Source organism: Manis pentadactyla, chromosome 16, assembly GCF_030020395.1.
Source record: "Manis pentadactyla isolate mManPen7 chromosome 16, mManPen7.hap1, whole genome shotgun sequence".
Taxonomy (NCBI): domain Eukaryota; kingdom Metazoa; phylum Chordata; class Mammalia; order Pholidota; family Manidae; genus Manis; species Manis pentadactyla.
The window spans coordinates 31326556-31384283 of record NC_080034.1 but is presented as its reverse complement, the minus strand read 5'-3'; the positions used below and the strand labels follow the sequence as shown (position 1 = coordinate 31384283).

Below are 57728 nucleotides of genomic sequence, written 5' to 3'. Positions count from 1 at the left end.
TGCTTCATCACGTACCAGCTTTGTAAGCCTGCGCAAGTGGCTTAATCTCTTTGTGCCTCAGTTCCCTCCTCTGTAAAATAGAGTTAGCAGTACTGTCTACTTCAGAGTTACTGGGAAGATGAGATGAGCGCCTGGGATGTGGTACGACTCAAACATTACTAGTTACTTTATTCTTCTTTTTTGGTATCATTAATGTACAATTACATGAGCAACATTATGGTTACTAGACTCCCCCCATTATCAAGTAGTTACTTTATTCTTATTGCTGCTATTGCTACACAGGAAAGGACACTGTGGTATGCATATAAATAACACTTAGAGTCCTCCCCCCAACAATTTCACATCTAGATACCTGAAGGGCCCCAGCAGGACCCAAGTATGTCTGTCACACCCACCCAGGCGAGCAAATACATAGGATCCAGACCTGGACAGAGCTTACAAATCTCACCAAGACCCTTTCCTACCAAGCCCCATTGGAAAGGGCCTCTCTTTCAAGAAATCCCCTCCCCCCAGGTGACAGCACTGACTGGCCCTAAACACCAATTTCTGAAGCACCCCTAGCTCACATTCCGGTGGCATTACGTGTCTGCCCCGGCTCCCCCTGCCTCAGGCGATTCAGCAGGGGGGTCTCGACGAGCCTCAGCCTCCCACCCTTATCCCACAGCAGAGTCCTGCCTTGGTCACAGGCATTCCTTGGGGACCTCTGAGGTGTCAACCTCTCCCAGCCAGCAACACATAGAGACAGAGAGATGGTAGATGTTTTGGTGGTGGAGGCTGGGGTGAGGATTCATTCAGATTTCCATGGGTCTCTGAGTGGGGCGTCTGCTACCAGCATAGCCCTCCCCCTTGGACCTTGAGCCTTTCTCCGTCTGGACTTCCCCCTCTCAACCCAAACACCCCAACTGTCCCCACCACATCCCCCGCTCCCGCCCATCCTCCCACAAAAGGCACTGAATTTTGTTTACAACATAATTTGTGCGGATAATTGCTTCGACGCTGTCCTTCGCTTTGCCCGCGTGGGTCCGGCTTTGGGCCCCTTCTTCACTGATTCGCAGAGCACTTCATGGGAAATTCCCCTTCCGGAGAGGGAGGCGGCACGCACCCGGGGATGACCGCTCACAAATCCCAGAAGGCGCCTCCCCCTGTCTCTCACCCGCGGCTCAGAAAGCCCACCCCCAGCTCCCACGCAGGGGGAGGGGCAGGCGGGAGGCCAGGCAGGCCCCGGGCGGGCTGAACGCAGGTTCCGAGCTTTGGGCCCCCGGTCACTCCGCACGCCCGCTGGGAACCAAAGAACCGTGTGGGAGCACGGCTTGGCCGTACCTCCAGGCTCCAGGGAAAGGCTGGTGTTTCCCGCGGCCACAGTGAATCCCTAGGGTCTCTCCGCCTCCCGCCCTTTCAGGCCCGCAGCCCCGCGTCTTCTCCTCGGGTCCCCACTTTTCTTCCCCTTAAGTTTGCTCCACGTGGTCTTCTCTCGCTCCCGGCAGGCTGCCTAGCCGGGCGAGAGTTTCTGCGCCTGCTTTAGGCGAATTATGGTAGCGCTAGAAGTTGGTCTCCCCTCCCTCCGCCGCTCTCTCGCTTGCTCCCTCCTCCCTGGCTCTCCGCGCGCTCCCTCCTTCCCCTCCACCCGCTCCCGCCTCCTCCCGCCCCGCCCGCGCGCCGCCCGCTCGCAGCCACTCGCTGCCTGGGCTCAGTCGCAGCCCCTCGGAGTCCGGAGCCGGCCGCCCCTACGGACCGGACAGTGCGGCCGGCGCCCGGGACGGAGCCCCCGGCCCGCGAGGAGGGCGCGGCGCAGGCGGCGGCGGTGCGGCGGGGAGGAGCCCGGGCCGGAACCAGGGCTGGGCCGGGGGCGGGGACGCCGGGGTCCCGGAGCCCCGGAGCCGGAGCGAGCGAACCTGCGTCGCGGGAGGACCGGGAAGGAGGAGCACCGCCGGAGCGAGCCGAGCTGCCCACAAAGTGCGATGCCCCGGCGGGGCTAGGGCGCGCGGCGGCCGGCGCGGCGCGGAGGGAGGACGCCTGGGAGCTGCGCGGCGCCGGGCGGCGCGGAGGGGCAGTCCCAGCGGGCGGCGGCGGGCCCGGGCTGCGACCCGAGCGAGCCCCATGCCCCGCGCGGGCTGACGGGCCGGACAGGTAGGTGGCGGGCCGATCCCTGGGACGCGGGTGGGGGCTGGGCCGACGACCGGACCCACTCCCTGGCTCGCGCACTCTCTCGCCCGCTCCCTGGCTCACTTTGTGTTTGCAAACTGCCCGCCGGAGACGCGCCGGGCGCCGGGAGGAGCCGGGCCCAGGCCGGCGCACTTTGTTCCAGCCAGGGCCGGCTGCGGCGCCCTGACCCCGCGCAGCCACGACACCCCGCCCCCGGCTCGAGCCTCCGCGGCCCAGAGCTGTCTTGGGAACAGGTGGGGACTACAGCGCGGGACTGTGGCGGGGGGGGGGGCCGCCGGAGGTCGGACGGGGCTGGGGGGGCTGGAAAGGCTACTGAGCCCCGCCCTTCCCCAAGAATCCGGGCCCCGCCCCCTCCCGGCCTGGCCACGGGGAATGGGGTGTAAGAGAGCGCGACCCCTCCGCCCCCCGCCCCGAGTCAAACAAAGAATCCTTCCCGGCCCGCACTTTCTTGAGCTGGGGAGGGACATGGTGAACTGAGCTCTCCCTACTGCAGTCTGTCCAGGACTCCCGAAGACGCGCCGGAGGCAAATGGGGGTGGGGAGGACCCGGGTCCTATCCGTCTTGTCGCCTCGGGTGAGGAGGTGACTCGTTTTGCTGGGGTCGCACCTCCGGAGGTTCCCGAGCCAGTCAACCCATTCCCTCGTTTCTCCGTCAGCTCGGAGATTCAGCGGAAACTTCTTGGGGACTTGAGAGCGTCTGAAAACCCTGTGATTTTGTGCGCCAGTGCTGGAGGGTTAGGGACTGACTGATACTTTTATTCACCCCATTTGCGGAGAACCCCCGTCTCGACATATGGCGGGAAAGGGAGGGCAGCAGCAGGGTTCAGAGGCCGCCTGAGTGTCTCGGAGTGACCAAGCAGGACCCCCTCAGACTGAGGGCTATGGTGTCTTTCTGGACAGCCCCCCGCAGACACCTCTCTGGCTCACGATCACCCCGACGGCCCTCCCATCTCGCGCTCCCCAGCAAACTAGCTTGGGCTGAGCCCGTGGCGGTACAATGAGGGGGCACCCTGAGCGACCTGGGATTTGGCCTCCCCCGTCAAGAACCGTGGGATTTCGCGGGACGCGGATTCTGAGGCAGAGGCCCTAACGGCTGTGGATTCCTTTCCTCCAACTGGGGCGACCTCGTGAACATGTCCGCGTCTCATCGGGACTCTCTTGGGGGAAGAAAATATGGGAACGCGGACACACTGTGCCCAGAGAGTATCCCGACTCGTCCCTGTGCACCCCCAACCTCTTTTTCCAACTGCTGTCTGTCAGATTTCCTCACTGGGCTCCTGGGGTTTGAGGCGTCTGGAGATCACCACGTGTCTTGAATCCCAGCGTCGGGTCTCCATGCAGGTTGACCTAGGAACCTGGAGTCAGGGTTAGAGATGGGGTAGGGGGTCGTAGGAGCGAACCCGAGTATGAAGATGTCATTCCAGCGGTTCCTGAGAAAGCCCAGGAGCATTTTGGCCAATGCGGGTTTTTACGTGAACTTAAGCATTTTTTACCCCCCATTTTAAAGAATTCGCCCAGACTGTCCCTGGTGAACGTATTGGGTCTGGGATTGAGCGTTGTGGGAGCTCACCTTGAGGGGCAGCTAGGGTTGAAGCCAGAGACTGGCCAAGGTACCCCCGTCTCATGCAGAAAGGAGCTGCGGGATCTGGAGAGTCTGACTAGTCTCACCTCAGAACACGGGATAACCCCGATTGCAACAGATAATTTGAACCCAGCAGCTCACTTTCTGGGGAGAACCAGGGCTAAACCTCGCTAGCGCTGGGTTTCAAGCCCCTGCGGCTCCTGGTGAGCCAGAGGTGGCTGCAGGAGCCCAGCTTCAGGAAGGGGAGCCACTGGCCTCACACAGCCCTTGCCTGACCCAGCAGGAAAACGGCTCTGGGGAAGGGAAGTCTACAGGCTTGTTTCATTTTGTTTTAAAACTTGAGAAACTTTGTCTTGTCCGAATTCTGGCGTTCTTTGTCACCTGGCAGGCTGGAGAGAAGGCTGGGGGACTGCTGTGGGCACCTGGAGGGCTTGCTCATGCTGGAGACCTCAGATCTGAGCCTCTCAAAAGCAGGAGTATGCTTTGGGTGGTGGGAGCTCCTCATTTGGTGGTGTTCTTACTCTTGTTGGTGGGCCAGGGTAGCATGGGAAGGAAGTGGCACTGTGGGTGCCCCCCCTCCCCCCGACTCCAGTAAGATGTGCATCTCTCTCCACCCTCCCACCAGACCACTACCTTACCTGGTGCTGGCCCTGGCCTTGGAACAAGTTTGGGGAGACCACAGGACCTTCCTCAGCACTAAGTGCTGGGTCTCTGGGTGCGTTTTCTTTCTATCCTTCCCCTTGTCCTGGGCAGGTTTCCCAGGAGTTAGGGAGTTGGGGAACCCCTGAGCCCTGGGGAGAGAAAAGCCTGACACTAAAACTGGGGAATGTGTGAGTGCGTGGGGGTGGGGGGGGAGCAAGCTGGGCTCAACTTCGCAAAAGGATCTGCTCTTGCCCCTTTCGCTGTGGCTGCCTGTCTCACACCTAGACACCCTTACTCAGCCCCCTTTCCTCTGCCTTTGGCCAGGAACTTCCTTTCTGGCTTCTGGCAGGTAGGTCCTTTCTTGCCGGAATGTGCATATCCTGCTGGGCCCCTACTCCAAACACACCTCATCCTTAGGGGAGGAAAGCAGGGGGACTTGTGGAGGCGGGGGCTTGCTTTGATCAAGTAATTCTCCAAATGTTTGCTGAGCGTCTGCTCTGTCTGGGCAGGTCCCAAGCTGGGCACTGGAGTGCCCAAGCAGTGCAGGCTAGAATCTGCTCCCTGGTCCTCACATTGTCAGGGTAGGAGAGATAGGTATCACAACAGGGAGAGGAGGGTGGGAACAGGGTACTTGGTACAGAGGAGAGGGGTGAAGTGCAAGGCGGGGAGGGAGGCGTCATCTCCCCAAGACGCCTTCCCTGCTCTGCCACATCTGCAGAGCTGCACCCTCCTTCCCTGTACCCTGACTCTCCACTTCCCGGCTGCCTTGGTGGTTTTCCTGTCTCTCCAGCTGAAATGCAAGCCCCATCCACACCCATCCCAAGCAGGCAGTGTCTTCCCTTTCCTAATAGCCCGGACTGTGCAAACGAATCATTTCCTCCATTCGAGGAGCTCTGCAGCTTCCTTTTAGGATCTTAGAACTCTCCAGCTTCCCCACACCAAAGCTTGGCAGGTACTCATTCTGACACGATGTCCAGGCTCCATTGGCTGAAATGGCTTCCTCAGACTTGGTTTCAGAATTCTGGAACCCAGGGCAAGGAACTCGGTCCTCGCCGCGTCAGGCCATGGATCAGAGTGGAATAGGCTTTGGAATTTGCCAGTAGTGATGGGACTGTGGGGAACTTAATTAAGCTCTTGGACCCTCAGTTTTCTTCCGTGTAAAGTAGGCCAGTAATACCCACCTTAGGGAGTCCTTTTGGAAATTGAATGGAGAGCACCCTCTCCAGGGTGCCGGGCACATAGTAGTGCTGACCAAGAGGTGGCTTTTATTACCAGACTCCTGACGCTGCCAGGCCACAGGTTGGACTGAATACTGGAAATAGCTTGAGTTTTGACCTCCACTTTGGGGACTGGGGAAACAGCCCAGAGAGAGGCAGCAGCTTGTCTGAGGTTACCCGCTAGTTAGGGGTAAAGCTGAGGCTAAAATGTGAAGCTTATAACTCCCAGTATAACCAGTAGGGCTTGAGCCTCTGCTGTGAGAAGGGGAAAAAGGGGAGGATCGATCTACTGGCTCCCCCCTCCCTCCTTCACAAGCTCAGGTCTGGGCTGCCCTTAGGTGAGAAGGCTGTGTTTTCCCTTCCCAGCTTTCCTTTAAGGGAGGGCCTGGATTCAGAACTTGGCATTTACCACCTCCACACAACCCTGGAATGAGCCTGGGTTGTCCAGCCTTGTGTATACCTCCCTCCCTCTCACCCTCTTAAGGTGCTCATGGAGACAAAGAAATACAGGAGAGATAATCCCCCAGAATGCAGAGGAGTGAAAATGGCTGCCACCACCTTTCCACAAAGGGAGACCTCTAGGGTTTGGAACCGTAGCCTCCTGTAGCTTACACAGCCTTATGGAAGACAAGTTTGGTCACCAGTCTCAGGTCTCTGAGATCTACTCCTGGATGGATCATCTCAAAGAAGCAAAAAGAAATTTCCCTTGAGCTGAGCCTAAAGTTGCTGGCTCTCAGCATTGCCTTCCTGGATTCTTTATGGAAATGCACACCTTCTTCACAGACTGCCAGTTCCGCCAAGCTGGGGTCACAGCAGGAATGCTCTTTACTCCAAGCCTATGGCTGCCTGTGCAGTAGTCTTGTGAGGTGGTACTCGGCAGCCCCTCACAGAGCCTGGGCTCAGGGCACACCTGCCTGAGCTAGAAATCAAGAGCTCCCAGCACAAAAGGTGCTCTTAGATGGGGACCACCAGGCATAAGGCTGTGGGGTCAAAGCTCCTGTGCCTCTGGGGAGCCACCCAGGTCTAGGCCTGGCCAATGCCCTCCCTTCCCAGGACTCCTTCTGGGGTCTTTGCCGGACTATCCCTGGCTCCAGTACAGCCCTGTGCCTATCTCCTCTCCAGTCCTAGCACTAGCCCTACCTGTGCAGCCTGGGCCCTGAACCCAGCAGCTCTGCCCACATCCCTGGTCACCAACTGTTGCCAACTGGAGCCTGTGGAGCTGGGACTTGAGGGTGAGTGGAGTCATTGGTGGTTGCCAGACATGGATAAATGGTATTTATCCTCTCTCCCACTTTGGGTTGGTCCTGATGACAGCTTACCTGGGCTATCATGCAGATGGGGGGAGCACAGCAAGATGATGGCTTTTCCTCAGACAGGAACAAAGTGGAATGTGTAGAATAGCGACCCTCTGGCATTTGTTCAAGGTAGGAAGGGTCAGCAGGTGGCAGTTACCCAGAATTCCCACCAGTGCAGGAGGGACAACTGATGGTGACTTGAGGACAGGGGTGGCTCAGGGAATGGAGATGGGACTTCTCTTGACCCCATTCCACAAATGTTGGGCGCTTGCTGTGTGCAGTGGCAAGCACAGGGTTAAGGGGAAGGGTTTAATAAGAGGTGACTTGCTTGCAACTTGGAAAATCAGAAATGGAGCAAGTGCCTGGGGGCTGATGGCTCACATCAGTAGTGGCACCTGGAGGCAAGCTCTGGTCCTAACACTCCCTAGCTGGGACGTGATGCCTGTGCTTCCTCCCCAGCCCTCAGGAGGGCTGTGCTCTGGGCAGGGAATTGGGGTGGTAAGGAGCTTTTTTTTTTCTTCTGCCATGTGGGCTCCCTTGGGAATGGTTCCCCAGCTCTGAAGCCCACATACATCCAGGAGACCCAGGCCAAAAGAAATTGGTTCAAAAGAAGGTAGAGGTGTGCTCCCTCCTTTCCTTATGGCCTTCTCAGGGCAGATGTGCATCTGCATCCTTCCTAGAAAGAAAGGGCGTGTGCTCTGGGAAGAATTTGGGGGAGAGATGGGAAGTCAGGATTTGCAGGAAACCCAGGGAGTAGCAGCTGCTATAGGTGCTTGGGGAGCAAAGCACAGCTGGCAGAGATGCTCTCTATCTTCTTTGAGGCTCCTGATCTGAGCAGGAGGCCTTTGCCAAGGTCAGGTGGTGTTGACATGCAGAGTTGCTTCACTTGGGAGAATCCTCACTTTAAGGGTGTCTCTGAGATTTCTCTGCAGAGGTGAGGAGCCAGGCTGCCGGTCCTCCTTCCCCAGCTGAGTGCACTTGGTTTGGGTTGCTTGCCTGGCCAGCATTTCTGTGGGCTTCTGTGAGCGCCTCAGTGCGAGTTGCAGGGAGCTCCTTCATCTCTGAGACTTGATCTCTGGGGTGCAGCGCCAGAATCTGCGGCAGTCGCCAGGGCGCTGAAAAAATGCCTGGGGCGTGGGGCGCTCACCCAGCACTGGGGAGTCCAGGGAATGTTGGAGAACAGGAAGGCTCTGGCCATGTGGCCCCTGCCTTTTAGCTACAGGGAGGACCACCCACGCCGCGTGCTGCGCTCCCACTACTTGTGGATGACCTCGTGAGTCTGGCACCGGTAAGCGCACTGCTACCAACTCCCGGATTCCCTGTGCAGCCTTACGCTTGACCGGTTTTCCTGACTGTACGTTGGTGTTGGAGCACCGGAGTCCCCTCTCCTTGGCCTTCTGTTCCCGCAGCCGCAGACGAGGCATCCGGTGAGAATAGAGAGAACAGACCAGAAGGTCTCAGCACGCTCCCCGTTTGTTCCACGTAGTCCGGAGCCTGCTGCCTCCTCGGGTCCTTCCCAAAAGGGACGCTGTGGAGCGCAGGGCAGCAAGCCTGCAGCCCAGCGAAGTCTCCTCCTTCCCAATTAGACAGCCGAGCCTGATTAAAATGGGGTGCCGCCCGCCCGATCCCCATCCCGCCGATCCCCATCATTGAGATTTCCCTTCATCAAAATCTCACATCCTCCAGAAATTAATTTGATGCCTCTTGTTATCAATTAATTGAATCTCGTTGGGAGAGAGCTCAGCCAGGCGGAGGCGACGGCTTGGCCCTTGTGCGCTGCCTGTCCTGCCCTCCCCCTCCCAGCAGGACAACCCTATCCCCACCCCCCCAGTTATGCTTTTTCTGCTTTGCTTATAATTTCACTTACTTTCTAAAATAAAACCATTGCTACAGGCCCTTCTGCCCAGTTTGGCTTGGGTGGATAACCATGGGATAGGCACTGCCTGGGATTCATCCATTCTGAACGGGGAGAGGAAGGGTTCTGTCTTCTCCTTAAATCCGCAAAACCTCACCATTGGGGATTTGCCCTGACCCTGACCCTGACTCTGACCCCAGCCCTGACCCAGACCCTGTGTGCTCCAGGGGCTGCTGGTGAGAGGAGGGCTGGGGACAGACTCCAAGGTGCCTCCCCAACTAGACACACCCCTTAGATGGGGGAGGGGGGCACTGAAGAAACAGGCTAGGGACCTTGAGCCATCAGGACATGTTCTTGGGAAGGTTGCATCTTTTTTAGAAGAGCTGTTGCCCCTGCCAAGGCTGATGTGTTAAATGCAGGTGTGTGGTACCTCCTAGCTGCCCAACAGCCAGGTCAGGCATCTGCAGGAACACACTGTCAGCATTTCCGAGGACACTTAGAAGACCAATTCTGCCTCCTGCATGGAAGATGGAAGAGGAAGGTTCTAGAAAACATCTCAGTCTGGGAGGAGTTGGGTGGCAGGTACAGGGTAGAATTCAGGGTTCCCCAGACCGTGACTGAGGCACTGTGCTTTGCCCTTTCACATAACTCTGTTCACATCCTTACCACAACCCTGAGAGTTTCCCCAGGTTATGGTAGTCATTGCTCTCATTTGACAAGTGAGGGACCCAGGTCCAGAGAGGTGATGTAACACAGCTAACTGGAACCTGTCTTTCTGAAATACTTGCCATTATAATGGTAAATTGCACAAAAATGTCTCTCCACTAACATTTCTTTTGAAAAACCAAATCCTGCCAATGCTAAGCCTACATTTCTGTGTGGTAAGAACAGACTGAGGTAGAGTGCCCACCACCTCTCACCCGGCCACCTAGGTGACCCGCCTAGCCCCCTGAGGGCATTTTGGTTGGCCAACTCCATCTTGGAGATTTCACCTGTCCCTGATATTCTTCAAGGAAGAGCTGGGGGCCGGGGGAGGGCGGTGTGGGGAACAGGTGTCTGAGAGACTGTGCAGGGCCTAACCAGAAGCTCAAAGACGGCCTTTAAGGACCCTCTGACCCAAATCTAATTCCCACAGGATTGCCTATGAACTGATGGTGGTAGATAATTTTCCTTTTGTCTGCAACGGAGTTATAGAGTCTCATGTCTCCAAGGGGCCTGCTCCTAGCTGAAACCAGCCCATCCATACCTGGGTGAACCCCTTTATGAAAGTCATCACCCTTTAACCTGTCCCCCATATTTATGTACTTTTTGTTGGAGTACTCCCTGTGCTCTCGGGAGCCCCCTGGTGCCAAGGGCACTACTAGTCCAGGCTCCAGATGGCCACTCAGGCCCTGGCCGAGCCCCCCACCCCTTAACCAGAAGGCCTCCCATGTACGACGTCACTATTTAATTAGCCATCTCTGATTAACCAAACTTGGCATTAGGCTCCTCTTGCCCTCATCTTTCCCAGCTCCGAATCAATGGCTTTGATATGCTAATTAGGGAGTAATTTAATTTCAAAAGGCCGCAATTAACAAGGGTGTTGTGGACATGCTGTAGTTAAGCGGAGTAATCTAATTTGCATTAGTAACAAGCAGGGACTAATTAGAAGCTTAATTAGACACTTAGATGGCTCTTATGTTTACTTTCTTAATGAGATGGAGTGGGATCTTTGGTTCCCTTTCTTTTCTCTCTCTTTTTTTTTCTTACTGTTAATTCTTTCTTTTGGTCACGGTACTAGGAAGGAGTGTTTGAGGGAGGCCACCTTGCTAGGGCCTGGTGGGAGCATTTTCGAGCTGGAGCCAGTGGAAAGTGCACTAGGGTGTGGTGGTGGTGGTGGTGGTGGTGGTGGTGAGGAAAGGTTCAGATTCCAAAGTGACCAGCCTGTCGAGGCCTTGCTTGCCACCTCTCAGGTAGAATCACAGGAAGAGCACTAGTTTGGGAGTCTGAAGAGCTACTGTAGGGTTTCAGTTTGGCTCAGCCTCCTAGCAGCTAGGTGACCTTGTCAAGTCACTAGACATCCTGGAAGTGTGGTTCCTTCACCTGTGAAAGTTGAGTGTCAGGTTGTATGGAGAAGAGGAGAGGGCAGGGTATATGGAAAAAGATTTTCAAGGACTCTGAGCAGAATGGTTGTTAAAACATACAGTTGACCTTTGAACAATGCAGGAGTTAGGAGTGGTGACCTCCTGCACAGTGGAAAATCCTCATGCAACTTTTGATTTCCCAAAAACTTAACTATTAACAGTCTACTGTTGACCAGAAGCCTTACAGTTGATTAAACCTTACAGTCGATTATACATATACATCTTGTATATGTGTTAGATACTATCTTACAGGAAAGCTGGAGAAATCATTTTTTTAAATTGTTGCAAATTTCCAAAAATTTTCCAATGTATTATTTGAAAAAAATATGTATGTAAGTGTACCTACACAGTTCAAACCCATCCATGTTCAAAGGTCAGTAGTATTCATAAATTGTGTGCCCAGGCTTCACTTCCTTTTGATTCAGCTCAGTTCACTGCCTACAAGAAGCCTTCCCAGAATACCTCCCCAACTCCCTCTACGCCATCCCTGCAGTGTCTATTTAATTTAACATTTGTAAAGTTGTTTGTGTTGTGTAGGGCAGAGGTTCTCAGGGGTTGCACTTGAAGTTTAAATACTTGGAAAAGCTTTCAAAATTAACCACATCTGGGTTCCACTACCCAGAGAATTCAATTTAATTGATCCAGGGGAGAGCCCAGTTACGGGTATTTTTAAATACTAGTGTTTGCCTATGTGTCTCTCTCCTCCATCAAATTGTAAGGCCCCCAAAAGCAAGGACTGTGTTTTGTTCACCCCTATGTGCCCAAACCCCAGTGCTCACTATTCTCAGTATCAGTTGCAAGCAGAGGCCATCTGTGCACCCTGTAATCTCACCCAGATATGACAGGTTCTGTCGTGTTGTAAGGTTTTGAATGCCTTATGCATCCCATTGGAGTAGCTATGTGACCACTAAAAATGGTTGCTTAAAATATTTGATGTCATGTGGAAATGGTTATGATAGTAAGTGGTGAGTGGAAAAATAGGAAAATTCAAACCATGTTCAGATTATGACCCCAATTTCACTTTTTAAATGTTTATATGCCAAAAGACAGTGAACTGACTGGAAGGGGTGGATCCCAAAAGGGTAGCTCCCTGGGTGGTAGAGTTATGGGTACTGTTTTTTTATTTTAATTTTTTATAATTTTTTTCCTTCAAAATTTCTTCCAAGATGTCTTTTACTTTTTTATGAGTAGAAAATAAAGTTATTTGAAACTTGGGCGAGAACCTGGAACAGACAGGCGGCTCAGGATGGTGGTTCCCTTTCCAAATCTGAGAGTGTGTTGCAACCTTTTAGAGAGGCCCGTCCTCACCCTGCCACTTGGACTGAGCTTCTATGGCCCTGAGGTTTTGTGCTAAGAAGCCTTGAATGGTCCCTAAAGTTGGGGTGGGTAGTTCCTGGCCTGTCATTTAGGGAGACTTTAGGCAGAAGTGGGAGTAGGGAGGGAAGTCTAAGGTGCCAGCCTCTAACTCACACAAGGGAGAGTCCCAGGTACTTGGAGGGTATGGGCTTAGAGAGGGATTAAGCTTCTAGAACTCAGCCCTCCCTTAACTGGCAACCTGAAGCCAGGAGGCCATTGGGGCCTGAGCTGAGTGGGGCCAAGGGCCTTGTGCCTTTGGATGACAGATTGGGAAGCATCATTCAGTTATTTGTAATGCCATGTTTATTGCTCTGCAAAGCCCTCTGCTCTAAAATGTTCCTGACACAAGTAAGATCTGATAGCTAGAAAGAAGGAAAAAAAGGAGAAAAAGGAAATATAAGGTATCCTCAGCTCTGTTCTTTGTGGTACCCATGTGTGTGTCTTCTTACCTAATCTAGAAATATGTCCATTTCAAAGACTTTGAGCTGTGGAAAAGTCTGAAACTGGCAACCTCTCTTATAAAAGGGCCTTTGCACATGTTTCCGCAGCATTCAGTGTACACTTTGCCTGGCCAAACCTATTCATCCTTCATTTCTAAGCATATATGCCATTTCCTTACAAACAAGGCCGTCACTCCCCATCCCTCCCCCATTTAAATTAGATCGTCATGAGTTTTTCTTGTATTCCATTTGATAGAATTTATTAGAGTTGAGCTTATCTACTTATTTATGTCCTTATTTATCATCTGCCTCCCCTCATGGGAACATAAGCACCAGGAGACCAGGGCCTGTCCCGTTTTGTTCAGGATTGCATACACAAAACTTGGCCCACTCTGGGTGCTTAAATATTTGTTGAACCAGTGAGAGGATGAAGGGTCATTGCTGGTGAAATGTGCTTCTGACCAGCCATTGGAGGAGAGAAGAATGACTTCGTTCATGGCCAAAACTCTGTTAGTAGCTAGACTTTCAAAAAGACAAATGCCAGATATACCCAGAAAAGGGCAAGGGTGGGTGAGGGATTGGACCTCTTGTTATTATCAGTTGGCCTCAGTGCATCTAACACTACTTCACCAGCTTGTTCTAGTTTTGTAAGCTTGAAGAGGGCAGGCACCATATTTCAGTTTCCTGCATTTAGATCCTTAGTGCTTGGCTTAATCAGGCACTAAATCCATGATGAATGAATGAATGACCTTGGAGTGGATCATTGTTCCTTTTGGCCACCATGAAGCTCACTGACTAAAGCCACTGCTCAGTACTGGAGCTCTGTTGCCTTGGACCAGTAACATCAGCATCACCTGGGAAATTTCCAGAAACAGAAGTTTGTGTCCTGCTCTAGACCTGTTGAGTCATAAACTGCCGACCTGGGGCACAGCAGTAGTCTTAACAAGCCCTCCAAGGCGATTCTGATGCCCTCAAGTTTGAGATCCTCCGTCCCTCCGTTTATTCTCCTTTCCTACTACCCTATGATATATTTTAAGAAGTTTTATCTTTTATTGCAGTCGCTTCCCATCTTGGAAGTTGATAGGGATATAATGTTATTAATAGCTACATCTAGTCTAGTTTCCCCCATTATACAGAGGAGAAAAGGAGGAATTAATTCGGCCCAAGTCACATACCATGTTGGTAATAGAGCTGGGGCTAGATGCCAGGTTTCCCACCCTCTAGTCTCGGGCTTTCAGCTATCTCCCCAACTAGATTATAGGGTTCTGGAGGGCTGGAAATGGTGTCTCCTTATTTTAACTCAAACCACCACCATTGCTCTGTGTACAGGTTACCTGTGGTCACACTCCCACCCACCGTGCTCGGGTTAGAGCCCGGAGAGGGTGGGTGCGCCCCCCTCCAGCAGGGCTCATGCACTTGAGTGCTGTGGGATGGGGGAGTGGAGTGCCCGAGTGGGGCGCTGCCCCACCCCTTCCCTCCCTCCCTCGCGGGTAAACTCCGGGCATCCATCAGTCTGTTAATTGCACTAATTAGAGATCGCAGAGGTGTTAATTGGAAAACCCTGGTATTGTGCCTGTTTGGGGAAGAAAACGTCAATAAAAATTAATTGATGAGTTGGCAGGGCGGGTGGCGCGGGTTCGCGGTAAGGCGCAGGGTGTCGTGGCAAATGTTACGGCTCAGATTAAGCGATTGTTAATTAAAAAGCTATGGTAATTAATACTGCCTACACCATATGGGCCCGCGGAAAAGGCACAAAAGGTTTCTCTGTGTGGGGCTCCCCTTCTCTTTACTCTCCCCCGAGAGCACCCTAGCTAGTCCTTGGGTCCTCCCTTTGGCCCAAAGCTAGGTGTAACCCGTCACTTCCGGCCAGGGACCCCGGGACCGAGTTGAGAGACATCCCTTGTTGCACACCCGCCGGGGTTCTTCGAAGGGCCAGGAGCCTCAGGGGAAGTGGGAGCCCCCAGCGGCCCGCAGGATCCCCCAGAGCGGAAGAGGCGGCTGCGGCTTTGACCCAGCTTCCTTCCTTCCGACTGACTGCGGCGTCTGCAGAAGCTCGGGGCCTTGCAGAAGGCTCCGACGTGCCCAGGCTCCCCATGGGAACCCCGAAATATGGAAGACAGGGACTGCCTAAGGACAGGATCAGAGCCCCAGACAGAAATCCTAGACCCCCTAAAATAACTCGGCCACAATTGCTCTCCCCTGCCCCTAACACATGGTGGTAGAGGGGTCTGGAAAGGCCAAAATGGGGGCTTTGATTTTATCAAAACCTAGAAATACCTTCTAATGGCTCCCATGTTACCTGTTGTATGAAGGAAGAAAGAACAACCCTGTGACTTGCCCAAGGTCGCACAGATGGCCTAATTCCCAGAGCTGCTCTCTCTCTCTTCCTGCAGGTGATCCGCTGCCCTTTGCTGAAGAAATGGGTGTCTGGGGGGGGAGTGGGGGGTGGGAGAGTGGGAGTGAAGGGAGCAGGGGGTTCTTGAAAGGTGCCTCCCCGACCCCAGTAGAGGAAGCAACTCAAGTCTACATTGGGTGGAACAGGTGTGACTCAGACCCTCAGTGGCTCCCACCAGCCACTAGAACTCTGTGGCTTTATGTACACATACTGTGCTAGGGAGTTTTATTTTGGGAGCTTCCAAGGCAGAAGAGACCTTCCAGACCCACTTTCCATGTAGAGATGGGGAAATTGAGTCCCAGAGAAGGAGAAAGTCAAAGGATTCACAGCTGGTTGTGGCTGGGCTCAGGCCACCTGACACCCAGGCTCTTGGTTTCTCCTCGAGCCAGGGTCCCATGGACACTGGCATCGTTCCCCCACACCCCACACCCTTGTAGTTAAAAGGCATGGATATCAAGACCTGCCTTCAACACCCCATCCCATCCCATCCCTAGCTGGCTGGGCCCCAGGCACCCAGAGCCTGCTCACCCACGGTGCAGGAATGCCCCAGTGCTATTCCAACACCTGCCGAAAAGGTGGGCAGGAAGCTTAAGGCTCTGGGTGTGCTCATCCTCAGAGGCCAGGTGTCCCAGGGCAGAGAGAGTGTGGAGGTGCCCCACAGTCCTGCAGCTTTGGGCGGGTGTTGGTGGGTGGGTGGGAGCATGGAAGGAGGTGAAAGCCGGGGAGGGGGCAGAGCGTGCCACATGGGAATTAATGCCATTCATACACCCTGTGGAAATGACTTTTCAAATGCATATAATCTCAAGCATGTAAATGAGAGGCTTGCTTCACCCTGTTTAATATGAATGATCGGCCCTTGAATAGCTATTATTACACGCCACATTGCAGCAATTATGTTGTTCACTGGGTGTCGCTCTGTACCCCCACCCCCATAAAAAGAAAAGAAAAGAAAGACACCTCTGCATCCTCCTCCTTTTTGCTCCCTTCTTCCAAACTTGCTGGCTGATCCGTAACTTTGTGATGTGCATGTGTGTGAGTATGGGAAGGGGGGCACTCTGCCTTCACTCAGGGAAGTAACTGCTGGATTCTCTTCTCCTGTGCACACACACACTCCTGAGGCTCGGGTCTTTGTCCCCTGGGGCCCAGGGGTTCTCAGACCTCAGAGAAGCTAGACTTGGAATCAGGGCAGGCAGCTGCTCTCCACTCGCAGCAGGGTCAGAGTTGGGGAGAGGGAGAGCAAAGTGAGTTCCTGCTGTCTCCCCATCCCTCTCACGGAGCTGGGGCCAGGCCTGAGTGGGCGAAGGTGCTCGGTAGGCTGCTGGGAGGGATCAGGGTGGGTGGCTGGGGGGAGGGGACCTGAGCCTTGTGCTCTGGTGGGTGGTGGATGGTGCCCACCTCATCCATCATTTGGCAGCCACTGGCCCTCAGGCTGACACAGCCATTAAGGCCTGAGACCAAGTGCTCAATCTCTTCCAAACCATCACCCCCAACCTCACCCTTGCTCCTGGCCCAGCTCCTGTCAGAACCCAGGAATGGGAACGACAGCTGAAGGGTGGGGGTGGGGGGGAGACACGCCCTTGGGAACACACAGAAATGCACAAACAGGGACAATCCAGCAGCGTAGGGTCACCCCGGAGGCCCCACAGATCTGCTGGGATAGATACCTAAGAGCCACAGATGGAGAGGGGGCCACAAGAGCAGTGATGTAACACACCTGTGAATAGGTGAGCTCCCCATGGATCCTTTAGTAGCTCTCTGTCATCATTACCTGCCCCCCATACTCTCACATCTCTCCCAACTCTGCAAATAGAGACAAAAACAGAGCCAGTGGCCCATTAGAGTGGGGGGAAAGAGTTCTTCTGGAGTGAAAAGAGAATTTGGGTGCAGGAGGGAAATGCCCTTGGGAGCTGCCACTTGGGGAAGGAACTCGGGAAATAATTTAGCCTCTTCCAGCAGTTTCTCTAATCTGCTACCTGCAAGGCCTCATCCACCTTTTGGGTCAGGGAGACCATGTGGTTGTGGGGTCTACCTGGGCCAAAAGGGAATCGGGAAGGGGAAAAGAATGCTGGCTAGTTTCCACAGACCCTGTTAGATGCTCTTGTGGCTTCTGCCACTTGGTCTCTGTGTGATCTGGGCCCAGTCACTGATCTCTCTGAGGTCAGAGTTTTCAGCCTTACAAATCAGGCAGATCAAGAAGGGGCTGGTTAGACCTTACTCTGCCAGGTGATTTGTGTGCCCTTTTTATTTACCCCTCACATGGCTCTAAGAGGCTGGGATTCATTACTTCTACAGACAAGGAAACAGGTTTAGGGAGTTTGAGACGCATGTCAAAGGTCAGCAGTGGCTACCAACCATGGCCTGTTTGTCTGAAATCCATGTTCCTCTCAAGGGGTTGTGGCATTAGGGATAGTTGGGGACCCTGCAGACTTGGGAGAACAGCTCTGCATACTAAAGGTCCCCTGTACATGTCACAGTCTGTATTGTCCAAGGCCCTGGACATTGGGGCCTCCATGAGTTGTAGAAGAAAGCTCAGACCTCTTCCTCCTTGTTACCTTTGACCATCCCAAACATGCCCTCTTTCTTTGTGGGAGTGTTTCTGCCCCTCCTTGAGAGGCATTTGGTGGGGAGAGGGAGGATGGGCACAGGATTCAGGCCTTGATTCTTTGCCTTGGGTAAATCCCTAACCCTCACTTTTCCCATCTGTAAAATCAGGATGTTTTATAACTCTCATACAGTTTTCTTGAGAAGACACTGTAGAAACAGTAAATAATTGTCTACTTTTGTCCAGGCACTGGACGGAGGGCTTTAGAATGGAAGGTCAGAGAAGTGGGACCACTGGCTACCTTCACTGCACAGCTCCAGGCCCAGCTGAGTGTCTGGTGCCCAGTAGGTGCTGGGCAAATGGCAGCCATTTTTGCTGTGGATGTTGATCACACCCTTTCTCTGAACTGTTGGAGATCCTATAAGGGGGCTCTGTCCCCTGCCCCCACCCCCGTAACTCTGTATCTACAGGGGAATAAATACAAAGGCCATTACTGGTGGCTTTTTTGGTGGGGGGGAGGGCGGCATTATGGTGGGTCCCAGTGAATACCTCATCTGCTTTTTAAGTCCTTGCAGGACCGCTCCCCCACCCATCCCCCCTCCCTAAAGCCCTAGCCTGGAGAGAGAGGCCAGAACAGGTTTAGGACCACGGAGGGGCGGGGCGAAATCTTAACCTCCTCCCCTCCCTTGCTCAGATCTCCCAGAAGTCGAGGAAATGTTGGGGAGGGGGGCAGTGGGGCGGCCTCAGCTTCAGTTTGGAGCTGCCCTTACCCAGGCGTAAGGGGAGGGTGACATTCACAGAGGCCACACCCCAAGAGGGGCCCCAGGAGGCGGCCTACAGGAAGTTAAGGAAGAAATGCCCGAGGATTTGCAGGGGGAGGGAGGTGGTGGTGGTGAGGGGCGTCGGTGCTGCCCTGGGTGGAACCCGTCCTGCCTCAGCCCTCCCCCCCGTGTCTCTCCACCCGCTCCAGGTCCCGCTAGAGCGACATGATGGTGGAATCCGCCTCGGAGACAATCAGGTCGGCTCCGTCTGGTCAGAACGGCGTGGGCAGCATCTCGGGGCAGGCAGATGGCGGCGGTGGCGGCAGCAGCGTCGGGCCCGGGGCTGCGGGCACTGCTGGAGGCGGTGCGGTTAGGGACCCAGCGGCAGGCGCCGACAGCAATGGCGAGATGAGTCCCGCTGAGTTGCTACACTTCCAGCAGCAACAGGTAGGAGCTGGCGCCCCTCCCAGCAACTGTGGAGCCGGAGAGGGGCACAGGGGCACAGCAGGCCTCTGCACTCCATCTAGGCAACCTGGGCATTACTGCTCCCTGCCAGGCAGCTGCACTTTTAACAGTCTAGAGAAGGTCCAGCCTCCAGGGTCTCACTCTGCACCCAGTCATTCTAGTGGCCACCTGAAGGTACTGGAGAGCAGAACTCCCAAGAGGGAGAATTGGAACCCTGGGGGTGCTGAGATAATGGGTGGGTGCCTTCATTCTCCTGCACACTGGCTAAGTGAACAGGGTTAGGGAAGGGAGAGTCTGTTTTAGGTGTGTGCTCATTGGAGGAGGCTGTGCTCACAGGGGTATCCTCATTTATTTGTATTATAAAACATCCCCCACCTCCATTGCAGCCTGGTCCCTGATCCCAGCTGTTAAATGATTTAACTCCCAGGTAGCAAGGGCCAAAGTAACTGGGAAAAAGGCAAAAATGGTAGACAGAGGCAGGCCTCCAGTTTAGGGCAGTGTGGGAATCCCTGTCTGCATCCCGCTCCTCTTTCCTCTCCAGCATTCTCACCCTACACTGTAGAGTTCAGGAGTTTGAGACCAGCCTCTCTTGAGGATCGGGAGGCCTTAGGGTGGGAAGCCTGCCTCATTGGGTTGTGACAGAGCAGGGGCCCCAGGACCCGGCCCCACCTGGGAAAAAGGGAGAATCATGCTTGACAAGTTCAGGAGAACCGGCCCAGCCAGCCCTGGCCTTGGGATTCTCCTTCTTTTATTTGACTCTCAGCAACTGGAATCCCTCCTGGTGGCACTGCCCCTTGGGGGCTCTGCTAGGAATGCGGAAGTCAGGCCCTGCATGCCCCACCCTGGCCTCTGTGCACACAGATGTGGTTCCCCTTGTTACCTTCATACTGTCTCCCAGGTTCACTCTGGGGCTCCTCCCCACACTTGATAGCCCCTGAGGGGCCCTTCTCCTACCACACTTCTTGGAGCCAGAGGTCAGACGGGAAGCAGCACCGCCAGAAGCCAGACCCCCTGCACTGAGTTGGTCAGCCAGCACTAACACAGGAATTGAACAAACCTGGGCTAAGCCCCAGCCAGCCCCTTACCAGCAGTGCGACCTTGGCCCTGAGCCATGGCCTCCCAGGCACCTAAAGTACAGGATCATTAGGATCAAATGCAGTTTGGATGTGCAGTTCTTGCACGTTTTAGCAGTCAGTGCTGCTGTGAACAGAACTGAGAACTTTCAAAATCATATCCTCTTGCAAATAGTGGAGACTTGAACTGGAAGAGCCTGTCACCTTTCCCCAGGGAGACGGTCCCTGGGAGTTTGCTGGTAGCATTCCTTTAGCAGGATCTGTGGGGAAGAGGCCCACAGAGCCTATGCCTCTACTGGGGACAAAAGTTTAGAGGGCAAAATTCTACCCTTTATCAAAATAATAACAAAACACACCCCACCAGAAGTCTCCAAGGCCACCCATTTTATATGGCCCAGTACTCCCCTCCTGCATCTTTATGCAGACAGAGCTGTGAAAAGTGTTGAGCGTTGGGCAGGAGGTGAGGGGGAATACCGAAAGTGGAAAGTGTCTTAAGAATTATTTAAACTGAAGAGTGAACACAGATATCTGGATGACTAGGGAGATGTGTGGGATGGGAAGAGGCAGAACTGTCTGTCCTGATCAGGTTTCTTGGTTCTGCATTGCACACAAGTTGTGTTTTACCATCTATACACCACGTTCCACTTACTCCTGTTTGTTTTGGGGACTATCCCAAAGTCCTGGAAAATCCTATATCTGTTTCACAAATAAACTGGGGTGGAGATTTGGAGGCAGGCAGAGGGCTGTTTTATCCATTTGGGCTCACTATGGGCGTAGTGCCCGGGGCCAAGGAAAATATTTGAGACTTAAAAAAGGTTTTGTTGGCTCCAAACTCTGAAAAGAACCCTGCAAACTTAGAATTACAAAATGTTCAATTAAAACTTGAGTCTGTGGACTATCCTTCCACCCCCAGTAGCTGAGTGAACCTTGTGAGAGAGCTTCAGGGGTAACACTTTCTGGTACCCCCAACAACAATGATCCTGACTGTTTGTGGGGTAGAGCAACTATAGGAAAGAGAACCTCGCCCAACGGGTTCCTCTTCCCTCACAGCCCCAACCAGGAAGTCCTTCGAGGAGAAACAGACACACACCTTGCTTTTGTTTGGTGCTGTGAGGCTTTCACGCTGTGTCATTAATCTCCTCACCATCCCAGGGAGATGAGTATTATGGTTCCTATCTGGCAGAGGAGAGGGCAGCCTGAGGGGACACTGACTTGTCCAGGTGACCTTTGTAAAGGCTGCAGGTAGACTGCAGGTCTCCCCGTTTCTAGTTCAGGGCTCAGGACAGCCTCCTTTTTTTGCTCTACCACACTCAACGCAGTCCCCTGTGGGCAATGGAGGGAGCAAGGCCCCCACTGTAGTAGGTGCTAGAACAGTCATCTGTTGGTGAGCGAATGAGAGCCCTCCAGTCCCAGCCTCAAAGCTCTTAAAAGAAAGCAACAGGCAACAGAGCCGCCTGGCCCTAAGTAGCCACCGTAGAGGAAGGAGGTTGGAGGCAGGCCTGAGGGCGCTGCCCTGGACCCTCCTTGGGTCTCCAAGCCCCTGTCCCTCTGTCCGTTTGTCTGTTGGTCCCTGTTCCTCTGCTCTGGGTAAACAAGCCCTGGAAATACAGTCTTGGCCTCTTGGAATAATGAGCTGACAGAGAAGAGAGATAAACAGGGCAAGTCAGAAGTCAGGCCCGTGACAGGACTTTAGAGGACTTTAGGCTGAAAGCAACAGTGCGGAAGAGGGCCGCCACCTTACTTTGGAACAAGAGCAGGCGCCTGTTTCCATGCAACAGCAGGCCGGCAGCTTGTTTAAACAGAGACGGGTGGGGGTGGGGGTGCCATGGCTTGGCTGCCAGGCTCAGTCTGACTAGAGAGAGGGTCCTTGGCTGGCTGCCCCATTTCAGCAGTCCAGACCCCAGCTTCTGGCTCTCCTCACCCAGCCCTCTTACTGGTGATTGACAGAGCCACACCAGAGCCACACCACATCCACTCTGTTCTTAGGGCTTTCTCACCCTCTCATGGAGAAGCTGGTACCCTGAGGACTGGGCGTGGGAAGGGCAGTAGGCCTTGGAGCATGCATTCATTCAGCAAACATGCCTTGAACCTTATTTTGCATTGGGCACCCTCCTGCCAGCTGGAGTTGGTAATCCCCAGCTGCTGTTAAATACCCTGGACCCAACAGACATGCCAGCTGCCGTCATCAATCCTCTTCCTTCACCAAGGCAGAGTCTCCTTCCTCATTGTCCCTGCCCTCATATTCTCCCTCTGTGGTGGCTTTTTTCTTTGAAGGTTGCCCTTGCATTTCATGCTAATCTGATTTTACCTGGATGAAAATGTTCTTGTTGTATGGGGTCTCCCCGGGGACTGCACAAATACCCTTTGGGCTCTCTGATGAGGGTGTGGGGAGAGGGGGTTCATGAGGGCTAGGAGAAGTTTGAGCCAGCCTTTCGGAGGTAGAGAGCCTGGGAAGGTGTTGGGGAACAGATTGGGCACTCTGGCCTGGGAGAGCTGGGTGTGGGGCCAGGAGGGCTGGGCCAGGCGGGGTAGGGGCTGGCAGAGCTGCGGGCGGCTATACTGAAAGGCGTCCTGGGCCTCCAGAGCCTGCACTCCAATTGTCCTCAGGTTTCGGGGGTGACAGGTCAGTGAGGGTCACGGGAGGGTTGCCTAGCGTCTGGAACTCCCACTGCAGTTGCCATGGCAATGGGGGCCAGATCCCACCCTGTTCACGTCCTGTGAGGAGATTCAAAGGGGTTGGGGGGCTCTGCACATTAATGGGCTTTTAACTCACCCCTCTCCAAAGAGTGGGGGGATGTGGTCAGGGAGTTGGGTTAGGAGGAATAAAGAATGGATGAGATTTTTGTTTTCCTCCCCCATCTGGCTCTCCTTTGTCCAAGGGGTGGTGGTGGGGCTTCAGAGGTGAATTAGTGCACATTCCCCTGCCACCTCACACACCCTCAACAGTTGTCTTTTAGTCTTCAGGTTGGGGGCCCAAATTCTCTTTGGGACTCATGCCCTAATTCTTCTCTTTCTTGTCCCACACCTTCTGGATTTTTTGGTAGAACAGGTGCCACCCCAGGAGAGAGGGGAGGAGCCTTAACCCCCTCTTCTTGTACCCCTCCTGGATTACTAAGCCAAAGGTCACCCTGGTTTGTGTCTGCCTCCCAATCCAACCAAAGAAAGGAAGCTGCCCAGGAGAGAGTACAGTGAGAAGGGCCGGGAAGGTAGAGGAGAGGGCCCAGGCCCCGCTTTCTTGGGACCAGAAGGAGCCAACCCAGTCTTCACCAGGCTTTCCTTCTGATAGGGAGTGCTGAGACCCTCCTCTTTTTCCTCCCTCTCCCCACTTTTTATGCCAGAGTTCTTGTCCTGACTAATAGGACTTTGGGGACAGAGGGGAGAGTCTGGGGAAGCAAGTGTGAATGTTTCCCGTGGGTGAAGAATTGGAGCGGGCAGACATGCATTCCAGGGCCAGCCCTCCATAGGTGCATCCCTCCTAGGGCCCCTTCATTCTGACAAGCCTCAGTGGGAGGCCTTGGGAAGGGAACTGCATGCCCCCCACCTGATACCACTCTAAACCCCGTACTTACAGCCTCCTGAAGAAACTGGCTAGTGTCAGAGTAGTAGCTGAGTTCATGGTGGCTCAGAACCCAGACCTGGGAACAGACCCACTTCCGGAGAACTCTAGAGAGGCGGTGCCAGCTGGCGGGAGCCTCTGGGTACAGTGGGGAGCACAGCCCACAGGGAAGTGCAGCGCCACCACCTGCAGACCACCACCCTGCACTGTTTCAGCCCCAGAAGCCTACTGTGCTCTTCCACCACCCCTGTGGACCTGGGTTTGGCCTGGAGGGCTGGGTGGGCGGCAGCCACAGTCCTGGGTTTGAGGTTTGAGAGTGTCTGCCAGGGACACCGAGGAGGCTCTCAAAGGAGCCTCTTCTCCCTGTCCAGTGCTGTTCTGGTCATTTGCTAATTCCCATCTCCTGGAGGTTGAGAAGCCAGTTCCTTGGGGAGATAGACATTTTCAGGCCACTTGGTGGGGAAGGGGTCCTGACACCAGGCTGTGCCACCAGGGCAGTGAGTCTCCCACCCACGTGGGCCTATCTGTGTCTGTGCATTTGCTGGTTTTAATTTTAATGGTTCTAATTTGAGAGTGTGCCAATGTCATTTTTACGAGGTTGGTGTAAAAAAAATTTACAGCCTTTCCAAAAAGCTTTTTTTTTCCAAGGGAAAAAGGTGTAGAATCACTTCGGGGGTTTTATGATCTCTCCCCCATCCTCCTTGCCCCCCTGTCTGTGTAATTTCATTTTTATGTCCCTTGATGGAGGACAAAGCCTGGCTGGTGGAGAACCTGGATCTTCCCTGGTCAGTACCTCAGTGGTTGGGGCCACTGACCTCTGACCCTTCTTCTGGCACCCCCTTCCCTCTACTCTCCGGTCCCAGAGGAGTTGTATTCAAGGAGTGGATGAAGAGGTGTTTTCCTGTTTAATTCAAATCAACAAGTACTTACTAGGCACCTGCTGTTCACCAGCAGAAGTTTAGGCATCTCCCCTCAGGGATTATATCACTTTCTGCTTAAAATCCTCCAGCAGTTTTTCCTTAAGTGTAGAATGAAATAAAAAACCATTGTCCCCACGTGGTCTGGCTCCTGGGACTTCCTCTCGGGCCTCTCAGCCTGGCCACACTGGCCTTCTTAGTTCATAATGCACCAAGCTTATTCCTGCGTCAGGGGTCTTACACCATCTCTTAGCTTTACCGTCAAGACTCTCCTCTGAAAGTGTTGCCCGCTTACCCTAAATGTCTCCTTGAGAGGTCTTCCCTGGCCATACAACCCAGATAGCCAGCCAGCCATCTCTTGCACACCACTAACTACCACCTCACAGCCTGCTTGTGTCTTTGTCTTAGTGTCTGCCTCATCCCATTAGAACGTGAGCTCTGTTAACACAAGTACACTGTGTCCCCAGTGACTAGGACAGTGTGCTTCATAAATACTTGCTGAATTATTGACAAATGAATAGAGAGAATAGAGAGTCGTAGTATGGCCCTGAGTGAAGGGCTTTCCTGGGAGTGCTTTTTAGGTTTGGGAAGGAAGGGCCCCCCCATACCCAGTACCCTCCTGTGGCCCCTTCCCCTGAATCTGGCCAGTACCCCCAGTTGAGATTATCAAGACAATTTTGATCCCATATTTGCCATAATTACCTAGATGCAGACAAAAGAAGTTTGGATTTTGTTTATTTTGGCTGCCTTTCACCACAGTCAGAATCACACCAGAATTTGCTAGGGAGTTCTCCACCCTGCCTGCCCAGTCCTGGCTCCTCTTCCTTCTGCAGAGCCCCAAGTCAGCACTGGGATTCAAGTTCTGTTTCTGCCACTGTGTGACTTTGGTTATGTCACTGCCCCTGTCCATAAAGTGAACTAGATTAGTGCTTCACAGATCTTTTTAATTGAGATCTACTGTAAGAAACACACTTGACTGGGAGCCCTGACACACAGTTTCATGAAACAAGGCTTATGCTTACTTAGTAACTCTGACATTTTCTTTTATATAGGTGTGTGTATTTGTTTGTTTCTGGGTTTTTTTGACCCATCAAATTGATATTATGACCCACTGTTAGATCATGAGACCAGCAAATTGGAGAACAGTACACTAGATACCCCTAACTTACAGCTCACCAGGTCTGTGTGATTCTGCTTCTCCATTCCCAAATTCCGCTCTTCCAGCTTGCCACCCTGAGCACCACATCCCCACCCTTCCTAACATATGCAGAGTAAGGCTGGGACCCCACGCACAGACCTGGAATCCTCCAGCCTGGAGAGAGAGAAGCAGTAACAGCTCTGCACCTGGCTTCCATAGAGAGGACTCCCGTCCCTCTGCACTGAATTCTCAGACACAAATGGGGGTGTGGTCTCATCCTGCAGAACAGAGACCCTGCTGCCTCAAGACTTGTTCTGCTTTACATAGCAGCTTCTGCTGCCCTCCAAGCTCTAGCTCATTCCCCTCCGTCCCAGCCATCCTCCCTGAATGCCATCCGTTATAAGCCATTTGTTCCTAATTGTGGAGATCCTGCTAATGACTTCTGAATAGGTGATGGGGGGAGGAGAGTTCAGCTTCATTAGCCAGCTGGAGTTCTCAGGCTGGGGCATGGGGTGGTGTAGGCTAGAGGAAGGTTTGGTTAGGGAGTCCTTCTGGGTAGCACTGGACAGATGACCAGGAGCTGCCTGGGAAGGTGAAGATTAATAATAATGACAGTAGTTAAGGTCCACTAGATGCCAGGCCCTGTGCCAAGCATACCATGTGCATTGCCCCATGCACTCTTATAGCTGAAGACAGGGCTATTCCTATTTCACATAGGAAGAAACTGAGGCTCAGAGAGGTGAAGTGACTTACCCAAGGCTACTCAGTACATGGTGGAGCCAGAATTTGGATCCAGATCTCTTTGACCAGAGTCCGTGCACTGATGGACCAGTGCTGCCTTCCTTAGAGGAAAACTAGGCCTTATCCCCAAACCACAGAGCTGGGCATTTGGTTTCCAGTCCAAGGGGTGGAGGGAAGAGGGAACAAAGGCTTAAGAGGCTAAATGCTTTGAAGCTTTCCATTCTGCCCCGAGACCTCCCTCCCTCGCTCCTCCCAGGTTTTCCATGATGGCTTCTTGGTATGGGATTCCAAATGCCTTTTCCCACCTAAGGCTGTATTTAGGTATCTCTGGCCCCCACGGAAGGGAAACTGAGCCCACTTCTCTCCTGGAGATTCCTTTCTTGATCTTCTCTCCCCACTCCAACCAGCTTCCCTTCCCCTTCACATACAACAGCTGAAGGCACATAAGACTCAGAAAGGCAGAGTCACAGGCCTCACCAGACTCTGCATGAGACCACAAAGGCCCCTCAGTGGGGTGAAGTGGGGCTGAAGTCAGAGGTCTGTGGACTCCACTTCCTGGCCATGAAGTCTGTTTCCTTATCTATAATACAGAGACAGTGACACTTGTCCAGCCTAGCTCAAGGTTATGAAGCTTCAACTAAATGCTTGAGAACCTCCAAGCACTATACAAATGCTAGCTCTTAAACTCTGTGTCAGCCTGTGCCTACCTTGCAGCTCAGCCTAGACTAAAGTGAATCTCATCAGCCTGTCTGGTGTGTGCTGGTGGCTGGGGCCTGGGGCCCCCCGATACATTTGACATCTATGCCTTTAAGGAGGCTATGACCTGGTCGGCATCGTCAGAGAAGTGGGTCCAGATCTGTCAGGGTCGGGGCTGTCATTTCCCACATCTCTTGAAGGTGGGCATCCAGTGATGAATGAGGCTTAGTGTCAGCAGCCAGTGTAGACACTGACACCTGGTAGATGAGAGTGATGGGTGTGACTTGGATAGGGCTTTAGAAAGTCTCCAACCTAGCTGATTTCTTGGGTGGCCACCCTGGAGAAAGGTGGGCCAGAGGAACCACCAGCTTCCAGAGCACTGTCCCTGGCCAGGGGTGGTGGGAGGATGCAGTCTGGATGTGTAGACGGTGAGGATGGTAGGGGAGAGTGGAGCAGCACTGCAACCCACTGAGCAGTGGAGACGTGTCTAGGCCCTCTGGGGAGGGGAGCTTGGACTCCAAGGTCATGGTCTGCCCATCACCCCTACCCCTGGGCACCTACCTACAAGGTGACTTTTAAGTGGTACCTAGATCACCCTAAATTGGGTTAGTGCTGGGCTGTAAGCTGATAACACAAAATGACCCTGAGTTGCCCACTGTCCTCCCCCTCGCCTCCAAGCACAGGGCCTGTAGGTGGTAGGTAGCCATGAACATGCATGAGTGAAGGAGGGAACGCACGAGTGGGAGAAGTGTCTGGAGACATTCAGACCTTGAGGGCCCCTGTGGGCTCCTCCAGCCTCTCCTGCACCTTAAATGGTGTCAAGGTCCCTGGACGCTCTGGGCCACCTCACTCATCTTGGGGGTTGCTGTGCCTGGAGCACTCTCTTTGTCCCGCTGGTGACCTCACCTTCAGGACTCTGTCGGTGCCGCCACCTTCTCTGGGCTCTGGTGCCAGGCCTCACCTCTGCCTGGCCTCTGACAGGCAGCTGTCGTCACAGCACCCAGCCATGAGCCCTGGGGCAGGACTGGGCTCTGTTTCCATGTGTCCCCTGCAGCCAGCACAGTTCCTGGGACAGGCAGATGCCCAGCAAAGGGGAAGGAAGGAGTGAGTGGGGCAAGAGTGGGAAGTCAGAGAGGAGCAGCCTAGGGTTTCACCCAGCTCCCTAGCTTCTGGACTAAGGGGATGCATGGGGGTGGCCAGGAGGAATGGGGGAATAACCCAGGGTAGGAGGTGGGGCTTGAGGGGGAGTGAAGTGCCTCTCACAGGAATGAGATTGCAGGCCAAGTTAATTTTTCCTCTAAATCTTATAATTTCATGCTCCAGGGGGCCACAGAGTAAGAGAGTCAGTCAGGAGTGAATCCAACCCCCTGGGCCATTCCCCCACCTGGCAGAAGACTCCCCCCAGCTTGTCCTGGAAACTCCTCCCCTCCCCACCAGGGGCCTGGGGTGCCTTGTCTTCCCTACTGACCAGTGTCTCCTTTGGGTCACCTGGGCTGGCCAGCTCCTCAGAGCCATCTACCTCCCACACCTTGCCCCTGACCTCTGACCCCTCTACCCTACCTCTACCTTAGGGGGACAAAGAGCATTTGTCCAACTCATGTCATTAGACCTGGAAGGGGTTGCTAAAAACAAGGCAGATAGGGGCAGGGGCTCCTTCCTGATGTCTTCCTGTCCACCTCCTTCCCCCTTCTCCTGGCCTCCCCCGCCCCCCCCATCTTCCACAGTCTCTAAGACTTTTGACTCAGAAGGTCAGATTTCTGCTTTGTGAAGTGAATCTTGAAGAAGAGAAACCTCAGGCCACTTCAGGTGTGATGTCCAGGGAAAGGGGGTTGAGTGGTGGCTGTGAGGTGCAGCTCATCTGAACCCCAGGTTTGCTGGGGGACATGGCGTGTATTGGGATACCACCCCAAGGGAAGCTAGATCTAAGCCTTGGGAGAGGCTCAGCTTCATTGATGGTGGTGACCAAGGGCATGGGGAGGGCTATGTGCTGGGTACCCGGTGTGTGCCCCCTCAGCATTGGTAAGTGGCGAGTGAGTATGCACCCATAGTCTTACCTCACAAGGCTGTGCCTTGCCCACACTCATGGTGAGGAGGGAAGTCCACATGAGCACCAACAGGTGTGTGTGGACAGATGTAAGTGAGCCCCAGGTGGGCATGTTTCATTGAATAGGTGCGCTGGGCAATGGCTGTGCTGGGGAGATGCTCGAGAGGTGAGGGAGAGATTCACAGGAAGGGACAGGAGTGGACACTTTGAGAATGCCAACTCAGTGCCAAGCATTAATCCTTTCATCCCCCTAGTATTTCAGAGCAGGGTAGTGCCCCAGTTTTGCAGATAAGAATCCTGAAGTTCAGAGGTGGAACAACTTGCACAAGGTCATCCTGCCAGTAAGTGGCACAACTGAGATTCAAACCCAGGTCTTCTGATGCCAGAACCCTGCATCAAAGGCCTGGGCACATTGCTTGGGCTTCTTAGGAATCTGGGGGAAGACAGGTTTTGTGCACTTGGAATGTGGCTTTAGGACAAGGCCCCACATCTCCTGCCTATGAGCCCACCACTGACCTGGAGTAGTGGATGCAGGGCTTGGCTGACCTATGGAAAGCTTCCTGGGCCTCACTCCTGACCCCTCACTCTCCCACCATACCTCTCACTGCCTATCCCTTCCCCTCCCAGGCCCAGTGACTGACTGGAGTTGCTCTTCCAGTGGACTCCACATACTTCCCATTCCTATTACCTTGCTGGCTCAGAGTCCAGTCCAAGGCACCGTGGCCTCCAAGCCCAGACCACCACAGTGAGGTTAGTGTTACTCCCTGATAGGCCTTCAGGACTTGATCAAATTCTCCCAGAGCCGCAAAGCCCTGTATCCAGACCTCCTGCACTGTGCTCAGACCCTGAGATGACTCCACCCTCATCCCCCCGTTTTACATTCTAACTCCAAGTGAATGCTACTCCCTCAGCCCCAAGACCAGTCACCTAGTAAGGCAGATGGCTTCCTAGGCTCAGATCCTGGCTCTGCCACCTCCTAGCTGTAGGATCCTGGGCATGTTACTTAACCTCTTGGAGACTCAGTTTCCTTATCTGCAAAATGCACCTGATAATCCCTACCTCACAGCCTCACAGGAGAGAATTAAATGAACTCATGTGCTTGTCACATAGGAGATGCAGGACAAATAATACTTATTATTAGTGCCCTGATTCCACCCACTGTACGTTCTTTCCTCTGGGGTCCTTTTTTTACCACTGACCCTTCCATTTGTTGTCCCCATTGAGTCCCAGCAAAACCTCACCAGGTCTAGAATGAGTTCCTACAGACTGATCCCTAAACCCTGGCAGCTCCTTCTCTGTGACTCCTTACCCCAAAGGCCAAAGGGACCCCGTAACCCTCTCCCCCCCATATGTTCCATCTTACCCTGACCTCCCCTTTGCTACCCTCAGACTTCCTGAATCCTGGATCCCACATTGATCCACCTCCCGCCTGGTCCTTTCAGGGCGTTGTTGGAGCAGGCAAGCCCTGCTCTGACTGGCCCTATCTTGCAGGCTCTCCAGGTGGCCAGGCAGTTCCTGCTGCAGCAGGCCTCGGGCCTGAGCTCCCCTGGCAACAGTGACAGCAAGCAGTCGGCCTCCACCGTGCAGGTAAGGAGGATGGTGCTGGGTTGAGGCTAGGTGGGTTGGGTGGGCTTGGCACAGAGGGTGGAGAAGGGCCATTTATAGAATTGCTCTCGCCAGTCCCCAGTGTCAGAAGTAGGCAGCTTTCCAGAAGGAAATGCAGTCACTGCAAGGGTGGGGTGAAGAAACTGCACCCCCCCTTGTCTCCACCTGATCACCCAGGCCTTCCTTTGCTTAGCCCCTTTGTCCCTGTCACTTAAGAGTTCTGTCTGCCTCAGCTACCCCTTTCCCTCCCTGCTCGCTTCCCCTCCCAGGCTCAGCCCTCGGGGTCTCTTCTCCAGGTCACTTCTCAGGTTTCAGTTTCCACATCCCTAGGGGTCACCCGGTCTGTCCCCAGCCCCCCCGACCCAGGCTCTCTTGTCCCCGCCCTTCCCCACCCAGGCTCTCTCTATTGCTGAGGCCACCGTGTGCCCCCTCCCTTATCTCTCACCCACCAACTCCCTCTCTCCAAGTTTCCTGTCTCTTGATGTTTCTCTGTCTCTTTTGTTTTCCTTTGCACAATCTGCCCTTTCCCTCCTCCCTTCCCGCAGCTTGCCAGCCCATCTGGCTGGCTGGGGGAGGGGACCTGTGGGGGGCATCCGGGTAAGCCCAGCCTTCTGTTTACCTTTTGTGTCACAAAGAACTTGGGAGAATCGAGGTCTGAGTCGGGGTGGGTCACCAGTCGGGCAGCCTGATCCCCTCCCTTTCCCCCTCCCCCTCTTCCCCGCCCCTTCTACCCAGCAGCCCAGCCCCCTGCTCCCCACCCCTCCCACCATGCTGGAGGCTTGGAATTGGGGAAAGGATTAAGAGGGCCTTTGAAAGGAAGTTTATCTGGTAGGAAGGGTAGCGCCATCCAGAGCTTCAGGCTCTGGAGTTTGGGGGGTGGGAAAAAGACCCAGAACTAGGCTTTGTCCTGAGGAAGATTCCTGTGCTCTGAGGAGGGAGCTGGGTTTTTGTACAACGAGCTTACTTAGGGAAAGTGCTTTGAAGAAGTTCAAGGTTACAGACAATTGTGAGGCCTTAGCAATAGCCTTCTTTTAAAGGTCTTGTACCTAATGAGAAGAGCCATCAACGGGGAGGAGTTGGGCAAAGAGGGGTAGTGGCCCTTGGGGGGTGGAGGACAAAATCTGAAAGATCAGTAATGGGAAAGCTAGAAAGTTCTCAAACTGGAATGGTACAGAAGATTCTTTCATGGAGTGGCAGGAATGGGTCTCTTTGAATTAGGGACCCACACACACACTCATACTCCGTGGGTCTAAAGTGTCCCCTGCCTACTGTTCTGAATCCTCCCCACCCTGGGCCCAGCCTAGTACAAGGCTGGGGAACATAAATGTTCCCCCAAACCAGAAAGGGCCTGCTGACTCATGGCAAAAGGGGAGGAACTTGGTGGTAATTGGAGGGAACCAGGTTAGGCCTCAGGAAGGGCGCTGCAGCTGGGTGTGAGGGCTGGGAGATCTGAAATAATTGAGAGGGGAAGGGAGGCTATGGGATCTTCTTTGCATGCCCCTCCCCCCAAATGAGATCCATCCCTGGGTAGCTGGGACTGAGAGACAGAGAAACAGATGAAATGATCCTTTCTCAAGCCTTCTGTCTCCTGGCCTCCTCACCTCCAATGGTTGATTGACTCATTCATTCATCAGTTAGTGACTTGGTACTTCTAAGCCATTAACTAACATTTACAGGAAGCTTACCAGGGGCAGACTGCTAAGTGCTTGACCAGTGTCATCTGGTTCTAACCTCACAGACCTATGTGATAGATGCTTCTGTTAGCCTAATCTTGCAGGTGAGGAAACAGACCCAGGGAGGCTAAGTAACTTGTCCAGTCACACAGCTAATAAGGGGCAGAGTCTGGATTTGAATCCAAACAACTGGCTCCAGAACTCACACTTTAATGCCAACCCTGTGATGATGCTGCTAGCACAGATGGACACCAGTAGTCCCCAGCAGATCCCTGGCCAGATGATTCTCTGGGTCCAGGGAGAAGGGGCTTCTTGGGGCCATGTCAGAACTTCCCCAGGAGCCTAGAGCCCCAGCTGTGGCCCCTCCTCCTCCAGCCCTAGATACCGTCCCTGCTCCTCACCCCCACCCTCACGTTCACAATCTCTAAGGAGGTTCAGCCTCTGTCCCTGAGTGGACAGGGCCTGGGAAGACCTTTCCTGTGAGCTCAGGCTGGTGGGAAGATAGGGAAAGGAAGTCAAAAAGTGTATTTTGTTCATTTGGAGCCTGAGTAAAATGAGTGATGAAGGGAGTCAGTGGCAGCGCCCTTCCCAGCGGCCCCACATGACGCGGCTCTTCTCCCCAACTCGAGGCAGCATTGCCCACTCACTGTGTGTATCAGCCCTCTCCCAGAGCCAGATTCAAAAGAGTTTCTAAAACCTTACTCTGTCTCCAGCTCCAGCTGAGAATGCCAGGCCTGGGCCCCAGGCAGGGAGAGGAAAATCATAGAAGACAGCACAGGGGCCTGGGAGGGATTTTTTGGAGGGAGTGGGGGGGTTAGTGGCTACAGGCCCTTTAGCTCTGCCCAGCCCTTGTCTCATCTTCTGGGTACCCCCTTCCCATCCCCAAGGCTTACCCTTCTGGCATTTCTACAAGTTCTTCTTAGTGTCCCACTACTATTTTTCCTGTTCTATCACCAGCCCAGAACTAGTCTGATGACTTCCTTCTGGTCATTTGCAAGGAAGTCTAACCTAACTAAGCTCTGGCCCGGTCTCCCCACTCACCCAGGGAACCCAGATCCTATACTTAAGAGGTTGAATTTGGGTCCTTGATTCTGGCACCAAATCATATCCATCCCAATGCTCAGCCCTCAAATAAGCTTCCTCTAAGTCAGGCACCATCCCTGCTCCTCCCAGTCAGGCCACCCAGCCCAGCATACTGTATTCGTGGTGGACAGAGGACCCGAAGGCCTGAACAGGGTTCCCGAGGGAGGGGCTGGAGGCAGCTGTGGGCGTTGAGCCCAGGGTTCACACTCTCAAGGCTTTAGTAAGCATTTAGCTGCCCTGGCTGCTCTCCAGATGGTGACTCACAGGCCTTGCTAAGCTGACGATCTGACAGTGCCCATCCTGACACATCATCTTATCCTGGTGAGGGGTCAGCAGGGACACCAGGGGAGGTCCAACTCAATTCTCAGAACCTCAAAGGGTGTGGGGGGAGGTGGCTGGGGTCAGCCAGCTCAGGAGATCAGCGTGTGGTGGCCACCTCACTGACCTTTCTTGGCCCACTCCACCTTAGAGACAAGTGCACCCAAGGTAATCCGTCCACAGCTGCCTCTCCAGCCGGCTGTTCGGCCAACTGGCTGGAATTGGCTGGAATGGCAAGGGCCCGGGGGCCTTCCAAAGTCATCTCTTCCATTCCCCTGCCTTTAAGTAGGAAAGCCCCAGGGAAGGAAATGCCACATCCTTTCTTGCATGCCACTCCGCAGTGACTCACAGTCCCAGTGCCTGGAAAAATCTGGTGTCTGGTGCCATTTTCCCTGCCACTGGCTATGTCCATCTCCTTGCTTTGACTAGAATCAGGCCCAGTGTGTTGGCCCTCAGTGACCTTCCCTTGCGGTACCCTCTGGGGCTCTTGGCTTGTTCAAGGTGCAGTAGTGGAGAAGAGAAAGAAAAAGGAGAATAGGAAAGGGGGGGAAAGGAGAAATCAGAATGTCATAAAAAGTTATTTTCTTTACATGTGCATAGAATTTAATGGCATACAAATTGCTATCTCTTACTCCATATCTCCTTGTCCTTTTGAGGGCAAGGCAGGTTATGAAACTTCTCAAGGCCTCAGTTTTTGCATCTGTAAAATCATAAGGATGGTTATACTTTCCCCCAGGGTTGCTGTGAAGATTCAGAGATAATACACATAAATGGCTTAGCCAAATGCCTGGCACATAATTAGCAGTCAACAACATCATCTTGTGTAGTTCCAGGAAGCAGGGGGACGACACATGTTCCCGATCCCACTTAGTGGATGGAGAAGGTGAGGCTTGGTGATTTCAAAGAGTAGTCAGTGTCAGGGGCAAGAACCTAGGTCACCTGACTCAGAACTCCAGGACTCTGAGGTCAGCACCACCGTCGTGGACGCCCCCAACCCCCAGGAGGAAGGAAAGGACAGTGGCGCAGCTGCCTGGGGGCACCCAACAACAGACCCCGGCTGGCTCGAGGAGGGTGGGTCTGTGCCCTTGTCTGCTTTCTACCCAGGCGCCCCCCGAGTGAGGAGTGGGAGGCCCCTGCAGCCTGGCTTCCAGTCGCCCTGGAATACAGTTGTAAAGGGGAGATAGGCCCCTGGGATCTCCAGCTTCGTCAGCCTGTTCAGCTCCCTGGATGGTTGAGTGTCCACACAGTCCCTCACCCTTCTTAATACCTGCTCTGGGGCGAGATGTGGAAACACCACACAGGTGCAGCTTAAGGCTCCTCGCTAGAGGCCCCTGGGAGCTTTCATTCACACAGGACCTCCACAGCTCAAAAGCCAGGTTGTGCTTCTCCCAGGGACGTTCGCACAGAGACGGTGGGGGTAAAGGAGGAAAACCCAGAGCAGGGGGCTCAGCCACTAGCTAACAGAGTGGGCTGGGGACTGTGTGAGGAGTTAGGGGCAGTGGGACTTGCCCACGTCCCTGCTCCTGCTTCCTTTCCTCCCTTGCTCCTTTGCCTGGGGATTCTCTAATTGGTGGCTTGAGGCTGAGTCCTGCCCCTGCCAGGGATAGGAAGGGAACTGACTTCTCCCCTGCCCCACCCATGGGGCTAGGGGGAGGTGATGAGAGCCATGAGTCCCTTGGGGATATAACCTGTCATGTCGTGCCCAGGACCAGTCCCTGCAGGATACTCCTCCCTGCCTGGGTTGCCCACAACCCTCCCTCCTCACCTCAGCACTGACAGAGGGGCCTCTGATCTGCTAGGGAAGGTGTTTCAGCTCAGGGCAGCATAACCTTAGTGTGTACCTGCTGTGTGCTGGGCGCTCAGCTCAGGCATGGGAATGAGAGCGGAGATAGAAGACCTGTGCCTGCACAGAGTGGTGGGGGTGGCAGCTAGCCCATCAGGGCACCTGTCCTGCTGTCTGTCCTGCTGGAACAGCAGGACAAGGCAGTGTTGCGACTTGGGCCTCTGTGGCTATGATGCACACGCTTGCGGGTGTCAAGGGTGGGGGAGGTGGGACAATCATGATGGTGTTGCTCCTACCTGACCCTGTGGCCTACAGTTAAGATTCTCGGGGCCTCCTGTAGAGGCCTAACCCAGGGCAGGGGACAGAAAACTGCTCTGCTTCGAGAAATCCTCCCTGTTATAGCTGGAAGGAGTCCTCTTGCAGTCTAATCCCTGTTTTATGTTTGTGGAACCTGATACTCCAGAGAATGGCAAGTGACTTCGGGAGGTCACATAGCAAGTTCAGTGCAGAGCTGGGGTAGGAGCCTGCCTCCTAAGTCCCTGCCTGGTGTTGTCCCACCATCCCACACCCCGCTTTGATATAACTGTGTACACACACACACACACACACACACCGCTTTGATATAACTGTGTACACGCACGCACACACACACACACACATGGCACCAGCAGTACTCCTGGACTTCAGCACTGGGCCACTGCATGTCATTCTACTAGACAGGTGTGCTGGGTATGTGATGTGTATGAGACTGGGGTTAAAGTTTAGGTCCTTATTCTGAGTCCTTCCCTTGTTTGCAGATTGCCCTTCTGGCCAAACCCGCCTTGTCAGTCACGTTCTCAGAGTAGATTGAACAGGAGTTGGGAATGGCTGGGTGCTGCCCCTCCCCATTACCGAGGGAGAAATCCTCCAAACCATGGGTTCTGCTGACTGGTGTCACTAGGGTCTAATCTTCCTTCACCACAGAGAATGCATTCTATAATAATAGCCAACCCTTATGAGCACTTGCTGTATGCATGCTCTTTAGTGTGAACTCATTAATTCTCATGAGAACCTTCAGAGATAGGCATTGTTGCTACTTCCATTTCACAGTTAAGAAAACAGAACAGAGAGGCAAGTCACTTGTCCAAAGACACGCAGCTAGTATATGGCAGAGCCAAAATTTGAACCCAGGCCAGAGCCACTCTTCTGCACTGTGCAAGGGGCCCTGGGTGGGTGGGGTCAAGGTGTGTAGGCTAATGGGGCCACATCCCATAGGTGCCTGTGTCGGTGGCCATGATGTCGCCCCAGATGCTCACCCCCCAGCAGATGCAGCAGATCCTGTCACCCCCACAGCTGCAGGCCTTGCTCCAGCAGCAGCAAGCACTCATGCTCCAGCAGGTGAGTCTGGCTTGAGGGCAGCTGGGAAGTCAGGGAGAAGAGGGCTGGGTGGGTAGGCACTGGCCTCCCACCTCCCACCTGTTTATGCCAACATCACTGAAGGCCCCAGCAGTGGCAGAAACCAGAGAGACTGCTCAAGCCAGGCTGATCTGCATTCCTCCAGGGCAGCTGGGGAGAGGTCAGAGGTCAGGCTCTCCTTACTCCTGCACAAGTGCTAGGCCCACCTGTCTCTCCGGAACCTCAAGGAAGGGCAAAGTACTGGAACATACTGGCATCTATTCAGGAGACCTCCCAAGAGGCAGGGAGGGCTCCAAGCTGTGGATGAAGCCCCCCTCTCCCCCTTCCATTCCCTCCCCATCCAGGCCCCACTGGGGACCCGCTCTCAGAGCAGACTGGGGAAAGCGGCTATCTCCAGGCCACCTGTTACACCTCCCCAGAGAGACTCCCCACTCCTGCCTCCAGGAGCCCAGTCAAGACAGGCCTGGGGCTGCTCTGGGGTCAGCAGTCCCCTATCCATGGTAACCCACTCCTACCCCTGCTGCCTCCCAGCTGCAGGAGTATTACAAGAAGCAGCAAGAGCAACTCCACTTACAGCTTCTCACCCAACAGCAGGCTGGCAAGCAGCAACCCAAAGAGGTAAGGACTTAGGCAGGCCCAGATGTGCCCCTCAAAGAACTCCCCTCCCCTGCAGTTGCAGCCCTCTTTCTGGCCACAGGCTGGGAGTCCTACAGCGGTCAGGAGAGAAGTACCTTGTGGGAATAGTAGAAAAACCAGGAAAGGCTTGGGGAGGGAAATGGGGTATGGGGGGATGGGAATAGGGACCCACATTTCTCCATCTCCCCTCAACCCCATCAGCCCTTCTCGCCTTGCCTTGTGTTGTTGGGTTACAGAGAGATGAGCCTGGTGTTGTCTCTGCACATGTGTATGTAGATGTGTATGTGCAAGTGTTGATGGTCCTTGCTTATGACTAAGCTGCCTCTGCCTCTCAGAGCTTCCACTCTGGTCCTCAGAATCTTGAAGTTCCTCCACAAATGACTCACCTATACCTGCCCCAGCCCTGCCCCATCAGGGCCACAGTGCCCCCTGAGCTTCTAGACCAGGCCCTTATGCACCCTCACATCAAGTCCCAGATAGCCCCCCACCCCACCCCCCATTGCTGGCCAAACCACAGCCAAGCTCCGAGTTGCCTCTTCCCAGAAGGCTGCCCTGCTGACGCCCAGTCATTCCCCCAGTGCCCTCAGCTTCCCCCTCTGCATTATCTCTAGGCTAGGGTTGTTGAGTAGCCAGCCTGCCACTGCACCCCCAGGGCAGGCAGGCAGAGAAGTCCCTGTCTCCCAAGCACCCCAGACAGGCTTGGCTCCTGGGGCTCAGAAAAGACTTGCTGACAGCCTTACTTGTGAGTGCCTGTGTCAGGAACTGAACTGGGGGGTTTAGGGGGGTAGGAACAGAGCACGCATGCAACGTAGAACGAGCAGAGAGCAAGTGCGCGTGCACCTGGGCAGTAGAAGGTGACTGTGTCCTGGGCCTGGGTCTTGATGACCAAAGCCCCATCGGACTCCTGGATTCTCTGTATCTAAGAAACCAGGGAGGGGAGGAGTCCCCCTCCTCAGAGCAGAAGGGGGGCACCAGGGCATGTGGGAAGGGTGCCCGCCTGGCGGGAGTGGCCCCCGGAGTCTGACAGGCTCATTGATCATTGTGATGAGAGTCCCCCTTGCAGGCGAGCACAGCTGCCGTGCGGGGAGCTGCAGCCTGGAAACAGGGAGGCGGGAGTGGGGAGGGCTTCGTGCTGCGCCTGGGTCTGGCTGTGTGCGCGCTTGCGTGCGTGCATGCGTGTGTTTACCGCGAGGAGGCATGCAGCCCTATGGCAGCTGGGCCGGGAGCAGAGAGGCTGCAGCCGCGGACACCGCGACAGCTCCTGGCGACCGGCCTTGGGAGGGGGTGGCCGCGGCGTGGGGGCCCAGCAGCACGGCTGAGGCCGAGGCTGAGGGCGCTCCTCCGGGCCACCCCCCGCGGGCCCCCCGGCAGGCCCTGGGGAACAAGCAGCTGGCCTTCCAGCAGCAGCTCCTGCAGATGCAGCATCTGCAGCAGCAGCGAGTGCTCGGCCTGCAGAGACCCGCGCTGGTGAGCCTGCCGCCTGCGCCCCCGCCGCCAGGTGAGTGCACCGCCTGGGACGGGGCTGTGCGCGCGAGTCCCCGCCCCCTTCTCCTGCAGCGCCACCCTGTGCCCCCCAGACCTGCCGCCGCTCTGGAAGGGCGAGGCCCCCGGGCAGCCCCCCGACGACGGCGTCAAGCAGGAGGGCCTGGACCTCGCCGGCGCGGCCGCCTCCGCTACCTCGTTCACCGCCGCCCCCAAAGTCTCGCCGCCCCTGTCCCACCACGCCCTGCCCAACGGACAGCCCACTGTGCCCACGCCTCGGAGAGACAGGTAGGGACCTGGGCGGGAGGGATACTGCAGACCCTCCTGGACACACGACCCTGAGGGGCGGCACCCAGGCCAGCGGCGTGGGCTGCGGGGGGGGGGGGGGGGGGGAGGGGGGGAGTGGGGGGGGGGAGCAGGAGCCCCGTGCGGGCCCAGAAGTTGACCCTCTCCCAGGGCACATAAAACTCTGCTTAGCCTCTGGGAGGCTGGAGTTAGGAACAGAGATATCGCCAGCCTGGGAGCTGGGTCTGAGCTGGACCCCGGGCTGCTGGCGTCTTCGGGGTCCTTGACCTCTGCCTCCCTCCTGTCCTAGCTCCTCCCACGAGGAGACGCCCAGCTCCCACCCGCTCTATGGACACGGCGAGTGCAAGTGGCCAGGCTGTGAGACCCTGTGTGAAGACCTGGGCCAGTTTATCAAGTATGTGTCACCCTACTCTCCTTTCTCCCCAGCAGCCTTTCCATGGGGCCTCTTGCCCCCAAGCGTGCTATCTAGCTTGTCACTTCTTGGGCCTTCAGCTACCAGCTGTCCTGATGTCCTCACCCTGCTGGGGCCTACTTCCTCCCTGCCCCCATCAGCCCCCTGATGACTCCTACCCCTCCCCAGTCTGTATCCTGGGCCTGCAGCCTCCTGTGCTCCCCAACCTCAGGCTGCCGGAGCCCAGTAGGGTGGGGGTGTAAGGACAAGGGGATGAGTCCCCCCACCGCCCTCCCAGCTTCCCCCAGACTCAGCCCCAGAGAATGATGGCCTAGTGATAGCCCTGAGGCCTGTGGACAGGCAGGGCAAGCGGCGGACAGGCGGCTGGCAGCAGTCGGCCAGCTGCCACAGCCGTGCCAGGTTCTGTCACTGACTGATTAACTCCACTGTCTCCCAGACCCTTGCAGCATCAGGGTCAAACAAATTGTTTTCACGCTTCGTCAGAGGTTTACTTAATTAGTTCATTTGCAATTAGATCTCTCTGTAGCTGGGATTTTAGCAAAGACATCAGAGGAGGCTGACAAGAAGACGGCTTCCTTCAGTGCCCCGTTGCCCCTTTTTTTTTTCCACCTCTTTCCCATTGTATCTCTTCGCCTGTCTGCTTTCTGGGCCATGGGTCGGATTCAAGGAGGGGAGGGGAGGGTGGTGACAGCAGGAAAACCAGAACCATCTTTCTCTTCCGTGCCGCTTCTCCCTCTTAAGACACCTCAACACAGAGCACGCCCTGGACGACCGGAGCACAGCCCAGTGCCGCGTGCAGATGCAGGTGGTGCAGCAGCTGGAGATCCAGGTGTGGCCCTGGCCCTGCCCCAGCACGGCACTGACTTCCCAGAAGGGCTTAGAGGGCCTCACGGAAGGATCATCTTATGTTCTCTAGGTCCTGATAACCACGGCTGTGAGGGGAGGGCAGCTGGTTTCTGGGGGGTAAACCAAGGTTGGGGGAGTCACACTAACAAAAACAAAAATAATATTAAAAGTTAACATTGAGCACCCACTTGGTGCTATGCTAAATATGTATATAACTCAAGGAGTCCTCTAAGCAACCTTATATGGTGGGTCCTGTTATCCCCGCTTTACAGATACAGGAAACGGGCACAGAGAGGTGAAGCAACTCACCTCTGGCCACTCAGCTAGTGGCAGAGTGGGGATCAGAACCTAGGCAGCCTGGCTGCCATGTCTGTGCTCTAGCAGAGTACTCTGGGGGCTACTTAGACCGTCCATCAGGCAGCCAGTCAACTTTGCTCATTTACCTCTGGCACCTAGCAGAGTGCCTGGCTGTGAGGGTAGTTGTGAAAGATCTGTTGAATTTACTAATGTGGGTGAAAAAGTCATTCATTCATTTCTTCATCTCCATTCAGTGTGTGAAGATCCTCACACAAGTGCCACTGAACCTGGTGGTGGTCCACTACAACCTCTGCTCTCCCCAGGCAGAAAAATTTGTGCTCTTAGGAAGAAGGCCCCTGAATTACAGTTGCAGTGATGAGCTCAAGCCTGGGATTCACTGTCTGGAGGGGAAGGGGAAGGGCTTCACAGAGCAGGCAGCACCCCCATTCCTGGCCTTCAGGGTATGGGGGGTCAGTGGGGCAGCACAGAGCTGAGGCCTTCCAGGAGCAGGGGACAGAGGGAGCCAGGATGCTGAGGAATAGGGGCTTTCTGGGGTACCTGGTGGGATGTGGAGGAGGAAGAGGTGCACTGGGCACAGCCCCTGCCCACCTCCTGTGTCCCCACAGCTTGCCAAGGAGAGCGAGCGGCTGCAGGCGATGATGGCCCATCTGCACATGCGGCCTTCTGAGCCCAAGCCTTTCAGCCAGCCAGTGAGTGACTCTCCCTGCCCTGCGGCCCTCCCAGAACCCCTCCATGACCCCTGGAACCCTCACCCTTGGCAATGGTCTCAGCACCCTCCCCATTGCTCACAGCTGAACCTGGTCCCTGGCTCCTTATTCTCCAAGGTGACCGTCTCCACGGCAGACTCGTTCCCAGATGGTCTTGTGCACCCCCCCACCTCGGCTGCCGCCCCTGTCACCCCTCTACGGCCCCCTGGCCTTGGCTCTGCCTCCCTGCATAGCGGGGGTCCCGCCCGCCGGAGGAGCAGCGACAAGTTCTGCTCCCCCATCTCCTCAGGTAATGGCCTTAGGGAAGGGACCTTTTTCCCCAGGCTGGGACCCCACTTGGCTGCCTCATCCTCTGCCTGTCTTCCCCAGAGCTGGCCCAGAATCATGAGTTCTACAAGAATGCTGACGTCAGGCCCCCCTTCACCTATGCCTCCCTCATCCGCCAGGTGAGCCTAGAAAGTAATGGAGCGGCTAGGTAATAGCCCTCACTGCACCCCTGCCCAGGGTTCCAGCCTCCAGGAGGATCCTGAGGCCAGAATACATAACTTCCCCTCACATCGGGTCCTCTTCTACCCTCACGCATGTCTCCCTTCTCTGCTGTATGTGGTGTCTCCTGCAGGCTTCCTCTCAGTCAGCCTGCTGGTCACAGAGATGTACCCTGGGCACCTGCTAAGTGTTTTGCTACTCACACCCACAGTGTCGTTCATTCCCTTCTTTCCATGTTCGTAATTCCCACAAGACTGTTTTCTGATAGATTTAACAGTAACTCTTAGCCGGCCTCCCCCACCCCCCCCACTGCCTCTCTGACACACACCCACACCCACACCCACACACTGTTCCCTTCCTCGTATCCATATCCTTAATGCTCATGTAATATTCACACTCACACATGAGCATACATTTATACACATGTCCTCTCACTCTGCTCCCCACACAGACACACCGTCACACATATTCTCACTACGCACACATCCCAGGGTACCCTTTGCCAAAATCAGGATAAATTCCAAACAGGTCCCATTCCAGGGACATCTCTCCCCCAAAAATATTGCTTTCATTCCCCCAGGGCAAGGGGTTTTCCTGCCAGATGAAACTTACGCTTCTTGCACAAGTGCATAGCCCTCTTGATTCCTTTGGCCTCTGGGTGGGCTGTAAACAGCCTGCTCCCCATCCCCCAAGATTACCAGAGGGACTACCCACCAGTGCTCTTACCCACAAGCATCAGTAGCAGGTCTCCTCTGCTCTGAGGGTGAGTTAGGGGCCAGGCAGAAGAGAGAGATCCTGGGGAGAGAATGCAGGCCTGTTGACCCTTCAGGCCCAGACTGAGGGTCCCTTTGCTTCTTCCTTGCCCACAGGCCATTCTGGAAACGCCTGACAGGCAGCTGACCCTGAATGAGATCTATAACTGGTTCACCCGAATGTTCGCCTATTTCCGGAGAAACACTGCCACCTGGAAGGTGAGGTGTGCCCCTTCCTCTTAGCCTAGAGCTCCAGTCATCCTTGGACATCTCCACATCCTTTTGAGACCAAGGCTCCCTAGCAATTAGTCCTCTTGGAGAGGCAGTTCTACTCTACAGAAATGGCCTGTCCAACCCCACCTCAGCAGGAGCTGTGGAATGCTTTCTAATGGCCTCTTAATGACCCCTTCCCAGAGCCTTGTGCTGCCTTCTTTATGGGAAAAAACCATCCTCTTCTCTGGAGTGCTCCCCCATGGGCCCCAAAGGCAGCGGCCCCACGAAGTAGGGCCTCCAGGAGTTGATAATACCTGAGTCTGATAGGGAAATCTGGGTTGCATTCACAAGAGACCCTAAGGGTCCAGGTACCTTGGCTATAGGTGCATGTTCTGAAGCCCGCAGTGGGGTGGAAGAAGGGCACGCCCAGATGCATTCCCCCCACAGACTATACACTGGGTATAAACACAGGTGCTCACAGTCTCTCCCAGCTCTGCCATCAGTAGCTGGAAGATAATTGTCTCCATCCAATTATTCATTTCAGCACCTTTAGCCGTAGCATTTTCCCAGGGGGTCAGAGGCAGGGAAGGAAGGGACACTAGAAAAATGGGACACGGAAATGTGCGCTAGAGCTCTAAGCCATTTGTTTTTCTATAGCCCAGATGAAAAGGGTGTGTGTCTGTCTGATGGGTGAGAATATTAGGATCTGTGCAGCAGGATGGGAAAGCAGTATCTAAATTGGGAGTTGGGGATGGAGGGATGGGAGGAGAAGGGAGTGTTGGTGCCCTGTGGGTGCCCTGTGGGGAGGGTTAGACACCAGGAAGGAGTCTCAGAACCTTAATTGGATCCCTGGCTCTTGAGACCCTCTGCTGGCCAGTGCAGAAACTGCAGCAAAACTGGTTACCTCCCCACTCCCCTTTCCCACCAGCTTTCAACAAGTGCCATTGAGGCCCCCTACTCACCAGTGCCTTGAACTGGGTAGGGTCTGTATAGGGCTCAGTCTTCTCTGACCTGGATGTGCTAACTGCAGTGAGAAAAACTGCTCCATACCCTTCCATAACCCCATGTCCAATTCCCAAAGCTTGAGAAAGAGGCTGGGAAGCTGGGACATCTGCTCTGATTGGCTGTGAGTGATGTCACTTCCTGCCAACCACAGTCCTGCCCTCTCTCAGAGTCAGCAAGGCCTTCTGGGGACCACCTGGCCCAGTCTTCAACCCCCAGGCCAGCTCATATACTGGGTTTTATACATGATACAAGCCTATACAAACATGAGTGATCATTATGGCTATTACCTAATATTTACATTAATACTATAGTTGAGCCTCTACCTTTAGGGGTGACAGTGTAGAACCTCATTTCCACAAGACAGCCTCCTCTTTGGGGACAGGTCTATTCACCCACCTACCCTCCTTTCCTTTGTCTCTGAACTTCACCACCCCAGGGCAGTTTGTCCTTCTCTTCTTTCTTGAAATCAGGGGTAGATGGTTTGGGTAACCGCCTCAAACCCCTCATGACTATCATGAAGCCACCCCTCCCGCAGTCCAACCTCCTCGGACTTCCATACCACCTGCGACTGGTTGCCTAGCCATGGTCATCTCAGTGGTGTGACTCGATCCAGGTCTCTCCCTCATGTAGCCTAGGTCCTGACAGGAAGCCAGCTGAGTGACTGAGTGACCTTCCCAGTTAGTGGTGCTCTGATGCTGCTCTGCCGCCTAGAGCACTGCCCGTGCCCTCCCTGGGGCACAGCCAAATCCATCTCAGCTTGAGGTCCACTTCAACCTTCAGGATTTTTGTAGCCAAACTTCATTCATGTTACTTGGGAAATGCACCCCATCTACACCCAACTGTTGCCCTTCTCCTAACACTTTCCACCCTGTTATCTGCTCCTTGAGGTCCCTCTTCTCTTGTTCTTAACTATTTCAGTTTCCTTCCTTCTTCCTTTTTCACCCTTTCTGGCCCCCACCATGAGATGCTGTCCACTTCAGACCGGCCAGAAGGGTCCAGAGCCAGTGTGGGCCAGGCCAGCTGCTGCTCATCTGGGTACAGAGCTGCCATCTGCCGAGCTGATGGTCCGCACCAGCCTTCCCCCTGTGTCCATCCCCTCCCAGGACCCATGTTGTGGGCCCGTCCTTTTGTTTACGCAGGCCCCGCCAGACCCCTTAAATTGCCGTTAATGTTTCAGCGTAACGAATTAGTCTCTCATCACGAATCAGGCTTCGAAATGAGGGAAAAAAGCCCCGGTGAGGCCATCCTCGGAAATTGGGGTCATTCTCATTTGCAAAGCGGAGGATCGGAGCCCCGTAATGCGGGCAAATTTATTCCGAGGCAGGAGCCCCGGCGTGATTAGGCCCTTTGTAATTATCGCTCCAAGAGATTCCACTCCAGCCGCCCGCCTCCCTCGTGGATTAGCAAGCGAGTCGGAAAAATACACAGGATTTAATTAGAGGCAAATTAAAATTGGTAATGAAATCGGGCCAGTTGCAAGTGGCAAGAGTTAGAAGGGAGAGAGGGAGAGGGGATCTCCAGGGGCACAGGCTGCCCTCCCTGCCTGCTTTCTTCCCCATTTAGAAATGTAAAGAGGAGACAAGGACGGGGACAGGCGGGGAGGCTGAGGGAGGACAGGTAACAGGGACAGAGATGGGTGGGGTAAGGCTGAGAGAAGAGAAGGGGGGGACAGGATTGAGGGGCATGGTGGGTTGATGGTGGGTGGATTCATCCCAAGCTCTGGGGGCAGTAGTCAGTGGGAGTGGTAATTGGGCCAAACACCCTTGCCTTCCCCCACGTGTCCTACAAACCAGATGACCTCAATTCCTGAAGTTACCCTGCCAGGAGGAGGTGGGAGTGACAAGGTGACCTTTCCTCCTCCTGCTTTGTATCTACTAAACCCACATTCTCCTTTCTCCCAGTTTATTTCAACAAGTATATATTAGGCCTCTCCTGGGTACCTCCTATTCTCATTAAACCACTCTGAGCCGCAGCTCAGAGTCATCAGGGCCCCCATGCTCCTAGGAGTTGAGGAAGGTTGCGATGAGGGTTCCTGAGTTACTTCCAAAACTTCTCAAAGCTTAATGGAAATTCTGCTTTACCTGAGATAAGGTGTCCCAGGCTCACTGAAGTGCCAGGGCCTGAGTGGGATCACGTGCCAGTCAGAAGCCCTGAGTGACAGCTACGTGTAGGTCATTAGTGATGATGGGAAAACAAATTATTACTAATTAGAAAGGGTTTAGTTGGTAGACAGGGTCTTTAAAAATGTGGCAGGGAGAAGGGGAGCAGGTAATAAAACGGGCTGTTGGCAGTGAAGACACTGGGAGCACCTGGCTCCCTCCGTCCCCCCGGCTAGGACTCCTTTCCATGCGGCCCTTCCTGCTGTCCCTGGGCTGGGGAGGGTAGAGCAAGGACTTGGCCTGTATTCCTCACCCAAATGGAGGAGGGGCTTAGCAAGCTGCCTCTGAGCATCCCCCCACCCCCACCCCGATGATCACTGCTTCCCCAGAATGCCGTGCGGCACAACCTCAGCCTGCACAAGTGCTTTGTGCGTGTGGAGAACGTCAAGGGCGCCGTGTGGACCGTGGACGAGCGGGAGTATCAGAAGCGGAGACCACCAAAGATGACAGGGTATGTGGGCCCAGACCTGGGTGGGGGTGCACCCACCCGGGGCATGGGCCAGGACAGCCCCCTGCCTCTGCAGGGCACCCCTGTGCACCAGATCCTTCCCACTTCAGGGCAGAGCCCAGGGGAGCCTGGCTTCTGGAAGTGACCAGTGATCAGAAAGAACACATTTATGTCTCACTCTGTCCTTCCCTCTGTGGGAAGGAGCTTAGGGGGGCCTGGCACACAAGAGACCAGGCCTAAGTAGCCATGGTCAGAGCTGGGTGGTCTGTGTGTCCGTTTGTGAGGGGACTGCCATCCCCAGAGCCACACTCCCACCTCATCACAGCATGAGCCGGTCTCTGAGGTCCCCAGGCCCCACCTCTTCAGTTCAAAGAGAGAGGAGACCCAGAGCAAGCGAGGGGCTGGAGGGAGGTCACCCCGCAGGCATGGCAGAGCTGACCTCCCACCTTTGGTGTTCTGCTCTACCACGAAGCATTTTCACTGGAAATGGAGGAACCTGGGAGAAGTCAAAACCTCCTCTTTTGGCTTCCCTTCCAGCACTACAGGCCATTTCCCCACCTCAACCACCCTTCACATGGGCCACCCTGTGCCTCTTGGGCCAGAGGCCCATGGGGAGGGAGACAGAGTGTGAGGCCAGTTAGGTTGATCTCTGAGTACTTGTTCCCCTCAAAGATCCTTCTCCACAGACAAGAGCCTCTCTACCCCAGGCAGTCATGGGGCCTGGAAAAGAAAGGAAAACCATCCTCTTTGGAGTGCCCCATGTGCCAGTCACAACATTAGGACTCATCTCTTATTACCAACTTAGAATCAAAACACTGGCCTTCACATTACAGCTCTACTTCTCACCAGCTGTGTGATCCTGGGCCCGTTCCTTAAACTCTCTCGAGATGCACTGTAAACTGGGGTTAGTCCCTGTGGAAGGGGGACAGCCTTGAGCCATTGTTTTTCCTGACCCAATTCTCAAACACTTTCCTGTGCAGAAAAGGCTTTGATACAAAACGTGGGGACAGCCTAAGCACATGGCTTTTTAGATGTCCCAAAATTTAGAAAGGCAGGGAATGTGGGACTATCAAGGCTGTAGATGGAACCTTGTTGCACTGGAAAATCTATAAGAACTGTTGGGGTGGCGTGATATGAAGATGGACTTTGAAGGGATCCCTGTTCCTACTTAACCAGCTCAGATGTCAGACACATTCCGGGGCCCTGGCACTTCACCTGGGAAGGAGGCTGTTGGCACCTGCTATGCCAGGTCAGCGTGAGGTCTATAAATGGGGTGCACACAGGCCTCAGCAGGCAGTGGCTGACCCCGCTCTGGCCTCCCAAGAGTGAATGGGACAGTCCCCAGCATAGAGTGGCCCTGAGGATCCAGGCATGAGCGAGGATGAGCGAGTGAGCAAGCGAGCCAGATGCTGTCTTCTCTCTTCTTCAGGAGCCCCACCCTGGTGAAGAACATGATCTCGGGCCTCAGTTACGGAGCACTTAATGCCAGCTACCAGGTGACTGGGCCCTGCCCAGAGCCCGCCTGCCCTGTCCCATCTGCCTCTGGCCTCCTTGCTTTCCCTCCCCACACGCTGGCCTGAAGAAGAGACCTCCCCCATCTCCCCCTGGCGCCCAGAGGAAGGGAGGAGGGCAAGACCACTCTGGGTGGCTGAAACCCCAGCCCTCTGCCCACCCCTTCTCGGGGCCCAGCCCCCACCTCTGCTTTCAAGGCTGGGCTTGGGGAGAGCAGGGCAGAGAGCAGGGAGGCTGACATAACCCTTGGGGTCACTTTCCCTGGCTTGTCAGTGGGGTCCTCTCCTGGCCAGGGGACAGCCCAGGAAAGCCGGAGGTCTGGAGGGAAGGGCCAGAGCTCTGGCCTTGGGAGGGCTGCTGTGCTCAAAGGGCTGAGCTTGCCAGCTTGCAAGATCTGTAAGCGGGGCCAGCGCACAGACACACAGGAGGCTCTCTGGGGGTGGGGAAGGGACAGTGGAGCCACTGACGGGCCAACCCTGTGCCCTCCAGGCCGCCCTGGCCGAGAGCAGCTTTCCCCTCCTCAACAGCCCTGGCATGCTGAACCCCGGCTCTGCCAGCAGCCTCCTGCCCCTCAGCCATGATGATGTGGGCGCCCCCGTGGAGCCGCTGCCCAGCAACGGCAACAGCAGCCCCCCTCGCCTCTCCCCACCCCAGTACAGGTGAGCACAGAGCACAGACCCCCCTGCAGGTGGGATTCCCACCTTACCACCGCACCTCTCTTCCCAGGGCCAATGGCCCCTCCCCCTCCCTCTCTCCTCCCCCTTTTTCCTGTCTTTCTGCTCTCCCTTATTCTCGCCTCCTCTCCTTTATTTCCCTCCTCCTCCTCCTCCTATTCTCTCTCATCTCCCCTCCTGTCTCTTCTGTTTCTCCTTCACAACCAAAGGCAGTCTCTCCATCCAATGTCCCCTTTCCTTTGAAGCGAGACCTGAGGGAGATGAGACCTAAGACATCAGGCCTCAGTGGCTCAGCGATGACAGAGTCCTGGGGAAGCCAGCTGTGCATGCTCTGGTGCACCCCAACATTCTGGGTGCACTGGGGAGGGACTGGGGAAGGTCCCCAGGGTGCCCACACAGATCCCGTCTGTCATAGCCACCAGGTGCAAGTAAAAGAGGAGCCGGCTGAGGCAGAGGAAGACAGGCGGCCGGGCCCTCCCCTGGGCACCCCCAACCCCAGCACCACGGGGCCTCCAGAAGACAGGGACCTGGAGGAGGAGCTGCCAGGAGAGGAACTGTCCTAAGGGCCTCTGGTGGCAGGCAGGGCAGGGGTGAGACCCCTCCCTCCTGGAACCCAGGCCCCACGTGCCCCCCGCTCCACAGCCCCGCCCCAACCTCAAGGCACTTCCAGGACTCAGATTGGGGGGCTGGGCCAGCAACTCCCAATGTGACCTGACTGACAGACGCTCGGGGGCAGGGACGGTCCCGCCCCTGAGGGGACACAATCCCTGGTCTGGGACCAAGGCCGAGGACCTGGAGGGCCCAGACCCTTCCTCAGACCCGCCCCTACCCCTGAATGCCGCCTCCCCCAACCACCAGCAGCAGCAGGGCCCTCCTCCCCCACCAGCTCTCCCCTTCAGGGCCCCTCAGCACCATGGAGACCCGCAGGCGGGGCCAGCCACCCTTCTCAAACCCGAGGCCCCTCAGTGCTCCTGCTCGCACCGGCTGTGGCCGTCTTTTCTGGCCGGAGGCCCCTCACCTCCCTGATCTGTGCTCCCTTCCACATTCTTGACCGTACTGTGAAGAGATAACTCTCCACCCCCAGCTCCTGCCCCCGCGTGCCCCAGCCCAGGTTAGGGAGCTTAAGTTTCAGGACATCCCCAGGAGAAACCGGCCCTCTCAGCTGTGTCCACTCAAAAGCCACAGCTGGGATGGGACAATTGTGTGCACTGTGGGGGTGTGGGTAGCAGAGCCACTTGGCTTCAGCCCCTCCCCCCAGACCTGTGACCCAACCCAGGCTGAACTGGGCCTCCACCCCTGTGTGCTGGGTGCTTGTCGGCTGCTCCCACACTAGGGAGCGAGGCAGAGGCCCAGTGCCCTCTGTGAGGTCTGTGCCAGGTGGGCTTCCGGAGTGGAGCCATTGTAGGGGGGTCGGGCTGCTCTTGAGGCTGGAGTTGGGGCAAGGTGCCAGGACCACCCGGAAGCATCCTGCCTCTGTCACAGAGGAAAGGCCAGCCTGAAACCAGCTCCAGGGGTGGGTGGGATTGACATGGCTGCTGTGACCCAACAGGTTGCCCTGCCCCAGCCTGCAGGTCCCCTCACCCTCCCTCAGCACCTCTTCCCTGTTCTCCTCAACCCTCCTCCCCCAGTTAAACCAATGACCAAAGACCTTTCTTATGCCGGAAGCAAAAACCAAAACTTTTTGTTGGCTTTTTCCTTTGTCGCCTCCCATTCCCCCCTGCTCTTCCCACCTCCCACCCCGGCCCTAGGCTGGAAGCCTTCCCTTCACTTAAGTTATTGTTTTAAACCAAAGTTTACAGTGTCTGTTGGTGGCCAAGACCCCCCGCTCCACCCTTCCTCCATCGGACTCTGAGGACCCTGAGACTCAGAAGAGGCTGGGGCCCTACTCACCTGTCCACTCTTGCCCAGCCTGGGGGAAGGGAGGAGGTGGGCCCTGAGGGGTTCTTGTCCCCTCAGGCAGAGGGCCTGGGAGCCCTAGTCCCAACCCTGGGCTGCTTCCTGGGGGGCTCTCCAGACCCCTCTCTAGAACCAAGTACCCCATCACGCTGGGAGTGTGGATTCCAGCAAAAGAGCTGGAAAAAGGACTCCACAGACCCCCTATGGGGGACCCCCAACTTGGGCCGAGGACTGGGTGTGTTTGATGTCCATGGTACCCAGGCCAGGCCCCTTTGCTGAGAAGATTCCTTGGACTGTTCCCCAAGAAACCCCCACATACACCCCTTCACAAGCCACCCCTCCCCTATATACTCCTACCTGTGTTCTGTTTGACCAGCACAGAAATATTAAACGTCCTCTATTCACTGGGCCCTGTGTGTGTCACGAAGGGGGTGAGGGTGGAGCAGAAAGGTTTCTCTGGAGGGCTGGGGGCCAGCGGACATTGAGGCTTTGTGCAAGTGCGTGAGTGGGCGTGCACAGACATGGTTGAGCTTGCACACGGGGTACTCGTCAGCCCCAGGTTGTGGCCAGGGCCTTTCTGCTGCTCCCGGCCCCCTTTCACCTGCTGTCTCGGCATTCTTTGGCCAGACCAGGTCCCTCCATCATTCTTTTTCCTAAAGTCACGGCACACTGCCTGTTCATGGGTTTGAAACCCAAGTTCCTGCCAAGATGTTCTCAGCAGGGAGATTTACCTCAAAGCTGGGGAGGATGCCTGCAGCAGGGCCACCACCCCTGGAGACATCTGCCCAGGTGCCCTCCTGGGCCCCTCACCCCCCATGTTTTCATAGGGCCTGCCAGGATAGGTGTGTGCGTGTGTGGGGATGGCATCGAGATACTCATGGGCAAGCAATGGGTGTCCGCATGTCAGTGTGTGTATGTCATAGCCCGGGTGGGTCAGGAAAGCGGCTATTCAAACCCACACAGAGGGGACCCTGGACATGGTGAGGGAGGGAAAGGAGGAAGAGGACCAAGCTGTTAACACCCAAGGCAGTCCTGACTCCCCCCTCAGACCCACCAAGCCGGCCCATAACACCTTTCATCCCACACCAAATCCCGACCAGGGGAGCCCCTCCCTCGTCCACCCAGAGCCCTTCACTTGTCTTAATCTGCCGACTTCCTACTTGCAGCACTGAGATCACTGCTGGCACACTCCCTCCTTGAGGGTAGGGCCCCCTGTGGTAGGTGCCACAGTCCTTGGGGGCAGTGGGGATGGAGGGGGGAGATGTGGAAAAGTGGAACTGCAGTCAGTCACCTTCCCACAAAACACTAAACTGCAAGAACTGTCCAAAAACCAAACTTGTGGGAAGTGGGGTAGGAAAAATGTGGAAATGAAGCCTTTGCTGACTTCTCATCTCACGCCTGCCTTGTCCTTTCCTAGTCCGTTCTGCTGTCATCTCTTCTCACGTTCCCCTTTCTCTGCCTCACCTGTCCACTCTTCCCCCTGCCCTAGTCCTGGGACAGGGACATAGAGCCTCAGGCAAATTCTCTGTCCCTCTTTAGGGCAGCTGGAGCAGGGCTGGCCTGGCCAGACCCCAGCGCTGCTCAGGGTCTCAGTCCCCTACCCTCTGCCCACAGGCTCACCCACCACCAACACTATAAAGAAAAAACTGTGCGAAATGTAACCTGCCCTTCAAGGGGGCTGGCAGGGCCTTGAACACTCGACCTGGCTGCATGTAATCTATGTAGACAACGGCATTCCCTACAATGCAATAGAACAATTAGCCAGTTTCCCCACCCCCTTCTCCCCTGTGGGGCCCACCAGTTCTTAGCCCCAGGGAATCCAGACGTGTTGGGTTCCAAGCTCCCAGCTCCTGTATGATGCCCTGGAAGAAGGTCTGTTCTACAGGCTGCCCCCAGGGGCATCCTTCCCACACCAGGGACACGGCCCCTCCCAGCCTCACTCGCAGGACTGTCTTTCCAGTGGTCTTAGTTTCTCCTGCGTCAACCAGTTTTGTTTCTATTTTTTTTAAATTCCCCCACAGATATGGCAAATGTCTGGTCAGTGCATTTAAGCGCAGGGTGAAGGTCTGTCTTGGGCTTTGACAGAGGAAAGGGTCTTGCAATATAAGGAGTAGACGGCAGCTGTAGACCACCATCTTCTGAGTGCGTTGGGCTTACAAACAATTATTCTTACTGGTCTGATGGATTCCATGTAGGGCACCTTCCCATTACTACCTTCTAAACAAGAACCAGCTCTGCCCCGCAATATTCTTTGCTGTCAGGAGTTCTGCATGCTATCCAACCTCTGGCCTTCCTACTATTACAGCAACCAAGCAGGGTGTTAACTCTTAGCATTTCTTCCCTGATAGGCAGAGGGAGACTGTCTTCAGAACCTGCTCTCAGCCTGGCAAAAAAAGAGGGATACTCCAAGGCAGACATTTTCAGAGAGAAGGGAGCACCCTGGGCTTTGTTGGGCAGAAGTACCCCCTCCTCATCACATTCACAAAGCAATTCCACCCTCACCCAACCCCCAGGTAATGTGCCACCGGTGCCGAAGGTCTTTTGTCAACAGCCAGTAGAGGGCGCTTTAGACAACAGTCCGCTCCTTAGGGGACACTTGCCCTCAGAGGAAGATGGGGTGTGGAGGGGCTCAACCTCCTGTGAGAACTACAGCCCTGCAACCTCTCCATATCAGGGTAGAAAAGGGTTCCTTCTGCTGTTTGGGGGGCTTCCCAGACCCCTCCCAACTTGGGACCTATGAAGTGTCCTGCACAGAAACAGGAGAAGGCCAAAGAGATGAGGAATTGTGTTGGAGGGAACCCGTGACGACTGGCACACTTGCCACAGTGAAGGGCTCAGTTACGATTTTTAATGGGAATAATGGCATTTAATGAGTTTTTATTATGCACCAGACACAATTCTAGAAGCTTTATATTTCATGTAATCTTAATAATTCTGAGTCAGGTAACTATTATCCCCATTTTACAGATAAGGAAACAGAGACACCAGAGAATCAAGGAGGTCAACAGGGCATTAAGAATGAGGAGCTTGTGGTTTGCGATGGGGAAAGTGGAGAGGGAGGCTCAGTGACTTAGTCTCAGCCCTTTAGTGACACTGCTTTGGTTTTTCCTACCACCCCTTCTCGGAGACTCCCAATGGGGAAACTGAAGTACTGAGTGCCTCAGAGCCAGGAATTAGGCACTGACTTCAGAGTTCCCCAGCTGCTGTTCTCTAAGCAGAATGAGGTAAGTTGAGGCTTGGAATAGTTGCTGAGGAACAGAGGGAATCAAGAAGTCTGGAAGACCCTATAAAATTATCAAACAGACGTTCTGATGGAACAGGGAGTAGGCAATGAAGACAAAGAGGCTCTTGTCTGAGGAGGAATCCGCAAGGACTACATGTGCACCCCCACACATAAGCATGCAGCTGAGCGTGTGTGCAGACCACCTGGGCGCACACGTGCCCCTACTCAGATATGTGTACACCAAGAGACCTGCTCCATCTTGAAAGCTTACAATTAGCTTGTAGACCAGGGCAGGGACGTGCCACACAGTAGTCACAGTGACAGCCCATCACACAGGCCTGGGACCTCTCCACACCTGCAAGTCTGCTTCCACCTCGGGATCAAAAGTTTAGAAAAACAGCCCCTCCTGAGAAGGTGGTCAGGGTGGCAGCCAAGGCTGAAAGGCCCTCTGTCCTAGCCAGGAGGGGCCAGGGCCAGGGTGCAGGGGAGGAAGGGTGGCTGGCCACCTTTGGAACATGGATCAAATTAATGGGGTGGTGCAGAGGAGGGATGGGTGCAGAGGGCTGGGCGCTCTGGAGCTTCTGGTCCAGAGAAGGCTTCTACCCCAACCAGGGCCAGTGCTGCTCCTGCTCTCAAACCTGTAGCTGGCTCTGCACCAGCCGCTGCCTGGGCTTAGGAATGGGCTGCAGAGGCGTGGGACTGGGCAGGCAACAGAAGCACAGGACAGGTCTCTGCTCTCAGAGAACTCTCTGGCCGAGAAACAGAGATCAGCCCAATACAAGTGCTGTGAGGGAGAAAACTCAGGCCCTGCAGGAGTCAGCCCAGCAAGGGTTCAGATCCTACCTCCGCTACTTTCTAGCTGTATAGCCTTGGGAAAACGCCTTACTCTCTGGCCTTCAGTGTCCTCATCTGTAGACTGGGGTGGGATGATCTTCCCTGGCTTGTCGAGAAGATTAATGATATAAAAGGGCGTCTGCCATGTATTAGGCCCGTAATACTTAAAATAGTCATTAAAATGTAGTTTTGGGGGCCAAGGGGGGCAGGAGTGCTCCTGGAAACTCCCTGGAAGAGAGACTGGAACTGGGAGGGGAAATTTGGGTAAGAAGAGAGGAAAGGAGAATGTTCTTGGCCTGCAGAGGGTCCTTGGTGGAGCTTGGGGAAGGTAAATGTGGCAGGTGGGAGGGGCAGAGGCCAAGGCGGGTGGGAAGGCGGATGGGCTGTCCAAAGCCCCGCCCACTGCTGTCATTACCAAAACACATTTACACCCTCTGACACTGGACTAGGCCCTTAGCAAGTGAGCTACGGTGGTTTCCTTATCTATAAAGTGGTGATAAGCATCTGTGACTTCTCAGAAGATTAAGGGGAGAATTAAGCAGAAGAGCCAATAAGAAACATGTACAGCAGGCCCCGGGCAGGTGGATACCCCATAAGTGCTGCTGCTGCTGAAGATTCACACGCGGCCTGCGTCACTGAGGATTCACGTCAGAGGGGAACAGTCCTGTACTTAAATCAGTACACAGCAGGCTTGGCAGGGTGGTTCCACCTGCCACTTGGTCCTGTCTTGAGCTCAGAGGGCTGAAAGGATGAGGCGGCTTCCTATGGTACAGGACCCAAACCTTGGAATCATTCTTTTTTTTTTAATTTATTTTTTAATTGAAGTATCATTGGTATACAGTCTTATGTTAGTTCCAAGTGTGCACACAGTGGTTCAACAGTTATCCATATTGTTAAATCCTCATCCCCAGGTAGTGGTTATTATCTGGCCACATAGGAAGACGTTACAGAACCATTGGCTATATTCTCCATGCTGTGTTACTATCCTCATGACCAACTTATATTATAGAAAAATTTTGTGCTCCTTCATTCCCCTCACCTTCCCCAACCACCCACCCCAATCCCCTCCCTCCATGGTGACCACTAGCACTTCTCAGTGTCTATGAGTCTATTGCTGTTTTGTTCATTCTGTTTTCCTTTGTTTTTAGATTCCACAAATAAGTGAAATCATATGGTACTTGTCTTTCTCCACCTGACTTATTTCACTGAGTATCTAGACTCATCGATGTTGTTGCAAATGGCAGGGCTTCTTTTTTATGGCTGTATAATATTCCATTATGTATATGTACATGTACCACATCTTAATGTATTCATCTATTGATGGACACTTAGGTTGCTTCCATATCTTGGCTATTGTAAATAATGCAGCGATAAACATAGGGGTGCATCTATCTTTTAGAATCATGGATTTTGTTTTCTTTTGGTAGATTTCTAGATGTGGAATTACTGGGTTGAATGGTATTTCTACTTTTAGTTTTTTGAGGAACCTCCATACTGCCTTCCACAGTGGTTGCACCAATTTACATTCCCACCAACAATTTAGGAGTGTCCTTTTTTTAAACGAAGTGTTCCAGCTGCATGAGAAGTACAGAGAACGCCCCTTTGTTCCCATCTCCCACCTCACATGGCAAACCACAAATCAGTGGTTCCACCACCACATGCTTTGGCCTTCATAGGTGTTCAGAGCAGGCTTCCTGGAGAAGATAAGTCTTAGGAGGAGCCCAAGGGAACAAAGACTTGGCAGGAGAGCTTGGTAAGTGAGGCAAGAACAGAGAGGGCAGGGGCAAGACAGGCTGGGACTTTTGGGGGAAAGCAAGTTCAGAGAGGTTGCAGGACTGGGAGATGACACTGGAAGGGTGGGAACCAGCCTGAGGAGGGTCCCAAAGGGCAGTCTGGGGGCTGGGGGCAGTGGGCCCAGGAGAGGGTTCAGACAAAGGGGTAATGGATGCACATCAGGTCTGGGGAGAAAGCAGCTGTGGGGAGATGGGCCCGGTGGGGCACTGGGGCTGCCGAGGCAGGTAAGGCAGCTACTGGGGTTGTCCAGGTGACAGCTGATAAATTCCTAAAAAGGGAGGTTGCTTTGGAGAATGACGCCAAGTGGCTTTTGAACAACAGAGTAGAAGATGGGACTAGGTGGCTGCAAGAGAGAAGAGAGGTGCAGAATGAGCTCACTTGGGTGTATTCTAAAGGTCTGTTCACAGCATGGGGGGCACATTTTTGCAATGAGGATATTATACTGTGGGAAAAACGAACACGGAGAGCTACTTGTATCAGCAGGGCACACTTGAGGGAGAAAAGCAAGTGGGAGAAGTTATGTAGAGAGCATTACTGTTTACATAATGCTTGAAAACATGCATAACAATGTGTATCAAGTAAGGGCCCGTAGACAGCACACATTTACAGAATTGTAGGAGTGATAAAGCAGGATGGCAAATGGTCATCCCAGTCAGGATGAAAAATGACAAATTCAAGATGGTGCTGCCCCTTGAGGGAGCGGGGAATGCAGTGGCTCAAGTACACGGATAATAGCTCATTCCTGAGTAGAGTGATGTGAACATTTGAGGTGGCGGCGGGAACGTGGCTTCATTCTCTTGTTCCCTGCACATCTCCTGCGGCTGGAATAGTTCATTTAAAAACAAAAGAAGAATGATCCCAAGGTTTAGGTTCTGTGCCACAGGAAGCCTTCTCATCCTTTCAGTCCCCTGGGCTCAAGACAAGACCAGGGAAGGGGTCAAATATTAGACTGGCTCACAGAGGGGGCGGGACATGAAGCTGTCCCATGCAGAGCAGCTAGAGAGCTGGATCTTTGTAAGCATATCTGGGCCCACATCTGGCCTGGCAGGGTCTGGGCCAGTGGCATGGCTGTGGAGGAAGACCGAGATGGTCAGGGGTCAAAGAGGAAGGAGGACCAGGAGCGAGTGCAGTCCGGAGGCCAAGGCGGGGTCCGCAGTGATGAGCTCAG

The 57728-nt window shown here is 54.6% G+C and overlaps 1 protein-coding gene across 2 annotated transcripts; it reads left to right on the top strand.

Moving 5' to 3' along the window:
* The first annotated feature begins 1645 nt into the window (after window positions 1–1645).
* Window positions 1646–51118, top strand: FOXP4 (forkhead box P4). Of its 2 annotated transcripts, none has more exons than XM_036927582.2 (17): window positions 1646–2127; window positions 18580–18817; window positions 30492–30587; window positions 36717–36839; window positions 37389–37475; window positions 38898–38991; window positions 39071–39263; window positions 39571–39675; window positions 40435–40522; window positions 41463–41546; window positions 41682–41853; window positions 41934–42010; window positions 42920–43021; window positions 46509–46630; window positions 48057–48123; window positions 48629–48798; window positions 49229–51118. In XM_036927582.2, the coding sequence occupies exons 2-17, from the start codon at window positions 18596–18598 to the stop codon at window positions 49374–49376; spliced, it is 1950 nt and encodes a 649-aa protein (XP_036783477.2). In that variant the 5' UTR covers window positions 1646–2127; window positions 18580–18595; the 3' UTR covers window positions 49377–51118. The 2 variants fall into 2 exon arrangements, with proteins under 2 accessions (XP_036783477.2, XP_036783476.2); XM_036927581.2 differs by having other exon boundaries at window positions 38865–38991.
* Window positions 51119–57728: the final 6610 nt, after the last annotated feature.

Coding starts and splice junctions, on each gene's coding strand:
- FOXP4 (XM_036927581.2), top strand. CDS start 18,596: ATGATGGTGGAATCCGCCTCGGAGACAATCAGGTCGGCTCCGTCTGGT. Junction 30,588..36,716: donor AGTCGGCCTCCACCGTGCAG/GTAAGGAGGATG, acceptor CACATCCCATAG/GTGCCTGTGTCGGTGGCCAT. Junction 39,264..39,570: donor CCCACGCCTCGGAGAGACAG/GTAGGGACCTGG, acceptor CTCCTGTCCTAG/CTCCTCCCACGAGGAGACGC.